Source organism: Erythrolamprus reginae, chromosome 11 (genome assembly GCF_031021105.1).
Source record: "Erythrolamprus reginae isolate rEryReg1 chromosome 11, rEryReg1.hap1, whole genome shotgun sequence".
Classification (NCBI taxonomy): domain Eukaryota; kingdom Metazoa; phylum Chordata; class Lepidosauria; order Squamata; family Dipsadidae; genus Erythrolamprus; species Erythrolamprus reginae.
In genome coordinates, this window is record NC_091960.1 from 52758 (window position 1) to 107665 (window position 54908).

The window sequence follows — 54908 nt, forward strand, 5'->3', positions numbered from 1 at the left end:
TACTCTGGATTTATCTACCACGTCTGCTGGAAGTTTGTTCCAAGCATCTACTACTCTTTCGGTGAAATAATATTTTCTCACGTTGCTTAGGATCTTTCCCCCAACTAATTTCAGATGGTGTCCCCTTGTTCTTGGCTTCGCTTTCCTATTAAAAACACTTCCCTCCTGAACCTTGTTTAACCCTTTAACGTATTTAAATGTTTCGATCCTGTTCCCCCTTTTCCTTCTGTCCTCCAGACTATACAGATTGTGTTCGTGAAGACTTTCCTGATACGTTTTATGCTTAAGACCTTCCACCGTTCTTGTAGCCCGTCTTTGGACCCGTTCAATTTTGTCAATATCTTTTTGTAATTTCGTGCTATCTCCCCCCTACCAGTCTTCCGGAAACCCGTTAAGATCTGACTTTTCTGGTAGGTCTGGAACAGCATTGACCCTGGGGTGTGTATGGTTCTTTTAAAGAGATAACATTATTCTCATTGTATGACTGATATGTCCCGTCAACAAAACAATGTCGTTTGGCGGGCCCCAGGGGAAGAGCCTTCTCTGTGGTGGCCCCGGCCCTCTGGAACCAACTCCCCCCGGAGATTAGAATTGCCCCCACCCTCCTCGCCTTTCGTAAGCTCCTTAAAAGCCACCTCTGCCGTCAGGCGTGGGGGAACTGAGATATTCTTTCCCCCTTGGCCTTTACAATTTATGCATGGTATGTTTGTTTGTATGTATGTTTGGTTTTACAAATAAGGGTTTTTTAATTGTTTTAGTATTAGTTTTTAGTATTGGATTTACGTGATGTTTTGTACTATTGTTGTTAGCCGCCCCGAGTCTACGGAGAGGGGCGGCATACAAATGCAATCAATCAATCAATCAACCAATCAATCATGTCATTTTCATTTAATACTATTCTATTTATACCACGTTAGCCTCTCTGAATCCGCTTTGGAATGAGCGGCGTATAAATACGATCGATCCACGCATTCATGCATCGATAAATAAATACAAAAAACACTAACCTTTCCCCAAAGATGCAAAAAGGGAATTCTGCATCTATTACTTATGCGTAACTACGCCGGAGACCTGTTCCCCGAATTTTGGAGAGAAAACCTGGACCTTTACTTTTCCCGGGGGCTTCTCGCCCTTGTAAAAATACAAAGAGCTCTTCGAAATAAATAAAAGAAACTTGCATTGACTAAAAACAAAGCGTATTTATCGCAAAGAAATAATAATAACGGTTTACAAAGTGAGATGGTTCTTTTAGCTTCGCTGAGCTTTCAGACAAAAGCCGTTCCTGAAAGCCGTCTCCTTTCTGTTCTCTGCTCCCCCCCCCCCACCACATCTCGATAGTGGAAAGAAGCAAATTCTTCATCGGCTGGGTTGAAGCTCTTTCTCTGGCTCCTTCGTAGTGGCGTGGGCTCGCTCCGTTTGCGCTGAATCGCTGAAACACGCTTCTAACGCCTTCTGAGGAAGACTCTGGACAAATGCCTTTTATCCTCATTTTAGAAAAAAAGAAACGGAAAACAAACGTTATTCTTCTACTTTTCCTACGTCAGGGGAACCACGGTGGCCTTCTCCTCTGCCTACCCCCGGGGACGGCCGATGGATGTGGGGTCAGCTGATGGATGTGGGGTCTTTCTGGTCTGCTATGACTTCAGAGGCCGCTATCTATGACGACGGACCGAGTGGCACCTGTTAAGAAATGTTATAGAAAACACCCGCTCCTTGCCTTTAAAGGCCCAGCTCTCCCCGTGCCCCGCAAAGGACGGGATGGTCATCTTGCCGGCGACACGCTAGGCGGGCTGATGTAACGTCGCCTCGGTAGGATTCCGCCTGCATCCCTCGAGTGGCCGGGTTCCAGAATTTGGGAGAAAAGAGTGTTATATGGTATTGGAACCGCCCTGTGCTTTAAAGTGAGTCTTGAATATTGGTAAGAATCAGTAGACGAGCGGCTATATAGAAACGACTTTATTCCGTTACAATGAGAAAATGCGCAACAAGAAAAAACCCAATGGCGCGGTGAAAATCTCTGGGAGGCTGTGCTCTCCTGGCTCTCGAATATCCGCTCTCCCCGGCTGTGACCGATCAAACGGTCCGGCTCTCCGCCTGGCGATTGACCGGTTCGTGCTACGACGGGATGCCCCTCCCCGCCTGGCAGCTTTAACTCTTGAAGGATTCCTTCTCTCCCTGCGTTGCCACCCCTGGGCCTCCTGTTGCCCCAGGAATGTTATTAAGGAGTTTAATAATAAATATACAGAATAACAAACTTAAAATGCGTTAAGAGGGTTGATTCCTTTTTCTCTCCCATATTCCTTTTTTGACAATAGAATGGCAGAGTCTTCTGTCCCTTGGCGATATTCTGTCCCTTGGCCTCAATATTAAATCCTGAAACCGAAAACTCTGCCGTTCTGTGGTCAAAACAGATATTGCAGCCACACAAAGGAATCGACCTTTTTAATCGGATTTTAAAGTTATCCTGTATATTTTTAAAGTATTATCAATTTTAATAGGTTAATGGGAGGCGCAAGCCTTGAAACAAGTTAAAGCCTATGATGCCTATTAATACTAATGATGTTTTAATAATAAAGGATAATCGCTCTTCACACAAAAATAACACAAAACCTACACAACTGGCTCTTACATAAGGTGACCAGATTTTAACATTGGTAAAGCGGGACACCATTGACTGCCGGGGGAGTGTCTGTGTGTGTGTGTGAGTCTATGAAATAAATAAATTAGTTACCGAAATTATCTGAGACGTGTAATATGTCGTGGAAGAGAACCAGCCGGTACTTTTCTCTCTGCTGAGTCAATGAATTTTGATCTTACTACGTGATTTATGCAATTAATATCAATATTGGGTTTAGAACCTGTTTTTTTCTTTTATGTATTATTATTATTATTATTATTATTATTATTATTATTATTATTATTATATTTGTATTCTGCTCTTCTCCGAAGACTCAGAGAATTATTTAGTGAAAGGCACTGAAGAAAGTGATAATTTTCTCTCGGTTGGGGTCAATGAATTTTGATGTTACTACATGATTTATGCAATTAATATCAATATTTGGTTTGGGACCTGGTTTTTTCTTTTATATATCATAAATAGGATGCAATAGAACAGGGGTAGGATTATTCAATCTATGATTAAGCAATTCTTAATTTAATATCTATAGAGACAGAAATAATTTAACTGTGAGGTCTAAATAGAATATTTACCACTAGCTCTACTGATTTTAGGGAGGAAGACATCCAACAACAGCACTAAAAATGAAAAGGCACAAGAAATAACCTTTTCCCACAGCTCTCCACCGGCGGTTCACACGCTCTGCAGGGGTCCTTCAGCTCCCACGGCCGGTCAATTGCAGAGACATCGGCCAAGCTGCTCCTGCGCTGCTCTTAAACGTCATCAACCAGCGTTCCTCACAGCTGAGAGGGAATGGAGAAGAGGGCGGGGTTGCCAAAGGGTGGGCAGGAAACTGACAGGAGGTGAGCAATGCTGCCAAAGGAAGTTGGTGAGGGATGCCAGGAGAAGAGCACACATGAAGTCAGAGTTGGTAAGGGATGCCAGGACAAGGGCACACAGGAAGTCGGCCATGCTTAGAAGGGCGATGCCAAAGGAAGTTGGAGGATGCCAGAACAAGCGCACACAGGAAGTCACAGTTGGTCAGGGATGCCAGGAGAAGGGCACACAGGAAGTCGGCCATGCTTAGAAGGGCGATGCCAAAGGAAGTTGGTGGAGGATGCCAGAACAAGCGCACACAGGAAGTCACAGTTGGTCAGGGATGCCAGGAGAAGGGCACAAATGAAGTCAGAGTTGGTAAGGGATGCCAGAACAAGGGCACACAGGAAGTCGGCCATGCTTAGAAGGGCGATGCCAAAGGAAGTTGGTGGAGGATGCCAGAACAAGCGCACACACGAAGTCAGAGTGGGTAAGGGAATGCCAGAAGGGCACAAATGAACTGCGGGCTTCCCCCCCCCCCCCGCTATCCCTATTTGAACCTTAATGATAGAAAACTGCCGTCCTGTGGTCAAATTCGGTATTGCAGCCACAGAAAGAAATACGTACACTTTTTCAATTGGATTTTAACGTTATTATCCTGTATCTTTATTATCAATGACATATTAATATTAACAGGCGATGATGCATTTTGATAAATCAAAGGAATTGGGAATAATCCTGTAAAAGCCTGAAACCCAGTTAAGAAGGGCTGTGATGGCCTAAATATGAATCATAGGTTTTGAAGAAAGAAGTTGGTAGCCATGCAGACAATTATTATTGTTATTTGTAGTAGTAGTAGTGGTAGTATTACTCTTATTATTATTATTATCAACATCATCATTATTATTATTATTATTATTATTATTATTATTATTATTATTATATTTGTGTTCTGCCCTTCTACGAAGACTCAGAGAATTACTTAGTGAAAGGCACTGAACAAAGTGATTTTTTTATGGCATTCCCATGGTCACGTGTTGAAAATTGTGATGCTTGGCAACTAGCATGAGCAACTAACATGCTCATAGAAACATAGAAGTCTGACGGCAGAAAAAGACCCCATGGTCCATCTAGTCTGCCCTTATACTATTTTCTGTATTTCATCTTAGGATGGATATATGTTTATCCCAGGCGTGTTTAAATTCAGTTACTGTGGATTTATCTACCACGTCTGCTGGAAGTTTGTTCCAAGGATCTACTACTCTTTCGGTAAAATAATATTTTCTCATGTTGCTTTTGATCTTACCCCCAACTAACTTCAGATGGTGTCCCCTTGGTCTTGTGTTCACTTTCCTATTAAAAACACTTCCCTCCTGAACCTTGTTTAACCCTTTAACGTATTTAAATGTTTCGATCCTGTCCCCCCTTTTCCTTCTGTCCTCCAGACTATACAGATTGTGTTCGTGAAGACTTTCCTGATACGTTTTATGCTTAAGACCTTCCACCGTTCTTGTAGCCCGTCTTTGGACCCGTTCAATTTCGTCAATATCTTTTTGTAATTTCGTGCTATCTCCCCCCTACCGGTCTTCCGGAAACCCGTTAAGATCTGACATTTCTGGCAAGTCTGGAATAGCATTGACCTTGGGGTGTGTATGGTTCTTTTAAAGACGTTACATTATTCTCATTGTATGACTGATATGTCCCGTCAACAAAACAATGTCGTTTGGCGGGCCCCAAGGGAAGAGCCTTCTCTGTGGTGGCCCCGGCCCTCTGGAACCAACTCTCCCCGGAGATTAGAATTGCCCCCACCCTCCTCGCCTTTCGTAAGCTCCTTAAAAGCCACCTCTGCCGTCAGGCGTGGGGGAACTGAGATATTCTTTCCCCCTTGGCCTTTACAATTTATGCATGGTATGTTTGTTTGTATGTATGTTTGGTTTTACAAATAAGGGTTTTTTAATTGTTTTAGTATTAGTTTTTAGTATTGGATTTACGTGATGTTTTGTACTATTGTTGTTAGCCGCCCCGAGTCTACGGAGAGGGGCGGCATACAAATGCAATCAATCAATCAATCAACCAATCAATCATGTCATTTTCATTTAATACTATTCTATTTATACCACGTTAGCCTCTCTGAATCCGCTTTGGAATGAGCGGCGTATAAATACGATCGATCCACGCATTCATGCATCGATAAATAAATACAAAAAACACTAACCTTTCCCCAAAGATGCAAAAAGGGAATTCTGCATCTATTACTTATGCGTAACTACGCCGGAGACCTGTTCCCCGAATTTTGGAGAGAAAACCTGGACCTTTACTTTTCCCGGGGGCTTCTCGCCCTTGGAAAAATACAAAGAGCTCTTCGAAATAAATAAAAGAAACTTGCATTGACTAAAAACAAAGCGTATTTATCGCAAAGAAATAATAATAACGGTTTACAAAGTCAGATGGTTCTTTTAGCTTCGCTGAGCTTTCAGACAAAAGCCATTCCTGAAAGCCGTCTCCTTTCTGTTCTCTGCTCCCCCCCCCCCACCACATCTCGATAGTGGAAAGAAGCAAATTCTTCATCGGCTGGGTTGAAGCTCTTTCTCTGGCTCCTTCGTAGTGGCGTGGGCTCGCTCCGTTTGCGCTGAATCGCTGAAACACGCTTCTAACGCCTTCTGAGGAAGACTCTGGACAAATGCCTTTTATCCTCATTTTAGAAAAAAAGAAACGGAAAACAAACGTTATTCTTCTACTTTTCCTACGTCAGGGGAACCACGGTGGCCTTCTCCTCTGCCTACCCCCGGGGACGGCCGATGGATGTGGGGTCAGCTGATGGATGTGGGGTCTTTCTGGTCTGCTATGACTTCAGAGGCCGCTATCTATGACGACGGACCGAGTGGCACCTGTTAAGAAATGTTATAGAAAACACCCGCTCCTTGCCTTTAAAGGCCCAGCTCTCCCCGTGCCCCGCAAAGGACGGGATGGTCATCTTGCCGGCGACACGCTAGGCGGGCTGATGTAACGTCGCCTCGGTAGGATTCCGCCTGCATCCCTCGAGTGGCCGGGTTCCAGAATTTGGGAGAAAAGAGTGTTATATGGTATTGGAACCGCCCTGTGCTTTAAAGTGAGTCTTGAATATTGGTAAGAATCAGTAGACGAGCGGCTATATAGAAACGACTTTATTCCGTTACAATGAGAAAATGCGCAACAAGAAAAAACCCAATGGCGCGGTGAAAATCTCTGGGAGGCTGTGCTCTCCTGGCTCTCGAATATCCGCTCTCCCCGGCTGTGACCGATCAAACGGTCCGGCTCTCCGCCTGGCGATTGACCGGTTCGTGCTACGACGGGATGCCCCTCCCTGCCTGGCAGCTTTAACTCTTGAAGGATTCCTTCTCTCCCTGCGTTGCCACCCCTGGGCCTCCTGTTGCCCTAGGAATGTTATTAAGGAGTTTAATAATAAATATACAGAATAACAAACTTAAAATGCGTTAAGAGGGTTGATTCCTTTTTCTCTCCCATATTCCTTTTTTGACAATAGAATGGCAGAGTCTTCTGTCCCTTGGCGATATTCTGTCCCTTGACCTCAATATTAAATCCTGAAACCGAAAACTCTGCCGTTCTGTGGTCAAAACAGATATTGCAGCCACACAAAGGAATCGACCTTTTTAATCGGATTTTAAAGTTATCCTGTATATTTTTAAAGTATTATCAATTTTAATAGGTTAATGGGAGGCGCGAGCCTTGAAACAAGTTAAAGCCTATGATGCCTATTAATACTAATGATGTTTTAATAATAAAGGATAATCGCTCTTCACACAAAAATAACACAAAACCTACACAACTGGCTCTTACATAAGGTGACCAGATTTTAACATTGGTAAAGCGGGACACCATTGACTGCCGGGGGAGTGTCTGTGTGTGTGTGTGAGTCTATGAAATAAATAAATTAGTTACCGAAATTATCTGAGACGTGTAATATGTCGTGGAAGAGAACCAGCCGGTACTTTTCTCTCTGCTGGGTCAATGAATTTTGATCTTACTACGTGATTTATGCAATTAATATCAATATTGGGTTTAGAACCTGTTTTTTTCTTTTATGTATTATTATTATTATTATTATTATTATTATTATTATTATTATTATTATTATTATTATATTTGTATTCTGCCCTTCTCCGAAGACTCAGAGAATTATTTAGTGAAAGGCACTGAAGAAAGTGATAATTTTCTCTCGGTTGGGGTCAATGAATTTTGATGTTACTACGTGATTTATGCAATTAATATCAATATTTGGTTTGGGACCTGGTTTTTTCTTTTATATATCATAAATAGGATGCAATAGAACAGGGGTAGGATTATTCAATCTATGATTAAGCAATTCTTAATTTAATATCTATAGAGACAGAAATAATTTAACTGTGAGGTCTAAATAGAATATTTACCACTAGCTCTACTGATTTTAGGGAGGAAGACATCCAACAACAGCACTAAAAATGAAAAGGCACAAGAAATAACCTTTTCCCACAGCTCTCCACCGGCGGTTCACACGCTCTGCAGGGGTCCTTCAGCTCCCACGGCCGGTCAATTGCAGAGACATCGGCCAAGCTGCTCCGGCGCTGCTCTTAAACGTCATCAACCAGCGTTCCTCACAGCTGAGAGGGAATGGAGAAGAGGGCGGGGTTTCCAAAGGGGGGGCAGGAAACTGACAGGAGGTGAGCAATGCTGCCAAAGGAAGTTGGTGAGGGATGCCAGGAGAAGAGCACACATGAAGTCAGAGTTGGTAAGGGATGCCAGAACAAGGGCACACAGGAAGTCGGCCATGCTTAGAAGGGCGATGCCAAAGGAAGTTGGTGGAGGATGCCAGAACAAGCGCACACAGGAAGTCACAGTTGGTCAGGGATGCCAGGAGAAGGGCACACAGGAAGTCGGCCATGCTTAGAAGGGCGATGCCAAAGGAAGTTGGTGGAGGATGCCAGAACAAGCGCACACAGGAAGTCACAGTTGGTCAGGGATGCCAGGAGAAGGGCACACAGGAAGTCGGCCATGCTTAGAAGGGCGATGCCAAAGGAAGTTGGTGGAGGATGCCAGAACAAGCGCACACAGGAAGTCAGAGTTGGTAAGGGATGCCAGAACAAGGGCACACAGGAAGTCGGCCATGCTTAGAAGGGCGATGCCAAAGGAAGTTGGTGGAGGATGCCAGAACAAGCGCACACAGGAAGTCAGAGTTGGTAAGGGATGCCAGAACAAGGGCACACAGGAAGTCGGCCATGCTTAGAAGGGCGATGCCAAAGGAAGTTGGTGGAGGATGCCAGAACAAGCGCACACACGAAGTCAGAGTGGGTAAGGGAATGCCAGAAGGGCACAAATGAACTGCGGGCTTCCCCCCCCCCCATCCCTATTTGAGCCTTAATGATAGAAAACTGCCGTCCTGTGGTCAAATTCGGTATTGCAGCCACAGAAAGAAATACGTACACTTTTTCAATTGGATTTTAACGTTATTATCCTGTATCTTTATTATCAATGACATATTAATATTAACAGGCGATGATGCATTTTGATAAATCAAAGGAATTGGGAATAATCCTGTAAAAGCCTGAAACCCAGTTAAGAAGGGCTGTGATGGCCTAAATATGAATCATAGGTTTTGAAGAAAGAAGTTGGTAGCCATGCAGACAATTATTATTGTTATTTGTAGTAGTAGTAGTGGTAGTATTACTCTTATTATTATTATCATCATCATTATTATTATTATTATTATTATTATTATTATTATTATTATTATTATTATATTTGTGTTCTGCCCTTCTACGAAGACTCAGAGAATTACTTAGTGAAAGGCACTGAACAAAGTGATTTTTTTATGGCATTCCCATGGTCACGTGTTGAAAATTGTGATGCTTGGCAACTAGCATGAGCAACTAACATGCTCATAGAAACATAGAAGTCTGACGGCAGAAAAAGACCCCATGGTCCATCTAGTCTGCCCTTATACTATTTTCTGTATTTCATCTTAGGATGGATATATGTTTATCCCAGGCGTGTTTAAATTCAGTTACTGTGGATTTATCTACCACGTCTGCTGGAAGTTTGTTCCAAGGATCTACTACTCTTTCGGTAAAATAATATTTTCTCATGTTGCTTTTGATCTTACCCCCAACTAACTTCAGATGGTGTCCCCTTGGTCTTGTGTTCACTTTCCTATTAAAAACACTTCCCTCCTGAACCTTGTTTAACCCTTTAACGTATTTAAATGTTTCGATCCTGTCCCCCCTTTTCCTTCTGTCCTCCAGACTATACAGATTGAGTTCGTGAAGACTTTCCTGATACGTTTTATGCTTAAGACCTTCCACCGTTCTTGTAGCCCGTCTTTGGACCCGTTCAATTTCGTCAATATCTTTTTGTAATTTCGTGCTATCTCCCCCCTACCAGTCTTCCGGAAACCCGTTAAGATCTGACTTTTCTGGCAAGTCTGGAATAGCATTGACCTTGGGGTGTGTATGGTTCTTTTAAAGACGTTACATTATTCTCATTGTATGACTGATATGTCCCGTCAACAAAACAATGTCGTTTGGCGGGCCCCAAGGGAAGAGCCTTCTCTGTGGTGGCCCCGGCCCTCTGGAACCAACTCTCCCCAGAGATTAGAATTGCCCCCACCCTCCTCGCCTTTCGTAAGCTCCTTAAAAGCCACCTCTGCCGTCAGGCGTGGGGGAACTGAGATATTCTTTCCCCCTTGGCCTTTACAATTTATGCATGGTATGTTTGTTTGTATGTATGTTTGGTTTTACAAATAAGGGTTTTTTAATTGTTTTAGTATTAGTTTTTAGTATTGGTTTTACGCGATGTTTTGTACTATTGTTGTTAGCCGCCCCGAGTCTACGGAGAGGGGCGGCATACAAATGCAATCAATCAATCAACCAATCAATAAATAATGTCATTTTCATTTAATACTGTTCTACTTATACCACGTTAGCCTCTCTGAATCCGCTTTGGAATGAGCGGCGTATAAATACGATCGATCCACGCATTCATGCATCGATAAATAAATACAAAAAACACTAACCTTTCCCCAAAGATGCAAAAAGGGAATTCTGCATCTATTACTTATGCGTAACTACGCCGGAGACCTGTTCCCCGAATTTGGGAGAGAAAACCTGGACCTTTACTTTTCCCGGGGGCTTCTCGCCCTTGGAAAAATACAAAGAGCTCTTCGAAATAAATAAAAGAAACTTGCATTGACTAAAAACAAAGCGTATTTATCGCAAAGAAATAATAATAACGGTTTACAAAGTGAGATGGTTCTTTTAGCTTCGCTGAGCTTTCAGACAAAAGCCGTTCCTGAAAGCCGTCTCCTTTCTGTTCTCTGCTCCCCCCCCACCACATCTCGATAGTGGAAAGAAGCAAATTCTTCATCGGCTGGGTTGAAGCTCTTTCTCTGGCTCCTTCGTAGTGGCGTGGGCTCGCTGCGTTTGCGCTGAATCCCTGAAACACGCTTCTAACGCCTTCTGAGGAAGACTCTGGACAAATGCCTTTTATCCTCATTTTAGAAAAAAAGAAACGGAAAACAAACGTTATTCTTCTACTTTTCCTACGTCAGGGGAACCACGGTGGCCTTCTCCTCTGCCTACCCCCGGGGACGGCCGATGGATGTGGGGTCAGCTGATGGATGTGGGGTCTTTCTGGTCTGCTATGACTTCAGAGGCCGCTATCTATGACGACGGACCGAGTGGCACCTGTTAAGAAATGTTATAGAAAACACCCGCTCCTTGCCTTTAAAGGCCCAGCTCTCCCCGTGCCCCGCAAAGGACGGGATGGTCATCTTGCCGGCGACACGCTAGGCGGGCTGATGTAACGTCGCCTCGGTAGGATTCCGCCTGCATCCCTCGAGTGGCCGGGTTCCAGAATTTGGGAGAAAAGAGTGTTATATGGTATTGGAACCGCCCTGTGCTTTAAAGTGAGTCTTGAATATTGGTAAGAATCAGTAGACGAGCGGCTATATAGAAACGACTTTATTCCGTTACAATGAGAAAATGCGCAACAAGAAAAAACCCAATGGCGCGGTGAAAATCTCTGGGAGGCTGTGCTCTCCTGGCTCTCGAATATCCGCTCTCCCCAGCTGTGACCGATCAAACGGTCCGGCTCTCCGCCTGGCGATTGACCGGTTCGTGCTACGACGGGATGCCCCTCCCCGCCTGGCAGCTTTAACTCTTGAAGGATTCCTTCTCTCCCTGCGTTGCCACCCCTTGGCCTCCTGTTGCCCTAGGAATGTTATTAAGGAGTTTAATAATAAATATACAGAATAGCAAACTTTAAATGCGTTAAGAGGGTTGATTCCTTTTTCTCTCCCATATTCCTTTTTTGACAATAGAATGGCAGAGTCTTCTGTCCCTTGGCGATATTCTGTCCCTTGGCCTCAATATTAAATCCTGAAACCGAAAACTCTGCCGTTCTGTGGTCAAAACAGATATTGCAGCCACACAAAGGAATCGACCTTTTTAATCGGATTTTAAAGTTATCCTGTATATTTTTAAAGTATTATCAATTTTAATAGGTTAATGGGAGGCGCGAGCCTTGAAACAAGTTAAAGCCTATGATGCCTATTAATACTAATGATGTTTTAATAATAAAGGATAATCGCTCTTCACACAAAAATAACACAAAACCTACACAACTGGCTCTTACATAAGGTGACCAGATTTTAACATTGGTAAAGCGGAACACCATTGACTGCCGGGGGAGTGTCTGTGTGTGTGTGTGAGTCTATGAAATAAATAAATTAGTTACCGAAATTATCTGAGACGTGTAATATGTCGTGGAAGAGAACCAGCCGGTACTTTTCTCTCTGCTGAGTCAATGAATTTTGATCTTACTACGTGATTTATGCAATTAATATCAATATTGGGTTTAGAACCTGTTTTTTTCTTTTATGTATTATTATTATTATTATTATTATTATTATTATTATTATTATTATTATTATTATATTTGTATTCTGCCCTTCTCCGAAGACTCAGAGAATTATTTAGTGAAAGGCACTGAAGAAAGTGATAATTTTCTCTCGGTTGGGGTCAATGAATTTTGATGTTACTACATGATTTATGCAATTAATATCAATATTTGGTTTGGGACCTGGTTTTTTCTTTTATATATCATAAATAGGATGCAATAGAACAGGGGTAGGATTATTCAATCTATGATTAAGCAATTCTTAATTTAATATCTATAGAGACAGAAATAATTTAACTGTGAGGTCTAAATAGAATATTTACCACTAGCTCTACTGATTTTAGGGAGGAAGACATCCAACAACAGCACTAAAAATGAAAAGGCACAAGAAATAACCTTTTCCCACAGCTCTCCACCGGCGGTTCACACGCTCTGCAGGGGTCCTTCAGCTCCCACGGCCGGTCAATTGCAGAGACATCGGCCAAGCTGCTCCTGCGCTGCTCTTAAACGTCATCAACCAGCGTTCCTCACAGCTGAGAGGGAATGGAGAAGAGGGCGGGGTTTCCAAAGGGGGGGCAGGAAACTGACAGGAGGTGAGCAATGCTGCCAAAGGAAGTTGGTGAGGGATGCCAGGAGAAGAGCACACATGAAGTCAGAGTTGATAAGGGATGCCAAAAGAAGGGCACACAGGAAGTCGGCCATGCTTAGAAGGGCAATGCCAAAGGAAGTTGGTGGAGGATGCCAGAACAAGCGCACACAGGAAGTCACAGTTGGTCAGGGATGCCAGGAGAAGGGCACACAGGAAGTCAGTTGGTAAGGGATGCCAGAACAAGGGCACACAGGAAGTCGGCCATGCTTAGAAGGGCGATGCCAAAGGAAGTTGGTGGAGGATGCCAGAACAAGCGCACACACGAAGTCAGAGTGGGTAAGGGAATGCCAGAAGGGCACAAATGAACTGCGGGCTTCCCCCCCCCCCCCCCCGCTATCCCTATTTGAGCCTTAATGATAGAAAACTGCCGTCCTGTGGTCAAATTCGGTATTGCAGCCACAGAAAGAAATACGTACACTTTTTCAATTGGATTTTAACGTTATTATCCTGTATCTTTATTATCAATGACATATTAATATTAACAGGCGATGATGCATTTTGATAAATCAAAGGAATTGGGAATAATCCTGTAAAAGCCTGAAACCCAGTTAAGAAGGGCTGCGATGGCCTAAATATGAATCATAGGTTTTGAAGAAAGAAGTTGGTAGCCATGCAGACAATTATTATTGTTATTTGTAGTAGTAGTAGTGGTAGTATTACTCTTATTATTATTATTATCAACATCATCATTATTATTATTATTATTATTATTATTATTATTATTATTATTATTATATTTGTGTTCTGCCCTTCTACGAAGACTCAGAGAATTACTTAGTGAAAGGCACTGAACAAAGTGATTTTTTTATGGCATTCCCATGGTCACGTGTTGAAAATTGTGATGCTTGGCAACTAGCATGAGCAACTAACATGCTCATAGAAACATAGAAGTCTGACGGCAGAAAAAGACCCCATGGTCCATCTAGTCTGCCCTTATACTATTTTCTGTATTTCATCTTAGGATGGATATATGTTTATCCCAGGCGTGTTTAAATTCAGTTACTGTGGATTTATCTACCACGTCTGCTGGAAGTTTGTTCCAAGGATCTACTACTCTTTCGGTAAAATAATATTTTCTCATGTTGCTTTTGATCTTACCCCCAACTAACTTCAGATGGTGTCCCCTTGGTCTTGTGTTCACTTTCCTATTAAAAACACTTCCCTCCTGAACCTTGTTTAACCCTTTAACGTATTTAAATGTTTCGATCCTGTCCCCCCTTTTCCTTCTGTCTTCCAGACTATACAGATTGTGTTCGTGAAGACTTTCCTGATACGTTTTATGCTTAAGACCTTCCACCGTTCTTGTAGCCCGTCTTTGGACCCGTTCAATTTCGTCAATATCTTTTTGTAATTTCGTGCTATCTCCCCCCTACCAGTCTTCCGGAAACCCGTTAAGATCTGACTTTTCTGGCAAGTCTGGAATAGCATTGACCTTGGGGTGTGTATGGTTCTTTTAAAGACGTTACATTATTCTCATTGTATGACTGATATGTCCCGTCAACAAAACAATGTCGTTTGGCGGGCCCCAAGGGAAGAGCCTTCTCTGTGGTGGCCCCGGCCCTCTGGAACCAACTCTCCCCGGAGATTAGAATTGCCCCCACCCTCCTCGCCTTTCGTAAGCTCCTTAAAAGCCACCTCTGCCGTCAGGCGTGGGGGAACTGAGATATTCTTTCCCCCTTGGCCTTTACAATTTATGCATGGTATGTTTGTTTGTATGTATGTTTGGTTTTACAAATAAGGGTTTTTTAATTGTTTTAGTATTAGTTTTTAGTATTGGATTTACGTGATGTTTTGTACTATTGTTGTTAGCCGCCCCGAGTCTACGGAGAGGGGCGGCATACAAATGCAATCAATCAATCAATCAACCAATCAATCATGTCATTTTCATTTAATACTATTCTATTTATACCACGTTAGCCTCTCTGAATCCGCTTTGGAATGAGCGGCGTATAAATACGATCGATCCACGCATTCATGCATCGATAAATAAATACAAAAAACACTAACCTTTCCCCAAAGATGCAAAAAGGGAATTCTGCATCTATTACTTATGCGTAACTACGCCGGAGACCTGTTCCCCGAATTTTGGAGAGAAAACCTGGACCTTTACTTTTCCCGGGGGCTTCTCGCCCTTGGAAAAATACAAAGAGCTCTTCGAAATAAATAAAAGAAACTTGCATTGACTAAAAACAAAGCGTATTTATCGCAAAGAAATAATAATAACGGTTTACAAAGTCAGATGGTTCTTTTAGCTTCGCTGAGCTTTCAGACAAAAGCCATTCCTGAAAGCCGTCTCCTTTCTGTTCTCTGCTCCCCCCCCCCCACCACATCTCGATAGTGGAAAGAAGCAAATTCTTCATCGGCTGGGTTGAAGCTCTTTCTCTGGCTCCTTCGTAGTGGCGTGGGCTCGCTCCGTTTGCGCTGAATCGCTGAAACACGCTTCTAACGCCTTCTGAGGAAGACTCTGGACAAATGCCTTTTATCCTCATTTTAGAAAAAAAGAAACGGAAAACAAACGTTATTCTTCTACTTTTCCTACGTCAGGGGAACCACGGTGGCCTTCTCCTCTGCCTACCCCCGGGGACGGCCGATGGATGTGGGGTCAGCTGATGGATGTGGGGTCTTTCTGGTCTGCTATGACTTCAGAGGCCGCTATCTATGACGACGGACCGAGTGGCACCTGTTAAGAAATGTTATAGAAAACACCCGCTCCTTGCCTTTAAAGGCCCAGCTCTCCCCGTGCCCCGCAAAGGACGGGATGGTCATCTTGCCGGCGACACGCTAGGCGGGCTGATGTAACGTCACCTCGGTAGGATTCCGCCTGCATCCCTCGAGTGGCCGGGTTCCAGAATTTGGGAGAAAAGAGTGTTATATGGTATTGGAACCGCCCTGTGCTTTAAAGTGAGTCTTGAATATTGGTAAGAATCAGTAGACGAGCGGCTATATAGAAACGATTTTATTCCGTTACAATGAGAAAATGCGCAACAAGAAAAAACCCAATGGCGCGGTGAAAATCTCTGGGAGGCTGTGCTCTCCTGGCTCTCGAATATCCGCTCTCCCCGGCTGTGACCGATCAAACGGTCCGGCTCTCCGCCTGGCGATTGACCGGTTCGTGCTACGACGGGATGCCCCTCCCTGCCTGGCAGCTTTAACTCTTGAAGGATTCCTTCTCTCCCTGCGTTGCCACCCCTGGGCCTCCTGTTGCCCTAGGAATGTTATTAAGGAGTTTAATAATAAATATACAGAATAACAAACTTAAAATGCGTTAAGAGGGTTGATTCCTTTTTCTCTCCCATATTCCTTTTTTGACAATAGAATGGCAGAGTCTTCTGTCCCTTGGCGATATTCTGTCCCTTGACCTCAATATTAAATCCTGAAACCGAAAACTCTGCCGTTCTGTGGTCAAAACAGATATTGCAGCCACACAAAGGAATCGACCTTTTTAATCGGATTTTAAAGTTATCCTGTATATTTTTAAAGTATTATCAATTTTAATAGGTTAATGGGAGGCGCGAGCCTTGAAACAAGTTAAAGCCTATGATGCCTATTAATACTAATGATGTTTTAATAATAAAGGATAATCGCTCTTCACACAAAAATAACACAAAACCTACACAACTGGCTCTTACATAAGGTGACCAGATTTTAACATTGGTAAAGCGGGACACCATTGACTGCCGGGGGAGTGTCTGTGTGTGTGTGTGAGTCTATGAAATAAATAAATTAGTTACCGAAATTATCTGAGACGTGTAATATGTCGTGGAAGAGAACCAGCCGGTACTTTTCTCTCTGCTGGGTCAATGAATTTTGATCTTACTACGTGATTTATGCAATTAATATCAATATTGGGTTTAGAACCTGTTTTTTTCTTTTATGTATTATTATTATTATTATTATTATTATTATTATTATTATTATTATTATATTTGTATTCTGCCCTTCTCCGAAGACTCAGAGAATTATTTAGTGAAAGGCACTGAAGAAAGTGATAATTTTCTCTCGGTTGGGGTCAATGAATTTTGATGTTACTACGTGATTTATGCAATTAATATCAATATTTGGTTTGGGACCTGGTTTTTTCTTTTATATATCATAAATAGGATGCAATAGAACAGGGGTAGGATTATTCAATCTATGATTAAGCAATTCTTAATTTAATATCTATAGAGACAGAAATAATTTAACTGTGAGGTCTAAATAGAATATTTACCACTAGCTCTACTGATTTTAGGGAGGAAGACATCCAACAACAGCACTAAAAATGAAAAGGCACAAGAAATAACCTTTTCCCACAGCTCTCCACCGGCGGTTCACACGCTCTGCAGGGGTCCTTCAGCTCCCACGGCCGGTCAATTGCAGAGACATCGGCCAAGCTGCTCCGGCGCTGCTCTTAAACGTCATCAACCAGCGTTCCTCACAGCTGAGAGGGAATGGAGAAGAGGGCGGGGTTTCCAAAGGGGGGGCAGGAAACTGACAGGAGGTGAGCAATGCTGCCAAAGGAAGTTGGTGAGGGATGCCAGGAGAAGAGCACACATGAAGTCAGAGTTGGTAAGGGATGCCAGAACAAGGGCACACAGGAAGTCGGCCATGCTTAGAAGGGCGATGCCAAAGGAAGTTGGTGGAGGATGCCAGAACAAGCGCACACAGGAAGTCACAGTTGGTCAGGGATGCCAGGAGAAGGGCACACAGGAAGTCGGCCATGCTTAGAAGGGCGATGCCAAAGGAAGTTGGTGGAGGATGCCAGAACAAGCGCACACAGGAAGTCACAGTTGGTCAGGGATGCCAGGAGAAGGGCACACAGGAAGTCGGCCATGCTTAGAAGGGCGATGCCAAAGGAAGTTGGTGGAGGATGCCAGAACAAGCGCACACAGGAAGTCAGAGTTGGTAAGGGATGCCAGAACAAGGGCACACAGGAAGTCGGCCATGCTTAGAAGGGCGATGCCAAAGGAAGTTGGTGGAGGATGCCAGAACAAGCGCACACAGGAAGTCAGAGTTGGTAAGGGATGCCAGAACAAGGGCACACAGGAAGTCGGCCATGCTTAGAAGGGCGATGCCAAAGGAAGTTGGTGGAGGATGCCAGAACAAGCGCACACACGAAGTCAGAGTGGGTAAGGGAATGCCAGAAGGGCACAAATGAACTGCGGGCTTCCCCCCCCCCCATCCCTATTTGAGCCTTAATGATAGAAAACTGCCGTCCTGTGGTCAAATTCGGTATTGCAGCCACAGAAAGAAATACGTACACTTTTTCAATTGGATTTTAACGTTATTATCCTGTATCTTTATTATCAATGACATATTAATATTAACAGGCGATGATGCATTTTGATAAATCAAAGGAATTGGGAATAATCCTGTAAAAGCCTGAAACCCAGTTAAGAAGGGCTGTGATGGCCTAAATATGAATCATAGGTTTTGAAGAAAGAAGTTGGTAGCCATGCAGACAATTATTATTGTTATTTGTAGTAGTAGTAGTGGTAGTATTACTCTTATTATTATTATCATCATCATCATTATTATTATTATTATTATTATTATTATTATTATTATTATTATTATATTTGTGTTCTGCCCTTCTACGAAGACTCAGAGAATTACTTAGTGAAAGGCACTGAACAAAGTGATTTTTTTATGGCATTCCCATGGTCACGTGTTGAAAATTGTGATGCTTGGCAACTAGCATGAGCAACTAACATGCTCATAGAAACATAGAAGTCTGACGGCAGAAAAAGACCCCATGGTCCATCTAGTCTGCCCTTATACTATTTTCTGTATTTCATCTTAGGATGGATATATGTTTATCCCAGGCGTGTTTAAATTCAGTTACTGTGGATTTATCTACCACGTCTGCTGGAAGTTTGTTCCAAGGATCTACTACTCTTTCGGTAAAATAATATTTTCTCATGTTGCTTTTGATCTTACCCCCAACTAACTTCAGATGGTGTCCCCTTGGTCTTGTGTTCACTTTCCTATTAAAAACACTTCCCTCCTGAACCTTGTTTAACCCTTTAACGTATTTAAATGTTTCGATCCTGTCCCCCCTTTTCCTTCTGTCCTCCAGACTATACAGATTGAGTTCGTGAAGACTTTCCTGATACGTTTTATGCTTAAGACCTTCCACCGTTCTTGTAGCCCGTCTTTGGACCCGTTCAATTTCGTCAATATCTTTTTGTAATTTCGTGCTATCTCCCCCCTACCAGTCTTCCGGAAACCCGTTAAGATCTGACTTTTCTGGCAAGTCTGGAATAGCATTGACCTTGGGGTGTGTATGGTTCTTTTAAAGACGTTACATTATTCTCATTGTATGACTGATATGTCCCGTCAACAAAACAATGTCGTTTGGCGGGCCCCAAGGGAAGAGCCTTCTCTGTGGTGGCCCCGGCCCTCTGGAACCAACTCTCCCCAGAGATTAGAATTGCCCCCACCCTCCTCGCCTTTCGTAAGCTCCTTAAAAGCCACCTCTGCCGTCAGGCGTGGGGGAACTGAGATATTCTTTCCCCCTTGGCCTTTACAATTTATGCATGGTATGTTTGTTTGTATGTATGTTTGGTTTTACAAATAAGGGTTTTTTAATTGTTTTAGTATTAGTTTTTAGTATTGGTTTTACGCGATGTTTTGTACTATTGTTGTTAGCCGCCCCGAGTCTACGGAGAGGGGCGGCATACAAATGCAATCAATCAATCAATCAACCAATCAATAAATAATGTCATTTTCATTTAATACTGTTCTACTTATACCACGTTAGCCTCTCTGAATCCGCTTTGGAATGAGCGGCGTATAAATACGATCGATCCACGCATTCATGCATCGATAAATAAATACAAAAAACACTAACCTTTCCCCAAAGATGCAAAAAGGGAATTCTGCATCTATTACTTATGCGTAACTACGCCGGAGACCTGTTCCCCGAATTTGGGAGAGAAAACCTGGACCTTTACTTTTCCCGGGGGCTTCTCGCCCTTGGAAAAATACAAAGAGCTCTTCGAAATAAATAAAAGAAACTTGCATTGACTAAAAACAAAGCGTATTTATCGCAAAGAAATAATAATAACGGTTTACAAAGTGAGATGGTTCTTTTAGCTTCGCTGAGCTTTCAGACAAAAGCCGTTCCTGAAAGCCGTCTCCTTTCTGTTCTCTGCTCCCCCCCCACCACATCTCGATAGTGGAAAGAAGCAAATTCTTCATCGGCTGGGTTGAAGCTCTTTCTCTGGCTCCTTCGTAGTGGCGTGGGCTCGCTGCGTTTGCGCTGAATCCCTGAAACACGCTTCTAACGCCTTCTGAGGAAGACTCTGGACAAATGCCTTTTATCCTCATTTTAGAAAAAAAGAAACGGAAAACAAACGTTATTCTTCTACTTTTCCTACGTCAGGGGAACCACGGTGGCCTTCTCCTCTGCCTACCCCCGGGGACGGCCGATGGATGTGGGGTCAGCTGATGGATGTGGGGTCTTTCTGGTCTGCTATGACTTCAGAGGCCGCTATCTATGACGACGGACCGAGTGGCACCTGTTAAGAAATGTTATAGAAAACACCCGCTCCTTGCCTTTAAAGGCCCAGCTCTCCCCGTGCCCCGCAAAGGACGGGATGGTCATCTTGCCGGCGACACGCTAGGCGGGCTGATGTAACGTCGCCTCGGTAGGATTCCGCCTGCATCCCTCGAGTGGCCGGGTTCCAGAATTTGGGAGAAAAGAGTGTTATATGGTATTGGAACCGCCCTGTGCTTTAAAGTGAGTCTTGAATATTGGTAAGAATCAGTAGACGAGCGGCTATATAGAAACGACTTTATTCCGTTACAATGAGAAAATGCGCAACAAGAAAAAACCCAATGGCGCGGTGAAAATCTCTGGGAGGCTGTGCTCTCCTGGCTCTCGAATATCCGCTCTCCCCAGCTGTGACCGATCAAACGGTCCGGCTCTCCGCCTGGCGATTGACCGGTTCGTGCTACGACGGGATGCCCCTCCCCGCCTGGCAGCTTTAACTCTTGAAGGATTCCTTCTCTCCCTGCGTTGCCACCCCTTGGCCTCCTGTTGCCCTAGGAATGTTATTAAGGAGTTTAATAATAAATATACAGAATAGCAAACTTTAAATGCGTTAAGAGGGTTGATTCCTTTTTCTCTCCCATATTCCTTTTTTGACAATAGAATGGCAGAGTCTTCTGTCCCTTGGCGATATTCTGTCCCTTGGCCTCAATATTAAATCCTGAAACCGAAAACTCTGCCGTTCTGTGGTCAAAACAGATATTGCAGCCACACAAAGGAATCGACCTTTTTAATCGGATTTTAAAGTTATCCTGTATATTTTTAAAGTATTATCAATTTTAATAGGTTAATGGGAGGCGCGAGCCTTGAAACAAGTTAAAGCCTATGATGCCTATTAATACTAATGATGTTTTAATAATAAAGGATAATCGCTCTTCACACAAAAATAACACAAAACCTACACAACTGGCTCTTACATAAGGTGACCAGATTTTAACATTGGTAAAGCGGAACACCATTGACTGCCGGGGGAGTGTCTGTGTGTGTGTGTGAGTCTATGAAATAAATAAATTAGTTACCGAAATTATCTGAGACGTGTAATATGTCGTGGAAGAGAACCAGCCGGTACTTTTCTCTCTGCTGAGTCAATGAATTTTGATCTTACTACGTGATTTATGCAATTAATATCAATATTGGGTTTAGAACCTGTTTTTTTCTTTTATGTATTATTATTATTATTATTATTATTATTATTATTATTATTATTATTATTATTATATTTGTATTCTGCCCTTCTCCGAAGACTCAGAGAATTATTTAGTGAAAGGCACTGAAGAAAGTGATAATTTTCTCTCGGTTGGGGTCAATGAATTTTGATGTTACTACATGATTTATGCAATTAATATCAATATTTGGTTTGGGACCTGGTTTTTTCTTTTATATATCATAAATAGGATGCAATAGAACAGGGGTAGGATTATTCAATCTATGATTAAGCAATTCTTAATTTAATATCTATAGAGACAGAAATAATTTACCGTATTTTTCGCTCCATAAGACGCAGTTTTTTCCCTCCCAAAGTAGGATGAAAAATCAGCAGCGTCTTATGGAGCGAAGATGCAGGCAGGGAGGGGGGGGGGCGCAAGCCCAAAAAGCAGCCGCAGCGGAGGCCAAGTCTCGCTCCGGGCTGTGCCCCCTCCGAGCGCTCGCCGCCTGTCCCTGTCAGCGGCCCAGCCACCTTCACCCGTCTTCGCGTCACTTCGGAAGCCGCTCTGCATCAGCGGGAAGGAAGGCGGAAGGCAAGCTGCAAAGCGGCACTTGGCGAGCGGAGAGGCGCTTCGCTGGCTGCAGGCATTTCGGAAGAGAAAAGAGCCCGCAACATCGGGGGAGGCAGGGGGTCCCGCGCCGCAAAGCAGCCAGAGAGGCTCCCGCGGGGGAAGAAGAGACTAGGGGCCTCCCCTCGGAGGCGGGCGGGGGAGGGGCAGGTAACGCGCACCGCTGCAGGAGGGATGAGGAGCCGAAGCAGCCCCCCGTCCGCCCAGCTGCCCGTCCGGGGATTTGGCAGCGCAGGCCGCTGGGCCCTCCCGCCTGCAGGATCAGCCTCGACAGCCCCCCCACTCGCCTAAAGGCCTGGCCGGGAGCCCGCGGGCTCGCCCCAAAAGCGCCTTCGCCCCGGAGAGCAGCCGCCGCCGACCTCTTCCTCGCCCGCAGAGTGGCAGGAGCAGGCCGAGCAGAAGCGCCCCCGCCCAGCGCTGGAGAAGTCGCCCCTCCGAGCCCGACGTTCCGGGCAGATGCGGTTGGCGCGCTCCCTATCTCCCTGCTAGCCCACTCGGAATATTCAAAATAAGAAAAGCCTTTGCCGGCGAAGGTTTTTCTTATTTTGAATATTCCGAGTGGGCTAGCAGGGAGATAGGGAACGCGTGCAAACGCCCGTTCTCCCCCGACATTCAATATCACCTTTGCCGCCGGCCCCGCCTCTCCTACAACCCCCTTGCTGAGAGCTCTCGGCAAAGGTGAGGCGGGCAGGGCGTGCGCGCGTCACCGCTAAGAAGAACGGAGAACGAGAGTGAGTGAGAGCAACAGACAGCAAGATAGTGAGAAAGAGAGAGTGAGAGAAAGGGGGGGGAGAGAGAGAAAGAGAGAGGGGGAGAGAGAGAAAGAGAGGGAGAGGGAGAAAGAGAGTGGGAGAGTGGGGAGAGCTAGCAAGAGAGGGAGAGAGAGAAAGAGAGAGGGAAAGGGGGAGAGAGGGGGGAGAGAAAGAGAGGGAGGGAGAGAGGAGATAAAGGAAGAGGAGAGAGAGAAAGGAAGAGAAAGAAAGAAAGAGGGATAGAAAGAGAGAGAGAGTGAGAGATGCTCAGTGAGCCTTTCTTTGAAGTTGCCTTTCTTTCTTTCTTTCCTTTTCTCTCTTGCTCTCTTGCTCTTTCATTCTTTTTTCTTTCTCTTGCTTTCTTTCTTTCTCTTTCTTTCTCTCCTTCCTTCCCTCCTTCCATTTCTTTCATTCCCCCTCTCTATTTTTATTTCTCTTTCATTTTCTTTCTCTCTTTCTTGCTTTCTTTCTTGCTCTTTTTCTTTCTCTCTTTTACCTTCCCTTCCTCTATTTCTTCTTTTCTTTCTCCTTCCTACCTTCTTCCCTCCATCCCTCCCTTCAGTCCTTCCTCTCTTACTCTCCCCTTTCATAAGTTTCCTTGCTTCCTTCCTCTGTTCCTGTTCCTTCCCCCTTTCTTTCTTTCTTTCTTTCTTTCCTTCCTTCCTTTCCTCCCTCCATTTCTTGCTTTCCTTTTCCTTCCTCCCTTCTTTCCTCCCTCACTCCCTTCTTTCACTCCTTCCTCTCTTCCTCTCCCCTTTTTGGCTCAAAATATTTTTTTTCTATTTTCCTCCTCTAAAATCTAGGTGCGTCTTATCAGCAGGTGCGTCTTATAGAGCGAAAAATACGGTAACTGTGAGGTCTAAATAGAATATTTACCACTAGCTCTACTGATTTTAGGGAGGAAGACATCCAACAACAGCACTAAAAATGAAAAGGCACAAGAAATAACCTTTTCCCACAGCTCTCCACCGGCGGTTCACACGCTCTGCAGGGGTCCTTCAGCTCCCACGGCTGGTCAATTGCAGAGACATCGGCCAAGCTGCTCCTGCGCTGCTCTTAAACGTCATCAACCAGCGTTCCTCACAGCTGAGAGGGAATGGAGAAGAGGGCGGGGTTTCCAAAGGGGGGGCAGGAAACTGACAGGAGGTGAGCAATGCTGCCAAAGGAAGTTGGTGAGGGATGCCAGGAGAAGAGCACACATGAAGTCAGAGTTGATAAGGGATGCCAAAAGAAGGGCACACAGGAAGTCGGCCATGCTTAGAAGGGCAATGCCAAAGGAAGTTGGTGGAGGATGCCAGAACAAGCGCACACAGGAAGTCACAGTTGGTCAGGGATGCCAGGAGAAGGGCACACAGGAAGTCAGTTGGTAAGGGATGCCAGAACAAGGGCACACAGGAAGTCGGCCATGCTTAGAAGGGCGATGCCAAAGGAAGTTGGTGGAGGATGCCAGAACAAGCGCACACACGAAGTCAGAGTGGGTAAGGGAATGCCAGAAGGGCACAAATGAACTGCGGGCTTCCCCCCCCCCCCCCCCCGCTATCCCTATTTGAGCCTTAATGATAGAAAACTGCCGTCCTGTGGTCAAATTCGGTATTGCAGCCACAGAAAGAAATACGTACACTTTTTCAATTGGATTTTAACGTTATTATCCTGTATCTTTATTATCAATGACATATTAATATTAACAGGCGATGATGCATTTTGATAAATCAAAGGAATTGGGAATAATCCTGTAAAAGCCTGAAACCCAGTTAAGAAGGGCTGCGATGGCCTAAATATGAATCATAGGTTTTGAAGAAAGAAGTTGGTAGCCATGCAGACAATTATTATTGTTATTTGTAGTAGTAGTAGTGGTAGTATTACTCTTATTATTATTATTATCAACATCATTATTATTATTATTATTATTATTATTATTATTATTATTATATTTGTGTTCTGCCCTTCTACGAAGACTCAGAGAATTACTTAGTGAAAGGCACTGAACAAAGTGATTTTTTTATGGCATTCCCATGGTCACGTGTTGAAAATTGTGATGCTTGGCAACTAGCATGAGCAACTAACATGCTCATAGAAACATAGAAGTCTGACGGCAGAAAAAGACCCCATGGTCCATCTAGTCTGCCCTTATACTATTTTCTGTATTTCATCTTAGGATGGATATATGTTTATCCCAGGCGTGTTTAAATTCAGTTACTGTGGATTTATCTACCACGTCTGCTGGAAGTTTGTTCCAAGGATCTACTACTCTTTCGGTAAAATAATATTTTCTCATGTTGCTTTTGATCTTACCCCCAACTAACTTCAGATGGTGTCCCCTTGGTCTTGTGTTCACTTTCCTATTAAAAACACTTCCCTCCTGAACCTTGTTTAACCCTTTAACGTATTTAAATGTTTCGATCCTGTCCCCCCTTTTCCTTCTGTCTTCCAGACTATACAGATTGTGTTCGTGAAGACTTTCCTGATACGTTTTATGCTTAAGACCTTCCACCGTTCTTGTAGCCCGTCTTTGGACCCGTTCAATTTCGTCAATATCTTTTTGTAATTTCGTGCTATCTCCCCCCTACCAGTCTTCCGGAAACCCGTTAAGATCTGACTTTTCTGGCAAGTCTGGAATAGCATTGACCTTGGGGTGTGTATGGTTCTTTTAAAGACGTTACATTATTCTCATTGTATGACTGATATGTCCCGTCAACAAAACAATGTCGTTTGGCGGGCCCCAAGGGAAGAGCCTTCTCTGTGGTGGCCCCGGCCCTCTGGAACCAACTCTCCCCAGAGATTAGAATTGCCCCCACCCTCCTCGCCTTTCGTAAGCTCCTTAAAAGCCACCTCTGCCGTCAGGCGTGGGGGAACTGAGATATTCTTTCCCCCTTGGCCTTTACAATTTATGCATGGGATGTTTGTTTGTATGTATGTTTGGTTTTACAAATAAGGGTTTTTTAATTGTTTTAGTATTAGTTTTTAGTATTGGTTTTACGTGATGTTTTGTACTATTGTTGTTAGCCGCCCCGAGTCTACGGAGAGGGGCGGCATACAAATGCAATCAATCAATCAATCAACCAATCAATCATGTCATTTTCATTTAATACTATTCTATTTATACCACGTTAGCCTCTCTGAATCCGCTTTGGAATGAGCGGCGTATAAATACGATCGATCCACGCATTCATGCATCGATAAATAAATACAAAAAACACTAACCTTTCCCCAAAGATGCAAAAAGGGAATTCTGCATCTATTACTTATGCGTAACTACGCCGGAGACCTGTTCCCCGAATTTGGGAGAGAAAACCTGGACCTTTACTTTTCCCGGGGGCTTCTCGCCCTTGGAAAAATACAAAGAGCTCTTCGAAATAAATAAAAGAAACTTGCATTGACTAAAAACAAAGCGTATTTATCGCAAAGAAATAATAATAACTGTTTACAAAGTGAGATGGTTCTTTTAGCTTCGCTGAGCTTTCAGACAAAAGCCGTTCCTGAAAGCCGTCTCCTTTCTGTTCTCTGCTCCCCCCCCCACCACATCTCGATAGTGGAAAGAAGCAAATTCTTCATCGGCTGGGTTGAAGCTCTTTCTCTGGCTCCTTCGTAGTGGCGTGGGCTCGCTGCGTTTGCGCTGAATCCCTGAAACACGCTTCTAACGCCTTCTGAGGAAGACTCTGGACAAATGCCTTTTATCCTCATTTTAGAAAAAAAGAAACGGAAAACAAACGTTATTCTTCTACTTTTCCTACGTCAGGGGAACCACGGTGGCCTTCTCCTCTGCCTACCCCCGGGGACGGCCGATGGATGTGGGGTCTTTCTGGTCTGCTATGACTTCAGAGGCCGCTATCTATGACGACGGACCGAGTGGCACCTGTTAAAAAATGTTATAGAAAACACCCGCTCCTTGCCTTTAAAGGCCCAGCTCTCCCCGTGCCCCGCAAAGGACGGGATGGTCATCTTGCCGGCGACACGCTAGGCGGGCTGATGTAACGTCGCCTCGGTAGGATTCCGCCTGCATCCCTCGAGTGGCCGGGTTCCAGAATTTGGGAGAAAAGAGTGTTATATGGTATTGGAACCGCCCTGTGCTTTAAAGTGAGTCTTGAATATTGGTAAGAATCAGTAGACGAGCGGCTATATAGAAACGACTTTATTCCGTTACAATGAGAAAATGCGCAACAAGAAAAAACCCAATGGCGCGGTGAAAATCTCTGGGAGGCTGTGCTCTCCTGGCTCTCGAATATCCGCTCTCCCCGGCTGTGACCGATCAAACGGTCCGGCTCTCCGCCTGGCGATTGACCGGTTCGTGCTACGACGGGATGCCCCTCCCCGCCTGGCAGCTTTAACTCTTGAAGGATTCCTTCTCTCCCTGCGTTGCCACCCCTGGGCCTCCTGTTGCCCTAGGAATGTTATTAAGGAGTTTAATAATAAATATACAGAATAACAAACTTAAAATGCGTTAAGAGGGTTGATTCCTTTTTCTCTCCCATATTCCTTTTTTGACAATAGAATGGCAGAGTCTTCTGTCCCTTGGCGATATTCTGTCCCTTGGCCTCAATATTAAATCCTGAAACCGAAAACTCTGCCGTTCTGTGGTCAAAACAGATATTGCAGCCACACAAAGGAATCGACCTTTTTAATCGGATTTTAAAGTTATCCTGTATATTTTTAAAGTATTATCAATTTTAATAGGTTAATGGGAGGCGCGAGCCTTGAAACAAGTTAAAGCCTATGATGCCTATTAATACTAATGATGTTTTAATAATAAAGGATAATCGCTCTTCACACAAAAATAACACAAAACCTACACAACTGGCTCTTACATAAGGTGACCAGATTTTAACATTGGTAAAGCGGGACACCATTGACTGCCGGGGGAGTGTCTGTGTGTGTGTGTGAGTCTATGAAATAAATAAATTAGTTACCGAAATTATCTGAGACGTGTAATATGTCGTGGAAGAGAACCAGCCGGTACTTTTCTCTCTGCTGGGTCAATGAATTTTGATCTTACTACGTGATTTATGCAATTAATATCAATATTGGGTTTAGAACCTGTTTTTTTCTTTTATGTATTATTATTATTATTATTATTATTATTATTATTATTATTATATTTGTATTCTGCCCTTCTCCGAAGACTCAGAGAATTATTTAGTGAAAGGCACTGAAGAAAGTGATAATTTTCTCTCGGTTGGGGTCAATGAATTTTGATGTTACTACATGATTTATGCAATTAATATCAATATTTGGTTTGGGACCTGGTTTTTTCTTTTATATATCATAAATAGGATGCAATAGAACAGGGGTAGGATTATTCAATCTATGATTAAGCAATTCTTAATTTAATATCTATAGAGACAGAAATAATTTAACTGTGAGGTCTAAATAGAATATTTACCACTAGCTCTACTGATTTTAGGGAGGAAGACATCCAACAACAGCACTAAAAATGAAAAGGCACAAGAAATAACCTTTTCCCACAGCTCTCCACCGGCGGTTCACACGCTCTGCAGGGGTCCTTCAGCTCCCACGGCCGGTCAATTGCAGAGACATCGGCCAAGCTGCTCCTGCGCTGCTCTTAAACGTCATCAACCAGCGTTCCTCACAGCTGAGAGGGAATGGAGAAGAGGGCGGGGTTTCCAAAGGGGGGGCAGGAAACTGACAGGAGGTGAGCAATGCTGCCAAAGGAAGTTGGTGAGGGATGCCAGGAGAAGAGCACACATGAAGTCAGAGTTGATAAGGGATGCCAAAAGAAGGGCACACAGGAAGTCGGCCATGCTTAGAAGGGCAATGCCAAAGGAAGTTGGTGGAGGATGCCAGAACAAGCGCACACAGGAAGTCACAGTTGGTCAGGGATGCCAGGAGAAGGGCACACAGGAAGTCAGAGTTGGTAAGGGATGCCAGAACAAGGGCACACAGGAAGTCGGCCATGCTTAGAAGGGCGATGCCAAAGGAAGTTGGTGGAGGATGCCAGAACAAGCGCACACACGAAGTCAGAGTGGGTAAGGGAATGCCAGAAGGGCACAAATGAACTGCGGGCTTCCCCCCCCCCCCCGCTATCCCTATTTGAGCCTTAATGATAGAAAACTGCCGTCCTGTGGTCAAATTCGGTATTGCAGCCACAGAAAGAAATACGTACACTTTTTCAATTGGATTTTAACGTTATTATCCTGTATCTTTATTATCAATGACATATTAATATTAACAGGCGATGATGCATTTTGATAAATCAAAGGAATTGGGAATAATCCTGTAAAAGCCTGAAACCCAGTTAAGAAGGGCTGTGATGGCCTAAATATGAATCATAGGTTTTGAAGAAAGAAGTTGGTAGCCATGCAGACAATTATTATTGTTATTTGTAGTAGTAGTAGTGGTAGTATTACTCTTATTATTATTATTATCAACATCATTATTATTATTATTATTATTATTATTATTATTATTATTATATTTGTGTTCTGCCCTTCTACGAAGACTCAGAGAATTACTTAGTGAAAGGCACTGAACAAAGTGATTTTTTTATGGCATTCCCATGGTCACGTGTTGAAAATTGTGATGCTTGGCAACTAGCATGAGCAACTAACATGCTCATAGAAACATAGAAGTCTGACGGCAGAAAAAGACCCCATGGTCCATCTAGTCTGCCCTTATACTATTTTCTGTATTTCATCTTAGGATGGATATATGTTTATCCCAGGCGTGTTTAAATTCAGTTACTGTGGATTTATCTACCACGTCTGCTGGAAGTTTGTTCCAAGGATCTACTACTCTTTCGGTAAAATAATATTTTCTCATGTTGCTTTTGATCTTACCCCCAACTAACTTCAGATGGTGTCCCCTTGGTCTTGTGTTCACTTTCCTATTAAAAACACTTCCCTCCTGAACCTTGTTTAACCCTTTAACGTATTTAAATGTTTCGATCCTGTCCCCCCTTTTCCTTCTGTCTTCCAGACTATACAGATTGTGTTCGTGAAGACTTTCCTGATACGTTTTATGCTTAAGACCTTCCACCGTTCTTGTAGCCCGTCTTTGGACCCGTTCAATTTCGTCAATATCTTTTTGTAATTTCGTGCTATCTCCCCCCTACCAGTCTTCCGGAAACCCGTTAAGATCTGACTTTTCTGGCAAGTCTGGAATAGCATTGACCTTGGGGTGTGTATGGTTCTTTTAAAGACGTTACATTATTCTCATTGTATGACTGATATGTCCCGTCAACAAAACAATGTCGTTTGGCGGGCCCCAAGGGAAGAGCCTTCTCTGTGGTGGCCCCGGCCCTCTGGAACCAACTCTCCCCAGAGATTAGAATTGCCCCCACCCTCCTCGCCTTTCGTAAGCTCCTTAAAAGCCACCTCTGCCGTCAGGCGTGGGGGAACTGAGATATTCTTTCCCCCTTGGCCTTTACAATTTATGCATGGGATGTTTGTTTGTATGTATGTTTGGTTTTACAAATAAGGGTTTTTTAATTGTTTTAGTATTAGTTTTTAGTATTGGTTTTACGTGATGTTTTGTACTATTGTTGTTAGCCGCCCCGAGTCTACGGAGAGGGGCGGCATACAAATGCAATCAATCAATCAATCAACCAATCAATCATGTCATTTTCATTTAATACTATTCTATTTATACCACGTTAGCCTCTCTGAATCCGCTTTGGAATGAGCGGCGTATAAATACGATCGATCCACGCATTCATGCATCGATAAATAAATACAAAAAACACTAACCTTTCCCCAAAGATGCAAAAAGGGAATTCTGCATCTATTACTTATGCGTAACTACGCCGGAGACCTGTTCCCCGAATTTGGGAGAGAAAACCTGGACCTTTACTTTTCCCGGGGGCTTCTCGCCCTTGGAAAAATACAAAGAGCTCTTCGAAATAAATAAAAGAAACTTGCATTGACTAAAAACAAAGCGTATTTATCGCAAAGAAATAATAATAACGGTTTACAAAGTGAGATGGTTCTTTTAGCTTCGCTGAGCTTTCAGACAAAAGCCGTTCCTGAAAGCCGTCTCCTTTCTGTTCTCTGCTCCCCCCCCCACCACATCTCGATAGTGGAAAGAAGCAAATTCTTCATCGGCTGGGTTGAAGCTCTTTCTCTGGCTCCTTCGTAGTGGCGTGGGCTCGCTGCGTTTGCGCTGAATCCCTGAAACACGCTTCTAACGCCTTCTGAGGAAGACTCTGGACAAATGCCTTTTATCCTCATTTTAGAAAAAAAGAAACGGAAAACAAACGTTATTCTTCTACTTTTCCTACGTCAGGGGAACCACGGTGGCCTTCTCCTCTGCCTACCCCCGGGGACGGCCGATGGATGTGGGGTCTTTCTGGTCTGCTATGACTTCAGAGGCCGCTATCTATGACGACGGACCGAGTGGCACCTGTTAAAAAATGTTATAGAAAACACCCGCTCCTTGCCTTTAAAGGCCCAGCTCTCCCCGTGCCCCGCAAAGGACGGGATGGTCATCTTGCCGGCGACACGCTAGGCGGGCTGATGTAACGTCGCCTCGGTAGGATTCCGCCTGCATCCCTCGAGTGGCCGGGTTCCAGAATTTGGGAGAAAAGAGTGTTATATGGTATTGGAACCGCCCTGTGCTTTAAAGTGAGTCTTGAATATTGGTAAGAATCAGTAGACGAGCGGCTATATAGAAACGACTTTATTCCGTTACAATGAGAAAATGCGCAACAAGAAAAAACCCAATGGCGCGGTGAAAATCTCTGGGAGGCTGTGCTCTCCTGGCTCTCGAATATCCGCTCTCCCCGGCTGTGACCGATCAAACGGTCCGGCTCTCCGCCTGGCGATTGACCGGTTCGTGCTACGACGGGATGCCCCTCCCCGCCTGGCAGCTTTAACTCTTGAAGGATTCCTTCTCTCCCTGCGTTGCCACCCCTGGGCCTCCTGTTGCCCTAGGAATGTTATTAAGGAGTTTAATAATAAATATACAGAATAACAAACTTAAAATGCGTTAAGAGGGTTGATTCCTTTTTCTCTCCCATATTCCTTTTTTGACAATAGAATGGCAGAGTCTTCTGTCCCTTGGCGATATTCTGTCCCTTGGCCTCAATATTAAATCCTGAAACCGAAAACTCTGCCGTTCTGTGGTCAAAACAGATATTGCAGCCACACAAAGGAATCGACCTTTTTAATCGGATTTTAAAGTTATCCTGTATATTTTTAAAGTATTATCAATTTTAATAGGTTAATGGGAGGCGCGAGCCTTGAAACAAGTTAAAGCCTATGATGCCTATTAATACTAATGATGTTTTAATAATAAAGGATAATCGCTCTTCACACAAAAATAACACAAAACCTACACAACTGGCTCTTACATAAGGTGACCAGATTTTAACATTGGTAAAGCGGGATACCATTGACTGCCGGGGGGGTGTCTGTGTGTGTGTGTGAGTCTATGAAATAAATAAATTAGTTACCGAAATTATCTGAGACGTGTAATATGTCGTGGAAGAGAACCAGCCGGTACTTTTCTCTTTGCTGGGTCAATGAATTTTGATCTTACTACGTGATTTATGCAATTAATATCAATATTGGGTTTAGAACCTGTTTTTTTCTTTTATGTATTATTATTATTATTATTATTATTATTATTATTATTATTATTATTATTATTATTATATTTGTATTCTGCCCTTCTCCGAAGACTCAGAGAATTATTTAGTGAAAGGCACTGAAGAAAGTGATAATTTTCTCTCGGTTGGGGTCAATGAATTTTGATGTTACTACGTGATTTATGCAATTAATATCAATATTTGGTTTGGGACCTGGTTTTTTCTTTTATATATCATAAATAGGATGCAATAGAACAGGGGTAGGATTATTCAATCTATGATTAAGCAATTCTTAATTTAATATCTATAGAGACAGAAATAATTTAACTGTGAGGTCTAAATAGAATATTTACCACTAGCTCTACTGATTTTAGGGAGGAAGACATCCAACAACAGCACTAAAAATGAAAAGGCACAAGAAATAACCTTTTCCCACAGCTCTCCACCGGCGGTTCACACGCTCTGCAGGGGTCCTTCAGCTCCCACGGCCGGTCAATTGCAGAGACATCGGCCAAGCTGCTCCGGCGCTGCTCTTAAACGTCATCAACCAGCGTTCCTCACAGCTGAGAGGGAATGGAGAAGAGGGCGGGGTTTCCAAAGGGGGGGCAGGAAACTGACAGGAGGTGAGCAATGCTGCCAAAGGAAGTTGGTGAGGGATGCCAGGAGAAGAGCACACATGAAGTCAGAGTTGGTAAGGGATGCCAGGAGAAGGGCACACAGGAAGTCGGCCATGCTTAGAAGGGCGATGCCAAAGGAAGTTGGTGGAGGATGCCAGAACAAGCGCACAGACGAAGTCACAGTTGGTCAGGGATGCCAGGAGAAGGGCACACAGGAAATCGGCCATGCTTAGAAGGGCGATGCCAAAGGAAGTTGGTGGAGGATTCCAGAACAAACGCACACACGAAGTCAGAGTGGGTAAGGGAATGCCAGAAGGGCACAAAGGAACTGCGGGCTTCCCCCCCCCCCCGCTATCCCTATTTGAGCCTTAATGATAGAAAACTGCCGTCCTGTGGTCAAATTCGGTATTGCAGCCACAGAAAGAAATACGTACACTTTTTCAATTGGATTTTAACGTTATTATCCTGTATCTTTATTATCAATGCCATATTAATATTAACAGGCGATGATGCATTTTGATAAATCAAAGGAATTGGGAATAATCCTTTAAAAGCCTGAAACCCAGTTAAGAAGGGCTGTGATGGCCTAAATATGAATCATAGGTTTTTTAAAAAGAAGTTGGCAGCCATGCAGACAATTATTATTGTTATTTGTAGTAGTAGTAGTAGTAGTAGTAGTAGTAGTAGTAGTAGTAGTATTACTCTTATTATTATTATTATTATCATCATCATTATTTTTATTTTTATTATTATTATTATTGTTATTATTATTATTATTATTATTATTATTATTATTATTATTATTATTATATTTGTGTTCTGCCCTTCTACGAAGACTCAGAGAATTAGTGAAAGGCACTGAACAAAGTGATTTTTTTATGGCATTCCCATGGTCACGTGTTCAAAATTGCGATGCTTGGCAACTAGCATGAGCAACTAACATGCTCATAGAAACATAGAAGTCTGACGGCAGAAAAAGACCCCATGGTCCATCTAGTCTGCCCTTATACTATTTTCTGTATTTTATCTTAGGATGGATATATGTTTATCCCAGGCATGTTTAAATTCAGTTATTGTGGATTTATCTACCACGTCTGCTGGAAGTTTGTTCCAAGGATCTACTACTCTTTCAGTAAAATAATATTTTCTCATGTTGCTTTTGATCTTACCCCCAACTAACTTCAGATTGTGTCCCCTTGTTCTTGTGTTCACTTTCCTATTAAAAACACTTCCCTCCTGGACCTTATTTAACCCTTTAATATATTTAAATGTTTCGATCATGTCCCCCCCCCTTTTCTTTCTGTCCTCCAGACTATACAGATTGAGTTCATTAAGTCTTTCCTGATACTTTTTATACTTAAGACCTTCCACCATTCTTGTAGCCCGTCTTTGGACCCGTTCAATTTTGTCAATATCTTTTTGCAGGTGAGGTCTCCAGAACTGAACACAGTATTCCAAATGTTGTCTCACCAGCATTGTATATAGCGGGATCATAATCTCCCTCTTCCTGCTTGTTATACCTCTAGCTATGCAGCCAAGCCTCCTACTTGCTTTCCCTACCGCCTTGCTTTCCCTATGCTCACGTGTCCCCTTTTGGGTCTTGTCTATCGGGAAAAATGTGGAGCTCAATGGTCATAAGCCGAGGACTTAACAGTGGTGGGATTCAGCCGCTTCTCTCAGGATAGCACGAACGGCTGGGGGCTCTGCCCACCCATCCCGACGTCATGCGCACACTCGCTTTTGTGAACTGGTAGGGAAGGGAAGGGAATCCCACTTCTGGAGGACTAGCTGCGTATTGGACACGAAAACCGCAAGGGGTTTGTGAAGGTAGTACAAAAATGATAACTTTATTATATAAAACAGGATGTTGGCTAAGTCCCCAGCTCTACTGTTTCCCTAATGAAGAAAGTCCGCACCCGCCTCTCTCCTAGCAGAATGAAATATTAAAAAGACAAAACGTTGATGGAAGGCGAATCTCCCCACACAGATAGAAACAGAGAAACGTAGAAGCGTGAAGGCAGAAAAAGACCTCGTGGCCCATCTAGTCTGCCCTTATACTATTTTCTGTATTTTATCTTAGGATGGATATATGTTTATCCCAGGCGTGTTTAAATTCAGTTACTCTGGATTTATCTACCACGTCTGCTGGAAGTTTGTTCCAAGCATCTACTACTCTTTCGGTGAAATAATATTTTCTCACGTTGCTTTTGATCTTTCCCCCAACTAACTTCAGATGGTGTCCCCTTGTTCTTGGCTTCGCTTTCCTATTAAAAACACTTCCCTCCTGAACCTTGTTTAACCCTTTAACGTATTTAAATGTTTCGATCCTGTACCCCCTTTTCCTTCTGTCCTCCAGACTATACAGATTGAGTTCGTGAAGCCTTTCCTGATACGTTTTATGCTTAAGCCCTTCCACCGTTCTTGTAGCCCGTCTTTGGACCCGTTCAATTTTGTCAATATCTTTTTGTAATTTCGTGCTATCTCCCCCCTACCGGTCTTCCGGAAACCCATTAAGATCTGACTTTTCTGGCAGGTCTGGAATAGCATTGACCCTGGGGTGTGTATGGTTCTTTTAAAGATGTTACATTATTTATTTATTTATTTATTTATTTATTTATTTATTTATTTATTTATTTATTTATTTATTTATTTATTTATTTATTTATTTATTTATTTATTTATTTATTTATTTATTTATTTATTTATTTATTTATTTATTTATTTATTTATTTATTTATTTATTTATTTATTTATTTATTTATTTATTTATTTATTTATTTATTTATTTATTTATTTATTTATTTATTTATTTATTTATTTATTTATTTATTTATTTATTTATTTATTTATTTATTTATTTATTTATTTATTTAATTAATTATTTGGATTTGTATGCCGCCCCTCTCCGAAAACTCGGGGCGGCTCACAAGTGAAAAGACAATCCAATACATTAATCCAATTAATTAAAATATTATAAATTTAAGAAAAACCCCTATACTAACATACACACACACAAGCATACCATATATAAATTCAACGTGCCCAGGGGAAGATGTTTAGTTTCCCCATGCCTGACGGCAAAGGTGGGTTTTGAGGAGTTTACGGAAGGCAGGAAGAGTAGGGGCAGTTCTGATCTCCGGGGGGAGTTGGTTCCAGAGAGTCGGTGCCGCCACAGAGAAGGCTCTCCCCCTGGGGCCCGCCAACCGGCATTGTTTAGTTGACGGGACCCGGAGGAGGCCCACTCTGTGGGACCTAATCGGTCGCTGGGTATTATTCTTATTGTATGAGTGATATGTCCCGTCAACAAAACAATGTCGTTTGGCGGGCCTTCGTGCCTTTTTCCTGCCTTTTTCCTGCCTTCCTTCTTTGGGGTCCAGCAGGAGAGCGCCAGAAACCGCGGCATCGAGCAGGAACCAGGAGGTCGGAGCCACCGGCAGCACCCCGCCCACTGGAGCTTCCCTGGCATCGGCGGCAAGTGTCCTTTGGGGCCCGGCGGGAGGGCACTGGCGGTGGGAGCGGGGGGGGTGGCGGCTGCAGCGGCGCAGGCAGTCGCGGGGAGATGGTGGTGGGAGCGGGGTGCAGCTGCAGTGGCCGCAGGAAGTCGCGGGGAGATGGTGGGGAGATGGCAGCGGCCGCAGGCAGTCGCGGGGAGAGCTCCAGGGTGGAGGCACCGACGGTGGCAGTTGGACGTGCTGCTGGACGCCGTAATTGCTGGCGCTGCGGGCCTGGCATATACGGCGTCCAGCAGCATGTCCAGCTGCCGCCGTCAGGGCTCCCGCTTGCAGTCAGCTGAGAGAGAGAGAAAGAAAGAGAGACATATAAGAGAGGCAGAGAGAGAGAGAGAAAGAGAGACATAGCAAGAGAGGCAGAGAGAGAGAGAGAAAGAGAGTCATAGCAAGAGGGGCAGAGAGAGAGAGAAAGAGAGAGAAAGAAAGAGAGAGAAGAGAGAGAAAGAAAAAGACATATAGCAAGAGACAGTGAAATAGAGAGAGCAAGAAAGAGAGAAAAAAAGCAAGAAAGAGATAGCAAGAGAGACAGAGAGAGAGAGAGAGAGCAAGGGAGAGAGAAAGACATAGAGGAAGGGAAGGAGGGAGAGAGAAAGAGAGCAAAAAAGAGAGGAAGAAAGAAAGAGGGATGGAGAGAAAGAAGGGGAGAAAGGAAAAGAGAGAAAGAGGGAGAAATAGAGCGAAAGGGAGGAAGAGAGAGGGTTTTTTTGTCCAAACTTTTCTTTAGCCCACCCCCCACCCCCCCTTCAATGTTCCCCAGGATTTTGAAAATATGAATAATGTGCCGCGACTCAAAAAAGGTTGGGAAACACTGCTCTAGGGAATTAAATTAAATTAAAGAGAATTAAATTAAAGCACCTCTTTATGCCTATATCCATTGAGATCTTAAGAATGTTGTATGGGAAAACACCATTGGGAATGGAAAAGTCACCTAAGATTAGGGTTACGCTTTTCATTCTACTGAACATTCAGAATCTATTTCACTTAGAAGGGCTGGAAACATTTTTCTGCGTCCCACTGGTGCAGAATATCTCTGGAACTGCCTTCTGCCGCACGAATCCCAGCGACAGATTAGGTCCCACAGAGTTGGCCTTCTCCGGGTCCCGTCAACGAAACAGTGTCGTCTGGCGGGACCCAGGGGAAGAGCCTTATCTGTGATGGCCCCGACCCTCTGGAATCAACTCCCCCCATAGATCAGGACTGCCCCCACCATCCTTGCCTTTCGCAAACTCCCAAAAACCCAAATCTACCACCAGGCATGGGGAAATTGATTCCCCCTGGCTGTTTCGTTTTATGTATGGTATGTATAGTTTGTTTGGGATGTATGACTGTTTTTATATTAAGGGTTTTAACCGTTTTAATCATTAGATTAGATTAGATTAGATTTATTGGATTTATATGCCACCCCTCTCTCACAGTACAAATCATTGGATTTGTACTGTGCTTCACTGTTATGAGCCGCTCCGAGTCTTCGGAGAGGGGTGGCATACAAATCTTAGTAGTAGTAGTAATAATAATAATCATCATCATCATCATCATCATCATCATCATCATCATCTTGTTTCTGGACACCACTCTTATCTGTTTGTTCTCCTTTTTAACTTGTTCAATTGACAGTTACTCAAATGATAAACTATAATACCGTACAAACAGAAGAATGCTATATACATTATACGTGAGTTTTTTTTAAAAACCTATCCAGGATACCAATATATTTCTGAATCTCCAACTTATCATTAAAACGTGTCAATCATTCCAATGATTAAAGGTTCCATAAACCTGCTGCTGAAAGATTTATAGCAATAATGACCGGTGTTTGCTTAGCAAACAGACTCACCGCACAGAGGAAGTCTTTTAGGCTTTCTCTATTTTGCCCTGAAAGAGACCCTGTGGTCAGGGACTAATCCTGCTCCTGTGTCAATCATAATGAAGTTGGTATCTGGTACTTATCAGAAGAAGCTACTGGTAATTCTCACTTAACAAGATCATTAAATCATGTGGTCATAAAGTGTGATATCACGTGATGACAATTGTGCATTCCCCATTCATTAAACTGGGATTGTGGTTTATTAAACAAGGGCTTCGCGTGTTTTGAGACTTCTTGCAAGGTTCTCAGAAGCAAAATAAATGCAAATTGTGAATCCCAGCAGGTCAGCAGGTAAGTCATGTGGGGGGGGGGGGTTTGCTATGGTGCTATGCGCATGCAGATATGTGTGCATTATGGAATGTGTGACCTCTTGGATTTTGTACTCTATAGTGGTCTCCTCGGGAGAAAAGGCAATGTCAGCAGCAGGGTTCCCTGTTTACTTTGCTTGTGCGAAGCCATCAGGGAAGGTCACAAATGAGAACCCTGTGGCTGTGGGATGCGCCAACCATTTCAGTGCAAGCCAATTGTCAAGCATCCAGATCACAATCCCATCGTCCCAGGAGTGCTGCACCAGTGGGAATTTTGAGGATCTGTTGCAAGTGCACTTGTTCAGCATTCCAATTTTCACGACTGGTGGTTAACTGAGGAATTCATGTTCTGGTCTTCCCTAAACCTTTCTGTTCTTTGAACTCTGGCAGTTCCCTTCACACTTTTTTAGCATTTTTGGTTCAGTGAAGTATGACCTAGGGGTGCTGAAGGGAAGTGCACCTGCTTAGTAGTGAGTAACCTGCCCTATATGGAACTTTTCTTCAGTACCGATCCAGACTTGGTTGCAAATAGAGACTAAAAAAGATTCAAAATCACAGAGTTTATATTTAATATAGTGCAACAAAAATAGTTAAGAATGCAAGAACTTTTACAGATTAAAAAAATAGTGTTTAAAACCATCTGATCTTAAAAATAGACAGTGAAGCTTAAAATACAACCACATTAGTTATTTTTACTGCTTCTTGCCTGGGACCAGCATGACTGTTAAGGAAAGGCTTGGTTTTTTAAAACAGTCACTTCTGTGGAGGCTGCTCGTTCATAGTTAAAGTCTAGTATAGTTTTGCCTCGGGGTGGCTTGAACTTTCTTGCTGGATCCATTCAGCCAATTTGGAACTGGAATCTACCAGAGAGTTACTTTGACTGCCATTGGTTTGAGAGCAAACGTTATTCACTTCAAGGGTTTTGGTTTTGTGGTGGTTGATGTAAACTTTGTATTTCAGCAGAAGTATGAAGATAAAAACAAGGACAGAGGCCACAATGATGCCTCCAATGATAATAATCATGGTTCCACCAAGAAACTGTGCGTGGAGAGACTGACACTGCCGGTAGGCTTCCCCCGTGGTGAACTGCACACACCCTACCACCAGGGTCGCTGCCAGAGAAGTCACACCATCGTCATAAACAGCCAGGACACACAGGTCATAGTCCCGCCCAGCAACCAGGTCGGTCAGGAAGAAAGACTTGCTAGAAGCCGGGATCATCCTGCAAGAGAAGACAAATTCAGTCTAGAGCAAGGGAACCCCGCAGCAACACCCCCTCCGCTCTGGGGATTTCCTGAAAGGCTAAAAGGATGGACAGGGCAGCTGTTGGTGGCTTAGACAGCGTGTCGGTTGTGGCCTGCGGAGCTGGGAGCAGAGTCGGTCAGCGAGGAGGCTGAGTAGGAACGAGGGCCAGGCCTGGGGTCTGCAGGACCGTCTTCTGCCCCACATGTCCCAGCAACCAATTAGGTCGCACAGAGTCGGCCTTCTCCGGGTCCTTTCGGCCAAGCAATACCAACTGGCGGGACCACGGGGAAGGGCCTTCTCTGTGGCAGCCACGGTCTCCCCCTAGAGATTCGTACCATGCCCACTCTGCTCACATTCCGAAAGGTGTTCTGCCAACAGGCCTGGGGCCGTTGGGAGATATGTCTTCACTCCGGTCAGTAGTATCAATGTCCGATGACAGTGTGCTGTTTATATTGGGTTTTAAGTTTTAATATGTTTTTATTCTATTATTGGGGTATTTTAATTTTGTAATCGTTTTATTGTTGTAAGCTGCCCTGAGTTCGCTAGGAGAAGGGCGGCCTATAAATTTGAAAATAAAATAAAATTCTTACTTTGACAAAGCAACAGTACACATATACATATTTAAATTGCTGTTTTTCAATTATGCAAAAGCCTGACATGTAGGTTTTCCTCTGACAAACCTAGACATGAAATGTACCCAAGGCCATATTTCACTTGCCAGACATATCGAGCAGAATTGGTAACTTAGTGAGGAAGACCCAGGAAGCAATTTCAGGAGACCATGAGTTCTAGTCCTGTCTTAGGCAGGAGGCTGGCTGGCTGGCTGACCTTGGGCCAGTCACTCTCTCTCAGCCCGAGTAGAAAGGCAAGGGGAAACTCCTTCCAAAAACGTGGCCAAGGAAATGACAGGGGTCTCCCCAGGCCGTCACTAGGAATCAAGGCACAAAAATGAAATGAAACAGACCCCCCTGGTTTCCCCACCTATTCTCTATGGAGCTCTGGTTCAAAAGGAACGTGGGGAACAGAGAGCCCGGGCTTGGACTTTCCCTTTGGGGTAGGAGCGGCTTCTCCTTCTTCAATCCTGCCTCCTGATGCTCTTCCTCCCCCCCTTCCCTCCCGACTGATTCCGAAGGCACCAAGCAAGCGGTGCCCGGTTTCACTCCTCTGGTTGCCAAGCCTCCCACCCCTGCCACCCTCCCAGGAATAAATGTGAAACAGCCCTGGCAGAACTGCGCACCTGTACACCAGGATGTCGTCCGCAGAGCTGTTGTACTGGATCTGCAACATTCGCATCCCAGGAATATGGTGCTGCGAAGGCCACTGGATGAGGGCGGAGGACGAGGTCAGCTCAGCAATGGCCACTTTCCTCTCTTGGCGAGATTTGGTTTCATTAGAGAAGCTGGACTTGGCTGAGGTGAGGATATCGGACGGACCCGTCTCAGCTTCTTTGCCGGAGTTTGTGCTGTTAGCAAGAGGAGGATATGGGCTGACCAGAAGTTCAACTGGTGCAGTGGACTCCCCTGCAGCGTTGGATGCTATACAAGTATACATGCCTTGGTCCTCCATGGCGGTCCCTGAGATGTCCAAAGTCCCATTCTCAAAGGAAAGTGTTTGGGAAGTGTTGGAGACCAATTTTCCTCCTGGTGAAATCCAGCGCACGTATGGTTCCGGATCCCCCTTGGCTCTACACTTCAAGGAGACACTCTGTCCTTCCCTGACCACTTGCTTTGCCGTTCTGTGGGTAATCATTGGTGGTTCGCAGACAAACTCCTCCTCCTTAATAGACCAGAAGTATTTGCCCATCAGCTCGGGTGGGGAGGCACAGGTCTCCAGGTCGTCTTCCCTAGTCAGCCTCCTCAGCCACACTAGTTCACAGTTGCAGTGCAGTGGGTTCCCTCCAAAGCTCAAGACCAAAGAAGACAGGGGGGTCCCCTTGGCTTTGGCATAGACAGGGATGCGGGAAAAAAGAGGGTCGGGGGGGATCTTCCTCAGCTGGTTAGAAGTCATGTCCAGCCGAGCCAGTTTGTGAAGGTCAGAGAAGATGCCTTCGGGAACAAAATCTATGAGGTTATGATCTAAACTAATAGTATTGGCATTCGAAAGCCTCCCAACAGTTTCCCAGGGGACTTTAACCAGATTATTATAGGATAGATCCAGATCCTCAATTATGTCAATGAAATCATCAAAAGATCCAGGTGAAATATAATGTAACTGGTTGTTACTGAGAATTAAGTGGCGAAGGTTGATCAACCCTTTGAAGTGATCTTCATCAATATAAGTGAGTCGGTTACTATCCAGGTGTAATGCATGAAGACCTTTAAGGTCAAAAAATGCATAAGGCATAATGCGACTGATTGTATTTCGTGACAGTGTTAAATGGATCAGGTCTGTCATGTTTGCGAAATCTTTCCTTCGCAAAGTGGTGATGAAATTATCCATCAGTCGGAGTTCTGCTGTCTGTCGGTCAATGGCAGGAGGGACAAAGAGCAGCCCATTCCTGGTGCAGAGAACGGTGAGAGACGGAGACACCCTCTGGCAGCTGCAGCGCATGGGGCACATCAGCACCCCCACAGCCATCGTGCTCGTCATCAGAAGGCAGAAGACCAACGTTTCCATGGTAAGATAGAGAGGGAACCTTAAAAAGGGGAGAAACGGACAAATCCATGAATGTGAATTTGAACTAAACATGCTTTAAACATTGAAAAATAATGGAAAACAGCATTTGCCTGGGGGGGGGCTCCCTAGTTACACCTACACTGGGCTAATTCTTCAGCTAATCTCTCTGCTGTGGACATTTTAAAAAAGAGCCTGAGGCTGAAAGGTGAGTGTGGTTGGGATCCAGAATTATTTCATTCTGAGGTGCTGGGGCCTCTTGAATTGCCTTTCACATAAAACGGACCAAAGGACTTCAGTCTCCTTCCCAGGGCAGGAATCATTTCCGATAAATGGCTTCCCAACCCTTTTCTGAAAAATTCCTGGGATGCAAAATATACAACTCCCGAAGGAGGGAGAGAGGGAGAGGGAGAGAGAGAGGGAGAGAGAGAGGGAGAGAGAGAGAGAGAGAGAGGGAGAGAGAGAGCGAGAGAGAGCACAATGGCTTCAGATCAGAGATCGCAGAGACCTCAGATTTCAACCTATCTTAGCTTATGCCACATCAATCATTAATGGAAGCATTGTTCTTGCAATTTTACATTCTCTAACGTAATGTCCTTGACGGTGGATGCACTTAGAAAGATACATTCAGGATAGAACTGATCAATGTGCTCCTATGAGAATTGCATTAACCTTTGGAAACTATTCAGGGCGCTTACAATATTTGATTCCAGGAATTGTTACACTGACATTGCCCCTGCTTCCTTTAAAGATATAATAATTCTGTTTACTGTTTTGACAAAAAGGCAAGAAATATTATATAAAACCATGAAAAATAGCTTATGTATGTAGGTCAGAATTTTGCATCAGTCTGCCACAAGATGTCAGGAGCGTTCGGGATGTACACCAGGAGGTAGAACATCTGGATCTGTCATGAGCCTCCTCTTAATATATTGATTAATTGTGCTGCTGCCTGATTTGAACTTTCATCTCCTTTGTGATGATGGTTCCATGGCCACCGATTCCACAGAAGCGACGACTTCTTTCACATGACTGTAATATATGACTTTTTGGCATGTGACCGAAATATAGTCCTAACTCCAGCGCTTCTTCCTTTGGGAATGTCCTCGATTTCCTCCTCCATCTCAAGAGCATTTTAGTTAATAGACAATAATAATTTCACACCATCAAATTGCCCCCCAATAATTTAAACAATTGCTGATCACCATAGCGTCTAACAGCTCATCAATAACTGATCAGCAGCCATCAATGGTCCCATTCCTTCCAGCCTCCTCTAGGAGCCTGCCAAGCCTTCCACAACGCACATCTTCAGTCACCGCACTAAACTTGTAAGTCCCCCAAATTCTAAGCCCCTCGCAATGTTGGCTGAATGTTGCCTTGATGCCATCGCAAAAACAAAAACCCACCCTGGAGTAACTGGGACAATCCAGAGATGGGAGGGAGGTGAGGTTTCACGTCCCTTCCTTCACAACCTGCCCCACTGCGCGTGGAAAAGGCACAACTCTCTGCAAAATGAATGAAAATGCTCACTTGGAAACATGTATACGGTGTCCTGTTTTTTCGACTGACAACTGGGTCTTCTTTTCATCTCATCCTCTTTACTGAGAGAGGAATCTTTCCAAACCAGAAGTTTGGAAAGTTCCCCAGCTCAATAAAGTGCTCTGTCCTTTTTTTTGCTGTATAGCCACAGTAGCCTAGGTTTTTTTCTGCTATCAGTGGACCCGTGCATGTTCTACAAGATGAGCTTGTGCAAAATATTTTCCCGTGCCTCATAAACAAACCTCTTCCTCTAGACTGAAATCCCTCAATTCTACTTCTATTTCCTTGTCATTACAAAGCTTAGAAATGCTGCATTATACCATTATATCATCTCAGCTGGCAAAGATATCAGTGTGAACCTTGTAGGTTTTTAGCTAAAAATTATTCAAAATTTGAAAAATAAAAGCATTCCTGTCATTGTAGTGGTATAATGCAAGATGGAAGGAAAAGGGTTGCTTTCTAAAATGAATGTAATCTTTACTTATTTTAACTCTGTTCCATTTCATCCAACATTTCAATGATGAAACTTTTGCCCCCCTTGAATGCAAAACGTCCTCCCCCAGTGCAGAAAAAAATCTGCAACTCCCTGCCTACATGGGAAAGCGGAGGAAGTGAGGGAGCACCAAACTTAAAGCAAGAGTGGGTTAAATCAAAGGGGGGGATTGATTTAGACTTGTATATCGCTTCCTTGTGCTTTACAGCCCTCTCCAAGTGTACAGAGTCTGCATAGGGCCCCCACAAGCACCAAGGAGCTAAGAGTTGCCTTCCTCTTCTTTGCAATCTGTCTTCTTCCAAAATCCAGAATTCTACCTAGATTTTTTGAAACTACTCCTTTTCCCCCCTGTTGTATACAGGGGGCCTGTTATTTCTGATCTTTTGTTTATTTCTCAGGCGGCTTTCAGCATACCTGTAGCTATTTTATTTTTAAAATATTTTCTTTATTTGTCAAGTATGTATTGGTAGCGTACAACGAAACAACACTGTTTATATAATGATATTGGTACTAATAAAAGAGAAAATTATACTTCTTAACAGAGGAAATTCCAATACTGTAGCTCCCACCCGAATGACACAAAAATTAATTCTTCTTCCAGCCCTGGACACAGGGTGGTTGTGAAGACCTGATTTGTTTTTTTTAGATTAGCCTTACAGTCGCCTTTTAGGCAACTTACCATTCTCTTAGACGTCTCTTAATGTACCTGCAGCTGCCAAGTGGTACAAGAGGATGCCAAACGGGTTGGTTCCCATGCCCATCATCCAATGCAGATGGATAAGTGCAGGATATAAATAAATAAATGAAGGCCCGTTTTCAGCACAAACACCCAAGGCCTAAAGACAGGTTTGGAATGAAGAAGGCATTCCTTGTAAAAACGATGCCTATGTCTCTTTAAATAGGTCTTGGTCTCTCTCCCTCCCTCTCTCTCCAAGATGCCCTCTCCCCACACGTCCCTTCTACACAGGATCAAGAATTGAAAGGGGAAAGAGAGCCCCACCTTGGGCTTTATTTTGGAGGTCTTGTACAGAAACTTGGCAGAAGTCGACATTTTGACAGCCAATAGAAAACACAGACAGCCGGGCAACCAGCGGGCCCAATGGGATTCCTGAGCAGGTGCTCCCAAGGAGCCCACAGCTAACTGGGGCCTGCTGAAGGAAAGAGACGGGCCCACCACCTTCCCACAGGTGTCGCTTTCCCACTGGGCCGTCCCAGGAATCGCAGAACCACCCCAACCCTTTGGGCCAGAAGCAGCAGCAGCAGGGGAGCTAAGCCAAGGCCTTTCCAAATGCCCAGGCATCCTACAACAAGGTGAGCTGCCCTGTGGGAACCAGCACATGGGGGGGGGGGGGGGGTTGGGGGGTTTGCATGCGCAGAGGGTTCTTTTCCCAGCCACGGCGACCAAAGAACCGGTTCGTGGGTGTGGCCAGCTGGCCATCGTCATTGGTTCAGCGACCTTGGCCAAATTTGCGCCAATGGTACATGCAAACCGTTCCAAGCCAGCTGAATATCACCTCTGAACCAGCAGGGAAGAAACTGTGGTGGCTGGTTTGGGAAAGAGGCGGGGCTCCAGCAGGTGAAACCTTGGAAACAAGCTTGGGGGGGGATCTCTTCATTAAGCCACAGGCATCCTTCACATTTCAAGCAACCCACTATTTCTCGAGGAGGAGTTGCTATGGCTATTATGCTCCGGATCTATGCAATTATTGACAAATAATGTATTTGCTTAGACATTAAACAATTCTAAAACCGTTTAAAAGAAAAACAACATTCTATTCGTGTTCCACGCAGAAAACATAAAAAGCACTAATGGCACGTGGCTCGGCCGGCCATCCTCCGCAAGCCCCCCTCCCACCGGCTCAGGCCCCATCCCGCCAGCTGAGCGGAGAACGGAGACCCTGCCTGACAACCCCAGCGCTCCAGCAGTCTCGGAGCCGCCACGGGACCCCTCCTCGCGTGCAGAGCGCACCGGTCTACGAGCGAGCCGGCCGCAAGCGTCACTCGCGGGTCCCTGCTCTTCCAGCTGGGGAGGGGGTCAAGGGAGGTCGGCCCCTCCTTCCCTTCATGACAGCGGAGAGAGCCCACCAAGAACCGCCGCAGCAGTTTTCATCCTTTCATAAACACGCGCGTGCGCGCATACCCACACCTACACCCCGGCACACTGGCGGACGAAATCGGTGGCCTGGACATGGTTGCCCCACGGAGGAGGGGTCCCATCAGACGTAGGCCGGCGACCACGGCTGGGCCGGACACCGCAAAGAACACCCGTTTAGCCTGGCCAAGAATGCGGTACCCCGACCGGCGCGGCTCTCGGCGGAGAGGCCCCCGGCCCGAGACCTGCAAAAGGCGGCGAGGCCGAGCAGCCTCTGCAGCCGAGAAGGCGCAGCGAGAGCCCGTGGGGAGGACACCCCAGCGGGGCTGCAGACCAGGCGCATCCGACACCGGCCGACTTCTCCCGGCAGCGAAGCCACCCCGGCGCCTTCCGCTGCGCTGCCCCGCTTGCCGTGACAGTCCTCCCCGGACTCGGCCCGAAGCTACTCCGCGCCACCGGGGAAGCAAGTGCCGCCCCCCTCGGGCTTTCCTGCCGCCAGGTGGGCACCTCAGAACAGCCGCCCAGAACGGCCAGTAGGGGCCGCGCGCGAGCAGCTGGCAAGAGCTCCTCCACCCGGGAGGAAACCTCGCCCGAGTGGAAAGAGGCCGCCCAGCCTTCAGCAAGAGCGCGCACCCGCGCGCCCGCGCACTCACACCCCAAGCTTCGAAGCGCCGCCCCCTCCCGTTGCCCTGCTTCACAATAACGGGGTCTCCGCCCGCGGTTAGGGCTCCCGCTAAAGCCCCGCCGCGGCTTCCCCGCAGCCAGGAGCGCAAAGGAGCGCAGCCCCACTCCTAGGACGCCCCGCCCGCCTCCCTTCTCACCTTGAGGCCTGCCATCAGTCGGGAAGGGGCTCGCCCTACCTGTCGCCGGCTCCTTGCCAGCGACAATTGTCCTCCCCCCACGGAGAGCGAGCAAGGCCAGGTCGATCGCCGCCGTCGAGGTCCGGCGCGCAGGCCTGGAAGCCCTCCGCTCCCGGCGGCTCCACGAAGGTTGACCCACGACTGGAATGACAGGCGGCGACTGCGCAATTCTGGGCAAAGACGAAGGTGGGCTTCTGCCCCGACGCCCCTCTGGCCGCGCGCTTTTACCTGGGCCGACGGCCGCCGTCCGCGGCCGCGCCTCCTCTGCGCGCCCGAGTTGGTAGGCGAGGCTGGCCATGCGCTCGCCCGGAGAAGCTCCTCCTGCCAGCTCGTCACAGGCGCGGCACCGTCCGCCCGCAGCCACCTCTTCTGACGAGGCGAATTGGGGTGGGTGCCACCTGCTCTCGCGGCTCCTGTCTCCCTGACGCTCCCGCGCGATCTCCGCGGCCGAGCACGGCCGGTAGCCACCGCCCGGACGGTCCACGCAAACCGCTAAGGGAGCCAGTCTGCGGCCGTCACGGCGGAAGGATTTCCTCCCTCTTGACTGCTGAGTGGGGCAGCTGCAGCGAATGCGCCGCCGGGAGGGGAGGGGGCGTAGCGAGCAAACCAGCTGGCGGCTGTGTTGCGTCGCGCAGGATTTCTGGCAGTACGCTTGGTGCGCCCGCGTTTCCCAGCTGTGCGCCGTCCCTTCCCCCTCCACACACACACACACGCGCGCGCGCGTGGCTCCTTTCCTGGCGGCCTGCCCACGGGAGCCGCAGCTGAAGGCACCTCTTGTCCACAGGGCGCCCACGCCGCCCCCCTATTGGAAGGAGGCGGAAGGCTTTGCGCTCAAGCTGGTGCTGCTTTTCTTTTCTCATTACTCCCTCAATGGAGGCTCTTATCTCTCCCCGTGTAAAATTTTCTGTTAATTTTATACAAAATTAGCAATTCTTCAAAATCTAAATTAAAATTTTCCCTCACCGTTTTACTTCAAAAGGTTACAACAATGCAAAGAATAATAAAATCTCTTTTATCTAAATTTTAATCTTATATCCTATAGCTAATTAAAAATTCTCTCAATATATATGTATCTTTAATAAAAGAAACTATTCATAATATATCACCTACACCGTAAAATAAAGTTCTATATGTTTAAAATCTAAACAATAAGTAAATTTTGTGTTATATCATTATATACTGCTACCACCATTTCTCATCTTTGCCATCTGGCTTGCAAAGCTTAAATCAAATTCTCTTGTTAAAATTTTTCCAAAATTAACCAATTACTAATACATACATATATCTAAATTTTCTATCCAATCATAAAAATTCCCCCAAATTTTATAATAATCTAAGTCTTGTTTTCAAAGTCAATCTACTCATCTCTGCACAATCCATAATTTTTCTCAAAACTTCCCTTTCCATTGGTATCCTATTCAATTTCCAACATTGTGCATATACAATCCTAGCTGCTGTAATTATATGTATAATTAAATATGTCTCTTCTTTATCAAGATTATCTGGCAAAATACCCAGAAGGTATATCTCGGGTCTAAGATCAATAGTTTACACTCCCCCACCTTCTCAACAAACCTTCCCTAGAGATGGAAGTTTGGAGATGAGATGATAGTTATTTAAAATGGCCAGATCCAGGGAAGGCTTCTTGAAGAGGGCACAGGAAACACTCCTCCATCAATGAGGCATTGATAACCTCCTGGATCCAGCCTCCTGTCATTTCCAGACTGGTCGAAACCAGCGAGGAGGGACATGGGTCCAATGAACAGGTGGCAGAACTCAAGCTCCCGTGGCCTTGTCCACTTCATCAGGGGTCACCAGATCAAACTCTTCCCATGTAATAATGTGATAGACGGACATATATGCATAGAAATCTTCATGCCGATACTACAGAAATGTAAAATGTATAGAAGTTTCTGTATTTTTTAATTGTCTTTTTTGTTCTTTTATTGTTTTTTAAAAATCAATTAAAAAAGAATTTCACATTTATATCCTAGTTTGCAGCTCATCATATAATTTTGGACTTGCCAACCTTTATAAACTTGATTTCAAAATCCAGAACTAGGAAAGGCAGCAAAATCAAAAGTAAAAGTAAGCAATTAGGTCCCACAGAGTGGGCCTTCTCCGGGTCCCGTCAACTAAACAATGTCGGTTGGCGGGCCCCAGGGGAAGAGCCTTCTCTGTGGCGGCACCGGCCCTCTGGAACCAACTCCCCCCGGAGATTAGAACTGCCCCTACTCTCCTTGCCTTTCGTAAGCTCCTTAAGACCCACCTGTGTCGTCAGGCATGGGGGAACTGAGGCATCTCCCCTGGGCGTACAATTTATGAATGGTATGTGTGTATGTATGTGTGTTAGAAAATGGGGTTTTTTAAATGTTTTTAGTAGGAATTTAGATTTGTCGCAAACTGTCTTTTTCACTTGTTGTGAGCCGCCCCGAGTCTGCGGAGAGGGGCGGCATACAAATCTAAATAAATAAATAAATAAATAAAATAAATTCATTCAGTTGGTTTGAGTTCCTTGGGCAAATACTCTCCAAAATGGATTGCAAAGAAGCAATGTTTATGATACTTTTAAATATTGTAAAGAGAGCCAGACAAGGAGCAACGGATAGAAGCTGCCCAGGGAGAGATTCAGCCTGGAAATAAGGAGAAATTTTCTGACTGCGAGAGCGATCAACCAGGGAAATGACTTGCCCGCAGAGGTGGTGAATGCTCCGACACAGGTGACCTTCAAGAAAAGACTGGACTGCTATTGGACTAGCGTGATGTAGGGATTCCTGCACCAGCAGAGGGTTGGACTAGATGACCTGCAAGGTCCCTTCCAACTCTAATAATAAATAAAAATAAATAAAATAAAATAAAAAATATGCATTTGCACCACATGGCAAAACAAATCCGATAGGACCAGGAAGTCAAGTCACCTTTGCATCATTGCTGTTTCTATCCCACGAATGGAGAAGCCTGGGTGGCCACCAGATGGAGCTCCATTGAACTGGTGCACCCCCAATTTCCCCATGGCGGGAGCATGCCCTCTCCACCAGACCTGAAGGCAGGCACACGCACGCACACACTGAAGAATGGGGAAGGGTCCTTAGGGCAAAGGCCACCCCTCCGATCTTTCCTAGGTTCTGAAACGCTTTTCCTAACAAGGAGTTCCCAAAAGGATGCAGAATATTTTGTAAACCTTCAGTTGCCTTTTTAGCCTTTAAACGAGGTGTGCAAATTGTTGAAAGGAAAATGATATTTAAATGGAAGCACCTGCTCTGGTTCATTAAGGACATGAACTGCATTATTTTCTGTGATTTCACACTACTTCTCAACGCTGCCCACAATTTGCTCCAACCACATTCCAGATGGCAACCAAAGAAAGAAAGAAAGAAAGAAAGAAAGAAAGAAAGAAAGAAAGAAAGAAAGAAAGAAAGAAAGAAAGGGGGTTGCATTTTCTCAGGCTCCAAAGTCGGCCACGTGGGGGCTGGAGGAGCTGCAGGGGAGTTCATGTGAGGAGGGGGCTTCCAGACAGGAATTCTGCAGCCGCTCTGTCTTTCCTTCTTGATGGAAGGGGGAAAGAGGCGTGGGGGGATTACAAATCTAAAATTTCCCTGAATTGGATAGTTCCACAAAGTCCCACTGAGCATCATGAGGTGAAAAAGCAGCAGCAAGAGTCTTGCCAGCTTGGAGGAAGGAGCTACTCCAAGTGGGAAGATGAGACATCCATGCTACATCTCTGCATGGCAAGGCGCTGCCTTGAAACTGTCCTGAAGTGGGCATCACTGGACCCCAGCTTCCCCGCTTCCAGGTGCAAGGCGCTTGCAGCTACAACTGTTTTACCAAGTTTACCAGCAAGCGGAGGGCCCCAGTGAAACACTTGAGTGAGTGGGATTCCGTGCCAGCGGAGAGCAGAGCTGGTGCCAAAGTCTTGCTGTGCAGAGTGTGTTAGTGGGGAAGGGACCACGGACTGCATCTGCCTGCATCTGTGATGGGGAACACAGGGCACAGCTGGCACGCAGGGCTCTCTCTGTGGGCACGCAAGCTATTGCACAGCTCAGCTCCACCGTGCATGTGCATAAGTGCTCCCTGCCAGCCAGCCGATTTTCGAGGTGCGTGAGGGCCGGGGGGCATACGGGAGACTCACACACCTGCGTGGGACCCATTTTTGGTCCCAGGAGGCAGCAGGGAGGCCTACTAGGCCCAAAAAGGGGCCCCGCCCCTGTCCTTGCAGCTCACGACCAAAAGAAGGTGAGCTATCACTGGACTCGATGATAAGAGTGTTGAACATGAGATGAACTGCATCCTGTAAGAACTTTGCAAAAGGTATTTGGGCAAAACACGAAAAACGTGATGAGGAGATATTTAAACATTATCTTGGTGCTTAATTTTAGGCACGATATTACTTAGAATGAGCAATTTTCTGCCTTTGCTGAATTTTAATGAATTGGGGACTAAGATTATGTAATCTGCTTCAGCAACCCCCCCCCCACCCGCTGCCCCTCTCCTCCCTATTATTTTCTTTCACACAATAATAATAATAATAATAATAATAATAATAATAATAATAATAATAATAATAAATAATTTATTAGATTTGTATGCCGCCCCTCTCCGCAGACTTGGGGCGGCTCACATCAATAATAAAAACAATATGACAATGTAACAAATCTAATATTTTTTTAAAAATCTAAAAAGCCCGTCATTTAAAACCATACCACACAAGCGTACCATACATAAAACTATATAAGCCTGGGGGAGATGTCTCAGTTCCCCCATGCAATACAGGTGGGTCTTAGGCAATTTACGAAAGACAAGGAGGCTGATAGGATGGGCCCTTGCCGGTGTTCTCTGAGTGCAAGGACGAGGCCAATGTGTCCCTCCTTCGGTGGCCAGGATGCCCCATCCCATAAAGCCTCCTTACACGGCCAACATCGTCAGCTCTAGGAACGGGAAACCTTTGATGCTCCTGCTGTAGTGACACAATGGAAGCAGCCCACCTCCCTGAAGGCTGCTGAGTGGGCGCAAGGGCCTGTTGTGCGTTTAGCTGACCTTCAGCCATAGCAGACACTGTGGAAGCCCACAGATGAATGAGTCAGGCCGATGCTGCTGCTAGCATCCCCTCTAGCGCCTGATTGGTTGCCCCACGAACAAAGCCTGTCACCATGTGTGGCCCTCTGCAGAGATGATGAAAGCAATGGCTGGGCGTGGTGGCCATTCCCAAGACCGCTGCGGTTTCCCTTCTGTCAGTCACAAAACCAGGCTTGCCAACACCGGTGATTTCAGGCTTCTAGGGCAGGGCCAGTGAAGGGCTACCAACATTTCTACTTCCACACTGCTTTTCTTTCAACCTCTTTCAGGGCAAAACGGGTGCTCTGGGGTGGGGCTCCGTTTTCGCTGCCCCACTGCGTTCCCCCGCCCCCCGTCCCAGCAGTAGCCCACCCTAGGGTAGGTTAGATGCCCTCCAGTGAGACTCTGGGAATTGAGTTTCCCCTGGGGTCTGTGGGTTGAGCATCTTAGGGGCGGAGGAATTACCATCACACCCAAACCCACTGTGCAACCTTTATGGACACCAGACGTGCAAAAATGCCCTTTTCACTTTCAGATACAATTTCCGTAATTTCAATTTGAGAGAGGAGAAAATAAAGATGAGTTGCTTTTGTTTTGGAATCAAGGGGAGGGAATACTATATTAAAGGATTTTGACTTAAAAAGCAAAAAGCTTAAGAAGATTGAGATGGGGGGAGGGCAACAATTTTAAAAAACGCAACTTTCTTTGTTGTGAGTTGAAACCCATTGCCAGGTTCCCCTTCATCTTTTGTAAAACCATGGACGGCCAGCAGTCGGTTCTTGCCTTTATTGCATTATTTCAATATTCATCTTTTCCTTCCTGAACATTCAGTCTGTTCCAATTATGCTGGTTCTTGGCAGCCTTTTATGCTTCTCTTCTTCAGCAGTTCGACTCCCAGTAAAACCTCTGCTTCTAATCCGGGGGGGGGGGCAGATTTACTCGATCACTGTCACTGCAGGGATGTAATGCATAGTGAATGGTCATTATCTTTCTTATTTTTCGTCCAAACTGCCCATTTGAGCTTGTTTCCAGTTAATAATTTCAGCAGTATATTATATCGCAGGAATTAAGCGGCGTGGTGGCCCAGTGGGAAGATTCTTGTCTCCCACTAGGAAGGTTTAGAGTTCAATCCTAGGCAGTGGCAGATGTTTTTTTCTCCTGAGGAACGAAGAAAAAATACCTGCTGGAAATTTGGTGTAGGGTCAAGAAGGGCATCCGGCCAGTAAACCCTCAGCAGCATCCGGTCACTTCCTCTATACCAAATTAAGGGATTACAGAGTTGTAAAGAGAGCTTTTTATTATACCAGAGGTATGGCCCAGGCCTCGATGCTTTGACGCAGCTTCCACTGTTCAATTTTGGCTTTGGCACATTTTTCTCAATTTTTAGATGTCCCACTCACGTTTAACTCAACAGTAAAACAGCCAGATACGTGTAGATGTCATCCTGTTGGCTCCCAAGGGTTTGGCTGCTTGGTATTTCGGTTCCATTATTATCGGTGATTTTACCCCAACTTTATTACTACTCTTGCATATTTCGCTAGTCAAATCCCACTGATTTATCTGTGCTAAAAACCCTTAGGGTTTACTTATTAATGACTGGATTTCAATTTCTGATTTTCCATAAAGCTGTAGATTATCCATATAAAGCAATGGTGAGATTTTATCAGCAGCTATTCTTGCTTGGTAACCAATAATTGCTTCTTTCAAAGTCACTTAAAGGGTGATCACAAATAATAATGAGTCTGGAAAATGCCTTTCCTAACGCTGACCAGCCCATACTTTTTATTTCCATTTTTTACTATAAACATCCTAATGTTTTTATTGACAACAGTTGTTTCCCAATATTTGATAATTCAACTATGTGGTAATGAATCAAATGCACTTTATAAACAATCCAAATGATGCGTAAAGTGGATTTTCACATTTTGCAATTCTCCAAAATCACTTTATCAATCTGAACTAAATTTTATGCACTTGTTTTTAATTTTATTTCCTTTCTGTTTTACTGGATGTTATTTTCTTCTTAATAAGCACTTTCCTGCTTGTGAGTAATTTAAACGTTGTAGGCAAAGGTATTGTTGGCTTATAGCTTTCTGTTCGTGTTGCT

General features: G+C 44.8%; 1 protein-coding gene and 7 long non-coding RNA genes across 8 annotated transcripts; all 8 read right to left on the bottom strand.

The window, feature by feature from the left end:
* Positions 1–1179: 1179 nt before the first annotated feature.
* On the bottom strand, positions 1180–3435 carry LOC139173815 (uncharacterized). Its single transcript, XR_011560228.1, has 2 exons — positions 3284–3435; positions 1180–1484 (listed from the first exon to the last, which is right to left on the bottom strand). It is a non-coding gene; the product is annotated as an uncharacterized lncRNA (long non-coding RNA).
* A 2385-nt stretch (positions 3436–5820) lies between these two features.
* On the bottom strand, positions 5821–8089 carry LOC139173823 (uncharacterized). Its single transcript, XR_011560231.1, has 2 exons — positions 7934–8089; positions 5821–6847 (listed from the first exon to the last, which is right to left on the bottom strand). It is a non-coding gene; the product is annotated as an uncharacterized lncRNA (long non-coding RNA).
* A 2561-nt stretch (positions 8090–10650) lies between these two features.
* On the bottom strand, positions 10651–12908 carry LOC139173816 (uncharacterized). Its single transcript, XR_011560229.1, has 2 exons — positions 12758–12908; positions 10651–11674 (listed from the first exon to the last, which is right to left on the bottom strand). It is a non-coding gene; the product is annotated as an uncharacterized lncRNA (long non-coding RNA).
* A 2281-nt stretch (positions 12909–15189) lies between these two features.
* LOC139173832 (uncharacterized) lies at positions 15190–17449 on the bottom strand. Its single transcript, XR_011560235.1, has 2 exons — positions 17294–17449; positions 15190–15494 (listed from the first exon to the last, which is right to left on the bottom strand). It is a non-coding gene; the product is annotated as an uncharacterized lncRNA (long non-coding RNA).
* Positions 17450–20014: 2565 nt separating this feature from the next.
* Positions 20015–24147, bottom strand: LOC139174499 (uncharacterized). Its single transcript, XR_011560362.1, has 2 exons — positions 24021–24147; positions 20015–21038 (listed from the first exon to the last, which is right to left on the bottom strand). It is a non-coding gene; the product is annotated as an uncharacterized lncRNA (long non-coding RNA).
* Positions 24148–26444: 2297 nt separating this feature from the next.
* On the bottom strand, positions 26445–28672 carry LOC139173829 (uncharacterized). Its single transcript, XR_011560233.1, has 2 exons — positions 28522–28672; positions 26445–27450 (listed from the first exon to the last, which is right to left on the bottom strand). It is a non-coding gene; the product is annotated as an uncharacterized lncRNA (long non-coding RNA).
* A 2271-nt stretch (positions 28673–30943) lies between these two features.
* On the bottom strand, positions 30944–33191 carry LOC139173847 (uncharacterized). The gene is made up of 2 exons (XR_011560247.1): positions 33036–33191; positions 30944–31949 (listed from the first exon to the last, which is right to left on the bottom strand). It is a non-coding gene; the product is annotated as an uncharacterized lncRNA (long non-coding RNA).
* Positions 33192–39452: 6261 nt separating this feature from the next.
* LOC139174164 (leucine-rich repeat and fibronectin type III domain-containing protein 1-like protein) lies at positions 39453–45538 on the bottom strand. Its single transcript, XM_070764310.1, is given in 4 exon segments — positions 39453–39723; positions 39726–40129; positions 41390–42787; positions 45477–45538. Coding segments are annotated over 3 exon segments (1875 nt in total). The 5' UTR covers positions 42769–42787; positions 45477–45538; the 3' UTR covers positions 39453–39631.
* Between the last annotated feature and the right edge of the window lie 9370 nt (positions 45539–54908).